The sequence below is a fragment of the Dermacentor silvarum genome, chromosome 8, assembly GCF_013339745.2.
Source record: "Dermacentor silvarum isolate Dsil-2018 chromosome 8, BIME_Dsil_1.4, whole genome shotgun sequence".
Lineage (NCBI taxonomy): Eukaryota > Metazoa > Arthropoda > Arachnida > Ixodida > Ixodidae > Dermacentor > Dermacentor silvarum.
The window spans coordinates 100,357,178-100,421,514 of NC_051161.1; the positions used below are offsets into that span (position 1 = coordinate 100,357,178).

The 64,337-nt window shown below is 47.5% G+C and overlaps 2 long non-coding RNA genes across 2 annotated transcripts; one reads left to right on the top strand and one right to left on the bottom strand.

Annotated features, from left to right (window-relative positions):
* Nucleotides 1-32,701: 32,701 nt before the first annotated feature.
* LOC125939750 (uncharacterized) lies at nucleotides 32,702-39,041 on the top strand. The gene is made up of 4 exons (XR_007463119.1): nucleotides 32,702-32,827; nucleotides 35,047-35,126; nucleotides 37,392-37,511; nucleotides 38,940-39,041. It is a non-coding gene; the product is annotated as an uncharacterized LOC125939750 (long non-coding RNA).
* A 12,499-nt stretch (nucleotides 39,042-51,540) lies between these two features.
* LOC119462775 (uncharacterized) lies at nucleotides 51,541-59,641 on the bottom strand. The gene is made up of 3 exons (XR_005194197.2): nucleotides 59,523-59,641; nucleotides 55,686-55,737; nucleotides 51,541-52,367 (listed from the first exon to the last, which is right to left on the bottom strand). It is a non-coding gene; the product is annotated as an uncharacterized LOC119462775 (long non-coding RNA).
* Between the last annotated feature and the right edge of the window lie 4,696 nt (nucleotides 59,642-64,337).

The window sequence follows — 64,337 nt, forward strand, 5'->3', positions numbered from 1 at the left end:
AAGGAGGGGGGGGAGATATGTGAGAGGGGAGAGCCCGACGGAGAGCAATGCTGATGGGAAGGACGACACATTTGTTGGAACCCGTGGTTGGGCCCGACGACGCAAGAGAGGCCCGACGAAAGCGACGGGCATCGCGCTACGTCCCCCCTGCCCCTCGACCAACCTGATCCGTGCATGCCCCGTGCTTTCGGCGGACCGCTTGCTGAGTGCGAATCGCCGGCACCTCCGAGAGGGACGAAAGCGTCCGTGCGGCCGACGGAGACTTGGACTGAGTGGTGTCCGCCCTGCGATTTGTCTTTTAAAGTAAATATCCGTGTCGAAGAACCCGACGAGTGAGCGTCATTTCTTTTTGAGCGCCTGAGTGCGCGGCCGCTATGCCGCCCGTCTCGCGCAGTTATAGTCGCATTCGTGAAAGTTTCGCCGTAGCTTTTATTCCACACAGTCTGAAGCGACCCTAGGGTACAAGAAACTGGGTCTGTATACACGAACAGAGCAGGTTATGCCCTGCCAAGAGCGTCGCAAGTTCTGTTGGCCACATTCGAAATTGTCGCGCTTCGCTGACGCGATTGCGTTGCGGGCTGTAATTACCGATTCGCATGTGCGCACAAGCGAGCAATACGATGAGGTAGATCGGGTAGCGCGCGTATCTGCTAGCAACTAACCGGAAGTCGTAGGTTCTTGCTCGACCAATCGACATCGTCGCCGCCGTTGACGACACCAGATGCACCCTGTGAATCACGATGACCGATGGGGATACCGGAAAGGATCGGAGAGGAGCTTGAGCGCTGCAGCGTTTGGCATCGTTGATCGTGACTGGATTCTGAACTCGATGCGCGTGTTTACTTGAAATCTTTAAAAAAATATCGCAGGTGATTTAGGGGCCTTTTAAATATAGGTAGGCATTAGGCAAAAGAGAGAGGTTAGGTTGTTGGATGCTAAGCACGAGGTCGCGGGCCACGGTGGCCGCATATCGATGGGGCGAAGTGCAAAAACACCTGTACTTCGATTTAGGTGCACGTAAAGAACCCCAGTGATCCCATTTTCTGGAGTCCCCCACTACGGCGTGCCTCATAATCATATCGTGGTTCTGGCACGTGGACCCCATATTGTACTTTTTTTAAAAATATTACAAGAGGTTGGTGGCGCACCCCCCACCTCGTTTCAAAGTAGACGCTCATAGCATCCATTCATCCATCTAGTTTCCTCCGCCTCCCCGAGGTGGCGGTAGTCTTCCACGCGAATATATGCCGCCGATCAAGACCGCCGATAAAATGTGCTTGTGTTTTTCTTCGGGATGACCACCGTGGCCCCTAAAAGGAAATAAAATTTGGTCATACCAAATTTTACCTCATGTCGTGCATGAGGTAAAAATCACCGGCATGTCGTGTGCTAAACTGCTTCGCTGGTAATCCGCCTTCGCAGCCCTGAAATGGCGCGTAATTTTTTAATTGATGAAGCAGTAAAATTTTGGGGCATGTCTGCACACTAACTTGAATAAACGCTTAAGATGCTGAAAATCGGTAATGTCTGTCTTATTTTATGAAACTAAATACCTTGATGACTTGGCATCACGCTTTTACAGTCATTCCTAAATAATGTATGGGCTTCAATGTCCATAAGCGTGCAGTACGTGAGTTATGAAGCACGCTGTGGTGAGAGCTCCAGAGTAATTTTGACAATATACGGGTTTTATACCTCGAATGAACCTGTGACTACGTGTTCCGCTTCACATGCCATATATGGTTATCGCCGTGGCTGATATGAATCGGCGTTTTATTTATGCGATTATCATAAATTTTGTCTTATAGTAGGCAAGGCTAGGCTGCAGTTTATATCTTTGAATTTTATACTCTTGCGTTTAGCCTAATGAGATTGCGCTTCAAATGTCTAAACTCGTAAACTTTGAGAATCCTAAAAAGTGTTTTCTTATGAGCGGCCACGTTTTTGTAACTTGTTTTCTGCTATAAGTGCTCCATGCTAATAAGTAGGTTTAGAGTAGAGTTAAATTAGAGTTATGCTAGAGTGAAATGTAGACCCTATAAACAAAATTAAAAGAATAACACCGCGGCAAGTGTAGCTTCGAGCTGCAGTCTGCTAGCCATGCAGAAGCTTTTAGATTTTGAGTTTTCACAGGTCGTGTCATATGCAAACGCTGTATATATAATGCTGTCTTGAACAATGGAAAAGAACTTGCCAACACAGTATACTTGGACAGTATTTTATGAAAATTTCGGGCAAATTTCAACACCACTGTTATACAATTGGTACAGCAGTTCAATCGATCTTCATATTATTTCAACGTTGACTTCCCATATGTTGGCAGCTGTAAAGTAACATATTCCAGATTGAAATGTCACAGTGATTCAATGGAGTTTCGCTAGCTTGTTGCCATTACTGTTATGTCAATATTAAAACGATTCATAATACTGAAATGGATAAAGTTTTTCAACGAGATCTAATGATCCAATTATCAACACTCACCAAACAATCTCAAGAGTGTCTGAAGACCACTCAACTACTTTCAATACATTTTGTTGACTTTGACCGAGAACTTTTCTATCACTTTTCCAGATACATTTTTGGAACGGTAGGTTAGGTGCATTGTCCGGTAGTTCACATATTTTCCCGTACACAGTCAACCTGATAGCGTCTGCGGCACAAGCTCTTGTTACATGTAGCGTGACGATGAACGCGCCACATAATGTCACACCATTGCACACAGAAAAAACAACACGTGGCTGTACTCTGCGAAGGTAATAAGTGCACTAGTGCGATGAATTAGACTGTAATTGTTGTAGCCCTAATAAGAAATGCAGACGGCTTATAGCTGTCATGCTCCTTCCTTCATTATTATATGCGTGTTTCCTGGTCACTCAGTATAAGTATGCATAATAGAGCATAATAGCCAACTTCGTGCTGCTGTCTTCTTGCATCAGCCTTAGGCTTCATCGTTGGGCAGCAATTCCTTCCCGTCCCTACGTAGGCGAGCGCCGATCCCCAGGAACACAGCAGCTCAAGGGGTAAGGTGAAAGACGTGACACATGAGCACACGTGCCGATGACTTTGGCTGATTTTATTTTAAACTCGCACCACTGCAAACGCGTACAATCATTTGCTATTGCACCACCATTACAATTTTATGTCCTCACGGTGTACAATATTTTAGTCAAGATGAAGAAATTGCAAACATAAACATTCTGTAAAAGTACTCAAGGACATGGGTTCGACGCCCACCAAAGGTTGTGGATCGAGTTGCAAACATGGTAGTGGGTGGCACCATCGATTTGGGTGCCATAACGCCAGTATCGCACCCAGTCTCTGCCGGGGGGGGGGGGGTTTGACAGTTGCCAATACCATCTAAACAGTACTAGATTCGATTTCTTCACGGGAAATTGTAAAAAAAAGGCGCTTTTGCGAGTGTGCAGATGATTTTCGCGTCTTACATCTTAGTTGCACCACTCAAATGCGCTTTAAAGAAAGGGGTTAACAAAAGGGGAGGGGGGTTAAGTCGGCCTCAGGGGAGGGGGGGGGTTACAACCCCCCATCCCCCCCCCCCCCCCGTCGGTGCGCACTGCATACGCCAAGCGGCGTAACGCCGGACATCGATTTTTCGTCTTATGCGCCGGCTAAGGCTTTCGCCGTTATAATAAACATGCATTGCTCATTATTGGTTTTCCCAGACCTCGTTTCGTTTTTTCCTCACCGGGGTATGATACTTGTCGGATGTCCTGTGAGAGTTTACCGTTGTAAAAACCTAGGTGCAAAAAATTCGTTGGCCCTTCCACCTCACGAGATTGTTAACGAGCCAAACTGAAACGTGTGGCCCCGTGTTATATCACTGGGTTAATTCCGAGGGTTCATTAAAGTATTTCTCATTATGAGGTTACACACACGTTCGGCTGCGATGGAGAGAATGACGTCACTGACGGTATGCCCGCAGTCCGCCGTTCTCGCTTGCGGTCGATGTCTCAAGTTTGCTGGGCGGTGTGATGAGCAGCATTGGCCCGCCATTGCCGCTTGCAATTATCTGATAATAAATTGCTTCAAAATTAAATTTGTCCGTTACCTAAGACAATGAAAGGCTCATAACCCTCAAGCAATGCCCGCGTAAGCGCGGCCTTCCCAGTACTGCGACAGAAAAGTGCAATTCTACGCTTGAAGGATGAGCAGCAACGCAGCCAGCTGTGGAAGAAGACGACGACGCTCGAGCCGATGCTGATGATGATATGATGATAGTGTGGACAGGCGATTTCGCCTAGACATATAAAGCAATCTTTTGGAAGTTGTTTGAAATTTCGCAGTAGTAGAACATCGTTGACGTTGCGCCGAAAATTCAGTTTACTGTCAGGTCAACTAACCACCACCGCTGCAGGCTGCCCGCGTCCGTAAAAGGTGGATTGCATAAGAATGGAATCAGTGCTTTTGTAATCGGCGAGACAAAATAAACAGTTGATGTTCGAAAAAGTAACAAAATCTAGAAGGCATTTTACAAGGAAACCCCGTGTTAAAAGTTAAAATGGAGATAGTGATGATGAGCGTTAAAGTTATCTTCCGGAAGATACTGGCACATTACCCACTGTGGGGGATTGCCAAGAAATGGCTGGGCCGAAATGAAATGTCCAATAGAGTCTAAAATGCTATACTGGCTAAATTACAATCGTAAGATATAGAATAAAGCCGGTATAATTTTGTATTATAAAAAGTCTACCATAATTATAAAATAAAGCAAATTAAAATTCTGTTAGGTCAAAGAATAAGAGGCTGAGAAATTTTGTACTCAGAGTTTCGATCTCATGCAACCTAAAAGAATGTCTTGGATGACCGCGACAACCTTCCCGTCACTGTGCCCAAGTGTAGAGGCAACCAAAGATATGACATTCTGAAAAGTTAAACCTAATCCAAGGGGGAATGGTGTTTCTAGGGTTCGTTTTATTAGGCTACTAAATCGTCGACAAGAAATTAAAATATGGCAGCCAGTTTTGGTTTACATGGTGGTAGGAACCATGTCATGGGTAAAGCGCGCACATAAATACGCTCTGTGTGCAAATGACAGTTTTTACACTTAATAGATATAGGTGCTCTCGAAATCGTCAGACAATGCGTTTCATTAACTGTGTAGAAACGCTCCATGCGCTCCTCTGAAAACTCGATGTGGCTTTAAATTGATTTTTTTAATGTGAGCATGTGAAGGAATTTGAAGTATATTATCTAATGCAGAGCAGAAAATTAATGTGCAAATCTCATGTATTGCATGTATCCTTGTGAAGAAATCTGGTTGTGAATTGTGTTTTTGGATTTAATGGGAGCCGTTACATGGTAATGTCGGGCGAGGTCGAAATGTCGATATTTACGGGATCTGGTAAAAATACAAGTATAAGCAGTAGAATGCGATGACTAGACTGGATGACCATGCAAAACCACATGAAGGAAATGAAAGATTACTTTGCGGGTTGTTATATTGATAGAATATTATTTACACTTTCAGAAGAATCAAAAAGCTGCTGCGCAGAACCCGTGCAAAACCGCGCATGGAGGGAGTCTGTGTTAGAGGGAAATATTTACCGTAGGACACAGGCGATAATATTCTGAAACGTTTCAGTTCTTGGGGCATCACTTGCGATATTGTAGATCGCTAAGGGGCCGTTTGAAGAGCAATGACTGGCACCATCTAATCAGCCCATTTTATACAGCACGATAGCGGTGTAATCCATCGGAACACCATGCGCGATAAAACACGTAATGCCATCTCGTTTACAATGTATGACATATCCGCCTAATGAGGAAGACAAAGCACCCAAAAAAGCACGGTGCTGAAGCAGGCGCATCGATTACTTATTTTCTATGATTTCCCACAAAATTTCCCGGAAACCTTGATATTTCCTTGTCATGTACAAGCCTAACGCTTCATTACGTTCATCGCATTGCTGTTCACACTGTACGAGCGTATTCAGGGCTCCATTGTGCAAAAATACCCACGTCCCGAAAGTGTCCGGTGATATAGCTGGTCAAGCACAGAACCTTTCTCATTATCAACCTGTCTGCCTTTCAAATAAATTCTCTCTCTGTCTCGGGTCATTATCAATATATTTGAGAGTGTTGCGTCCGCCAAATCGCCTCAGGTGGCAACTGCTTCTGGCTTCAAAATGCGACAGCGCTGTTGACGATTTGCACATTGCTTTGAACATTACTAAGGTTTAGATGTGAGCTCGCTATTTTTCAGATTTAATGTTGCTGCAGGCATGCTACCACAGGAGAACGCTACATTAAGAAGCATGTGATAAAAAACATTTACACGTTACTCTCTGTTTCACTGAGGAAACTCGGTGTCATTTTTGTTAATATCTGAGAATTACTTTGTAGATGTAGGATACATTACGTTTACAAATTCTGCTCAGACAGAAAAAAGTGAACCCATGCGGAACATCACACACGCTGTGGTTTTTCGGGAACACCTTTTAAGCAAATATGGCGACTTGCTAATACAGCTCTGGTGGTGGTTTAGAAAATATTGTCATTCTGATAGTGAAGTTGGCAGGGCACTCTCACACGATGTGCTTATTTGATGGATCGGCCCTGCAGTGTTTTCAGGCGGGGTTGCCTAGGTCCCTATTAATGTAATGTGTACGGTGTGGTGTGAGTAATGTGTACGCTCGTGCTTTTCGTATGACTGAGGCATCCTCTCTAGAATGTGGGTAAGATGGTGTGTTGAGAAGGGTTGACAGACATTGAGATATCTACCCTTTCATTCTGCTGAATCTTCCGTTCTTTCATGGGGTAAGTTTTTTGGGTAGGCCAAATGATACGAACAATCCTTGCACGTCATTTCAGTACACATTATTCTATCGGTGCTTTGTACAAGGTCGGGTGAGCTAACGTGCTAAATTGACCAAATATGAAACTCCAATCATCATCATCATCATACTCACCAATAGCAGCAGCAGCATGCAGTAAACAACTTTTAGAAAATAAGACTGGGCGGTTTTTCCACTCCTAGCGAAAAAAATGGCGATGACCTTAGTTTGTTTTGCGGGACGACTTCCAATAAATTGGTACTCGATTACCCTTGTTTATCTCGAAGTGAAATTCTAGATAAGCAAACTACAGCATACTTTTTCCTGCTTCTTGCTATAAGTAGAATTTTGTATTCGAGATGACCCCATGGCTTCTTTTTCAGTGTCTGTAAGGAAGTCTGACGAATACCATTCCCTAAATTGACCATCATTGAAGAAGGTCTACTTTAGAAGGTAAGGATGAGACAGAATATCATTAGGGCGACTATAATATCACGCTGAGATAACGACCTTACCGATGACGCATGTCAGAAAAACAGTGATGAGGTTGGCCATGACGGTTGAAATCTAGAAATAAAACGAAAACGTGCCACATTTCAATAATTTTAACAAGGCATTGTAAGGTGAAAAAAAAAAGGACAGGAGTCAACATAAATGATGGTAAATGGTGATGTTTTAATCATACCAAAGCTCAATGGCAGCACTTTGAAAGAAACGTGATGCTCTTGTGTTCAGGAATTTAAGTGCCCACTACGAAGCAGCACCTCACGCCTTGCTTTTATGCGTTAATGTGTTATTCTACAACGGCTTGGTGTAACTGCTGCTCCACTTTTACGGAAGTAGACGCATTTCTCCAATAGCGATTCACACGATCTTATCTACATTCATGATACCGCGCCAACCAACTCTTCGATTGGAACTTGCCGAGTGATAATTTTGCCACAAGAGGTAATTATCAGTGAATGAGTGAAATAACTTTAGGTCCAGAGAAGACGCAGGGGAGACCCCGTGTCACCAGGCTAGTCACACGTTTGGACCGCCAAGCCGAGCTTGACGGCCCGATCGTGGGCACTCTGGACGGCCAGGGTTTGGTCGTTGAGTTGATATTAATCAGTATCTCGGATGTTTCTCATATCTAGACTGCCAGATCCTGAATCGTCACCAGTTTATTTAGACGAAATTGTCCGGGTGCTGTAAATCAATTTCTGTATTGAGGATTCCGGCAAGCTTCGTAGGCAACAGCAGTAAACTTCTATTTGCTGAGTCTGAAGCATGGTGTAAGAAGGCAGGTGATCCGACGACGGCGCGAAGCGCGGCCACTTAGTGTGACTTTACGCACGCCGCTGCCGCAAGGGGCAGCACCTGTTCTGGGGGCCACTTTTTCGCTCGCTTTGCTGGCGCTTCTATGGGTGCGCGCGGCAGAGGTGCTTTATTTCGATGCATATATGTCGTTCGCTTGCTTAAAACGACTCTATTTGGTTGGAGGAACGTCCTTTTATATTTCTGCCGACATACCGATTGACTCCGATGCAGCGAGCAGCGGCTATCTAGCAGCGGCAAGCGTAGCACGCTGTCTGCTCGAGCAGACGATGCGTCTCTCTTGTGTCGGGATGACGGTATTCTGAGAGTAAGTGGCATGAAACCATCTACCTGCTCAGGATTTGGCGTCCGAATAACGAAAAATTGCATATCTTTAGCTATGGGTGTTTCAATGCTGACGGAGGTCGTAAATTATCCACTCTGTGTCGCTGCTCCAAGGCCTCTTGAACACGTGCTACGCCTAGCGGAGGCGCTCACTTCCGGTCACACGAAGTGGCCGCTCTCTCGCCCCAGCGCGGGCGCGCCGTCGGAGCACCTATCTTCTTACACTGTGGTCTGAAGTATGCGAGCAAGCCACTTTGTTAGCAATACCTAGGGCTCAGCGCAGCGCAGTGCTTTCGAACTTAGATTTTCACTTCTGCCCAAAGTTATTTCTTAGGGTTGACAGTCTATTTGATATTAAGTCACCTCTCGTAACATTGACGTGTCCTCACGGCAGTTTGCTACTCATATTATTAGGAATTGCAATATTAAAAAAAATTCATGAAAAAACGGCATTCCTATTTTGTGATGCATAAAGATGACATGAAAATTTATAAATAGTAAGGTTACATTACATAACACATAACATCGCATGGAAGAAGAACTGTCTGGGCATTGCAAAAAAAAAGCCACCGTATGCCTTGGTAAGCTACCGTTCATGAAGAAATATAAGCAGACAAAGTAAATTTTCCCGCTCGTGAGAACGCCCTCTTAGGGCTTCGTCATTGTAAAGTGGTTGACGGTGTCTCCGTAGCTAAACCAAGTGCAAGGTAATGTAAGCAGGGAAAAGTAAGAAACGAGAGGAAAGGACACTTTCATCTTAATTTGATTATATTTTATTAGACCGTCAAAGACGGTTTTGTGCTTCTCATGCACATCGAAAATTACTACCACATTGACTCATTTATTGATTGCCTCTGAATATATGTGGCATCCAATGTAGTAATATATACCGGAGACCCAGAAGATTTGTTAACAGTGTTCTCTTCTTGAGGCCGTGTCGGGCTGGTTCACCATAATCATGACGATGATTTATTGGCATCTCCTTTGAAAAGACGCGGCGACAAAAATGGTCACCTAGCCTGCTTGAGTCAATCAGGTACACTATCCAGAGTCATTGTTTGCATTTTTTTAAACATCTCCTTTTTTTTTTCTTCCTCAAGACTTCTCTATCTAACTTCTACGGCTACCTATGGCTGTAATGAATCCGATTCTTTTTTCCCACCAATACATTAAACGTCTCTAGTTTATCGCGACTGCTGACGGGCTGATGCGTCCGTCCACTTTAAGTCCAAGGGCTTTTGGAAGGTGTACGTGGCCTACGGGTCTCAATGGTCTCTTCCCTGACTACGGGTCTCACTACGGGTCTCCTTCGCATTCCATTAGGATATGCTGAGTGGTCCCCGGGTTTTTGCTGCAACAAACACATGCCTTATGTTGTTGCGAATATCGGCACCGGTATGGTTTTGTCTTTACGCAGCTAGCTCGGGCCTCAAATATCAAGGCACCGCCCTTCGCGTTGTCGTACAAATTTCGCATTCTAATTTATTTGTTCTCATTCTTGTAAATCTCCATCGTACTTTTTGTTTCTATTCCTGGCATACAATTCACGGTCTGTGTCTATCTCGATTTCTTTTGACGTCTCCTGATTGTCTACATACACTTTCAATTGTCCTCGTGCCCTATAATGTAAAGCTATTCCAAGCTTTTCAATTCGAATTCTGCAATCAGCCCTCCACGATTGGTGAAAAAATGTTCGGGCCACGGGACCAGGCTGGCCTGCTCGGCAGAAAAGTCTGAATTATCGCGATACAGGCCCACACGAAAAGGACGCAAACAAAATAATACAAAGAAGGGAATGAGCCAGAAGAAGCAGAAACAGAGCTAAGAACTGTGGATGGAACACTCATACCTAAATTGGATAAAATCAGAATACTAGGACTAATAATAGAGACCAAAGGCAACAATGGCGAAAAAATCCGGAAATTAGAGGGAGCGGTTTCTCAAATAAGCTTCATCCCCCGCCGTGGTTGCTCAGTGGCTATGGTGTTGGGCTGCTGAGCACAAGGTCGCGGGATCGAATCCCGGCCACGGCGGCCGCATTTCGATGGGAGCGAAATGCGAAAACACCCGTGTACTTACATTTAGGTGCACGTTAAAGAACCCCAGGTGGTCCAAATTTCCGGAGTCCCCCACTACGGCGTGCCTCATAATCAGAACTGGTTTTGGCATGTAAAACCCCATAATTTAATTTAAATAAGCTTCATCGAAAGGATAATTTACAAACACAACGGAATGACAGGAAAACACACAATAAGACTGGTACAGGCATTTGTCCTAAACAGAATAGTATACGTAGCACCATACCTCAGATGGTATGTGGCTGAAAAGAGCAAACTAGAATGCCCAATAAGGAAAGCATAGAACCAAGCATTAGGGTTGTCCATAAGCACTAGTACAGAAAGACTACTAGCACTAGGATTACACAACACATTCGATGAACTCATAGAAGCTCAGCGCATATCACAGTGTGAAAGTATCAAAGTACGTCAATTGACATAAATTGTTTTTTTTGTGCCCAAACCACTCTGTGCTTATAAGGCATGCCGTAATGGGGGACTCCGGAATAATTTTGACAATCTGGGGTTCTTTGACGCACGGCCATTGCGTTGTACACAGGGGTTATCGCATTTTTGCAAATGCAGACGTGCGGCTGGGAATCGAACCCCCTTAGAAGCATAACGCCATAGCCGCTCAGCCACCGCAGTGGTTTTATGAAACACTTTCTCATTTCTAATGTCAATTATGGTTAATATTACGATTGATGAAAAGACATAACGAAGCGATACATTCATGAAAGGACCTTTCCACGTCCCACAAGCAGTGCACAAATGGTGAGCAATTTTGGGACCCAGAAGTAACATTTCCTCAGTAGAAGAGTCACGCATGACTATTCCTTAGCGCTTGCTTAGTTAAATGGAAAACTAAGAACATCTTGACTAGATAACCGGAGATGTATGTTTATCTCACTTGAAGAGTCGATGCAAGGAAAACAGATGCGATGGAGGCAACGAGAGTCCTATGGTACGAATAATTCTTACCGTCGCTTTATATACCCGCATTGAGACAGCAGGTCCGGTTATCTGCATGAAAGAAAAGCATAGGTGACCTACATGACATCGTAAAAGACAATAACAAAACTTATTGAGTTTTTCATAGTTGACTTCGCATATGACATTTGAGCGACGTTTTCAATTTAGCCGTTAGTAATCATACGTTCTGCTAAGGCAACATCATATATTTTTCGTACGCGAAATGCCAAAGCGATAAAGCTTTGCGTGTAATGAGGGACAATATATAACTTCGAAGTTTTGTTTCTTGCAACGAGAGTCCAGTGGTACGAATAAATCCTGCATTCGCTTTATTTACCCGCATTCAGACAGCAGGTCCCGTAATCCACATGATAAAAAAAGCATGCAAGACGTACATGGTATCACCAATGACAATACGAAAAATAATTTATGTTTGATAGTTGACTTCGGATATGACATTTGATGGACGTTTTCAATTTGAGCCGTAAGTAATCATACGTTTTGCTGAGACAACACCATATATTTTTCGTACGCGAAATAACTAAGTGACAAAACTGATCTTGTAATTGGAGTACATCGAATTACACGACTGTTTTCAATTTGAGCACGGCTCTAATGAAAACGTCCCTCAAATGTCTTATCCGAAGTCAACTTCAGTACTCCAATAACGCTAGGTACAATACGTACTGCACCGACGCAGCTGCGCATGCAGAGGTGACCGGGCAGCATTACCAAAGGAGGTACGCCCTCGCAGTTGTGAATGTTATCTGCCAGCAGCAAATAATCACGTCGGCCACGGCGGGCTCCCCCGCCTCGGTCGAAATGTTAGCCGTGATGATCGCCCTCGCTCACGCGGAGCGTTCGGAAAGGGACTCGGTCATGGTCACTGACTCCCGGGAGACATGTTGCATGTTTCTTAAGGGGCACGTGACTGCGGCTACCCTAGCGATAATCCCCAAATCATTCAACCACCGCCATCGCCTACTCTGGTGCCCGGGACATGCGGGGGTACTGGGGAACGGACAGGCTAACGTGTTAGCTCGAGGCAGTGTTGCCAGGTTTGGCTATATATAGCCATATTGGGCTACGGGACACTGTTTTTGGCGTTGAATTGGACGAGTTGGCTATGTGGCTACATTTGGGCTACTATAAATCTGCGACTTGGCTGTGTTGGGGCTATAAGTGGCGCCCTAATCCACGCTCAAGAGGTGGCTCTGATCGGGTAGAAGCAAATCTCGAAGGCTTTGTTATAGCTGGTTGAGCCTGCCGCGTGGCTGTGCGTGTGTGCGTGCGCGAATTGACCCCCCCCCCCCCCCCCCCCACCTTTCCTTCGCTTTCTGCGCTGTTGTCTGAGCCGGTGGCTTTCATCTTTGATGCACTTAAATTTACACCCTGCTTGACCGTTAGGCACCCGATCCCCGGACATCGGGATGAACCTGGGAGTAGTGGGTTTTTCACAGTACACTGTACTAACATGGCTATGCTCAGGAAGGGAGAGCAATAACATAGGGTCAGGTCCGCCGGGCGATAATGGCACCGACATGAAAGAAGGGAAGCACGGGTGCATGACACGCTCTAGTGTGTTCATGGCCATGTCTTCCGGATGAAGTATCGCGCCGGGCACAGCTTTCGACCTATACTCCACGTTTCTCGCGCGAAGCTTTACTGCCATTTTCCTTCTACTGCTAGATGAATTTTTGTTCGTGCTTACATTTGAGATTCATTTCGATAGGTTGGACGTAAGATCGGATCCTCCTCAGAGAGGAGAATCCAAAGAACGGGAAGTGGGCCAAGTATGCGAGAACGTATGAAAAACAATAGGAGCAAGACCCCGAGCCAAAGGTGGGTTCTGGTGCTTTTAATTTTAGATGGTTTGCCCGTAATGTAGCGGATGCAGATACTCATTCTGCTAATATCGAAACATGTTTGCCATGATGACATCAGTGCACCACGTCACATGAACTTCACCCACCATGTATAGCTTAGCTTGTGAGGTGTCACATTGCGGGATCGAGGAACGCGGGTTTGATTCCCGGCCACGGCGGCCGCATTCTGATCAAGGAGACATGCAGGAACATCCGTGTACTTAGATTTAGGTGTATGGTAACGAACCCGAAATGGCCAAAATAATTCGGAGTCCCCACTGCGTCATGCATCCGAATCATATCGGGGTTTTGGCACGTAAACCCCCAGCAATTATTAGAAAGTTTTAGAATAGAGGGCTCAGACGTTTTGGGGCCCCAATGAAATGGCGTCGAAGCCACTGCGCATGCGCCCGACGGAAACTGTGTTTGAGTTTTGCATCGGGCACGCTATTCATCGATTTAGCAGGAGCCCCAAAAGCTACCCCAAAAGCTTTTGTCAACAAACATGGCGGCGCCCATCGAAGCGATGGCTCTAGCGTAGCACAAAACTGGGCTCGATTCGTGGTAATGCGTGAAGTTCGTAAGCTAGAAGAAGTGATTGCGGTTATCGCTTTCTCTCAGCTAACATGTGTAATGAAGATTGATTCATTATACACCGATGATTTTGAATTCAATTGTCGATTTCATGGCTCGTAGGCCTATCACGGATTGACCTGGATGGGTGAAGGTGCGCAAAGTTGGTTACTCAAAACTAAGGGCAATGAGTTGCATGCTGCTAATAGAATAAGTTCTAAATTGTAATTAAAGGCGTGAAAACGAAAGTCTAAATTACTTTTCTCATCATAAAATGGCAGTTTTCGTTGACGCCATAGTGACGCTGCAAACGCTACACGTTATCCGCAAACGCAAAACGCCTGTTCGAAAACGCTTCATTCCTTCACGCCCCAACGCTAACACCTGCAAAGCTGTTTGTGGCCCCAAACTTTAGGGGCCCCAATTCTAAAACGTTATTAGCCATCAACATGGTTTGCTTTTTGACAGTAACCGGTTTTCACAGCACTATCACTGTTATCAATTAAAAGCCGTCGCGGCTTTTACCATTTTGAGCGAGTTAGTTCGGGACGTGCTCGTCGCCGAAAACGACTGTGCGCTTCTTACACTAATGTGCCGGTTTGCGCTTTAATCTTTTAAAGCTCCGCTTACACTGATTCAGACTGTTGCCTGTCCCTTTTCTTAGCGCATGTTCTTGGCGTGCTAGAGACCTAAGATGGTGGCCAGGTTGATGTAAATTGACACTATATAGGTAGCGTGTGTCCCAGCTAATCCGGGCCAAGCTAATTCAAAAACAAAAACAAAAAAAAAACAGAAAACAAGATAGGACGATGAGACAAATAAAGCGAGATATCATAGCGTGAAACACTTGTTTTAGCTCATCAAAAAAGAAGCCGTGAACACGTCGCCGTCGCAGATCGCTGGACAGCTGAACTTCTACGCCGTAGGCAGAGATAACGTGAGATATCGATGACGCTGAACATTAATTTGTGTCCACGACAGCTAAAAAGCAGAGTTCGTAGTCAATATTACTGTAAATTACTAAAAATAATAACTTACTACTCTCTGTCATAAAATAAAAGCACTGATTCGCTCGGTGCAGTGATTCGCTGGAACTTAAGAACTACCGGGGCCAACCAAAAAGTGTTCTGTGCAAGCATGATGTCGCTGTTGTTCATGCAAAGGGCCGACCGTCACGGCGGCACGGACATTTTGTTACAGCGGGTTGTGCAAAAAAAGGATTGGCGTAGTCGAATGTGAAAATGTGTACGCAAATAAAATTGCAAATAAAAATGGCAATATTTGGCTACGAAATATTTTGCACTTTTTTTCTGTTTGGCTACATTTGGGCTACAACTTCTCTAGCTTTTGGGTACGCCGCCTCGTCGTACCTGGCAACACTGGCTTGAGGGTGTACTAACCGAGCTATGGCGTCCTCTTCGCACTATCCCTCACAAATGCCCATCAATTTAAATGTCAAAGACATCCTTGCTCATCAGCGCGGAGTCCACAGGAAATATATATACCCACCGCCTTACCAACAACTTAGCGGGAAAGAGGCCGCCGATTGGCACAGAAGTACAGACCGGGGGATTCCCCATTTAAAAATGCTAAACACCATGTATCCCACTCGCTATAGGGCCAAGTGCCCTTGGTGCAGTGGCATACCCACTCTAATACATGTAACCTGGCAGTGCCCTTAAGCATCCTCATAGGCCAACTAACAATATTGTTGCAGTGCGTCAAAGGTAGTGGAGCAGGAGCATCAGCACCAGCAACAACACTAGGCGAGCAGCGAGGAAGAGAAGGACGTCGTGCAGTATGGACACCCACTTGCCCTACGGCTCCCTGAAATAAACGCCTTCTACACACCCCGTGACACTATATATACATATATTGTTACGGGGTGTGTAGAAGGACTCATGGAGAACTCGCCACGTCAAGAAGGGGCCTTTTGTGTTTCGGAGGACATCGTCATTCCCCCACTATGCGCTGTATGCGTCCCAGTCATTTGCTCTGGTGCCAACCCCACCACATTTGATGCCGCAACGGAGCCTCTTCATTCGGCCTGTGCAAAGCAGAACGTTTTGGTTCCACATAGTTTAGTGTCGGTAGTTGAGGACACTCTCGATTATGGGCAATGAACTACGCGGCCTAGCCCATACTTTTCCCTTCTGGCATGAAGCTCGCTCTCTTCAATGAAGAAACACCGGCGTTACTGGCTGTACTCAAAGCTGGAGCCGAGTCCCTCCATCCCTGCCTATCGGACTCAAAACTACTTCAGATGGTATGCAAGTCGTTCAGCACGAGTGAGCGCTACACGTTATTGGATGTGCTATCCAAGCACTCGAAATTGTTTGAGTTTTCACAGACTGACAAGACGTCCCAAATTCCGACGTCTCGAATACGCCATCGTAAAAATACCGGATCAGCACACCCTATACGACAGAAGCCGTACAGAGTATCCCCGACTGAGCGCAAGATAATTCGCGAGCAAGTTCAGAAATTGTTTCACAAGGGGATCATTCAGGAGTCCGCGAGTCCCTGGGCTGCACCTGTCATTCGCATGAAAAAGAAAGATGGCAGTTGGCGATTCTGTGTTGATTACCGGCGGCTATACAACGTTACCAAGAAAGATGTCTACCCACTTCCGCGTATAGATGATGCCTTAGACTGCCTTCATTCGGCTTCGTTTCTTCTGTAGACTTGAGATCTGGCAACTCGCAAATCCCGATGCATGCTGAGGATAAGGAAAAAACGGCGTTCGTAACACCCGATAGACTTTTTGAATGTAATGTCATGCCGTTCGGCTTGTGCAACGCACCCTCCACTTTCGAACGATTCATGGATACTATTGCGCGAGGTTTAAAGTGGGAGATATGCATGTGCTACCTTTTGGGCGCACATTTCACGATCACAACACGCGTCTCGGTATTGTCCTCAGCTGCATACAGAAGGCTTGTCTTGTGCTCAACTCTAAAAAGTGGCATTTTGGTCAGGCCTGACCCTGCGAAGACAGAAGCTGTTGAAGCATTTGAACCACCTCAGTCTGTAAAACAACTTCCCTGCTTTCTAGGGCTCTGCTCCTTTTTTAGGCAGTTCATTCCTCGATTTGCTGAACGTCACTTATCCCTTGACAAGCCTCCTGCACAAGAACGCCGCTTTCGAGTGGACGCCTGATTGTTCTGCTTCCTTTCGACAGCTCAAGTTTCTGCTAACGTCGTTCGCGTCCTTGCAGCCACCCGACGGGAGAGCATGGTAGTCCTCCGGTTCGCCGGCCCGCTACCTCTTCAAAGCGTCAGCATTTTCAAGCTCCGCTTTGCAGTGCGGCCGGCCTGCCACCATCCGCTCCAGTGCCAGCAGTGTGGACGCCTCGGCCACGTGGCAGCCACATGTAAATGGCCCAACAGCTGCAAGAGCTGCATCCGCACACACCCGGCTACAGCGTACCAATTCTAGTACACTGTAACCCGGCTACAGAATTCTGCAGCAACCAGGCTCGCTGCACCTACTGTGGAGGCAGCCACCCTGCCTGTACTCCAGCCTGCCCCAGATGGCAGGAGGAACGCAAGGTGGCCACCATTCTGGTGACTTCCTCAGTCCCACTGTCCAGGCTCGCAGTCCGGACGATGGTACGAGAGGGCACCCCTGCAGCCAAGCCTGCCAGCACCTATGCTCAAGTTGCTGCTGGCCACCGGAGACCAGCCCCCCGGCCCTCCAGCCTGCCGTGGCCCCCTCTAAGCAGCCTACCACCCCTGCTACTCGACCACCAGCCAATGCAGCACAGCCCTTGGCGACTCCTGCAGCTGACCCGAGGGACGCCATCATCGCCTCCCTGCAGCTCACTCTCAGAGCAGTGGTTGAGCTCCTCCCAGCGGACAGCCCGCTGAAAACCCTCTGCATCCAGGCTGGAGGACTGCAGGGAGACAATAACCGCCATGGCTAGTGGCCGAGGGAACAACCGACGCCCTCGAGTGCTGCAGTGGAACGCGAATTCACTGCGGCGACGGCAGGCGGAGCTGTGTTTACACCTCCTGCAGTAGGACTACGACGTGCTCGCCCTGAAGGAGGTGTACGTAACGGCTGGAGCTAACGCTTGCCAGGGTATGTGGGTCACCTAAATACCACATCCTGCACGTTGGACACGTGCACCGAGGCACCCTGCCGGACGGCCGGGCATGTCCAGGAAGCTGCACGATGTGTCGTCTACGTTCGGGCGAGTATCCCCCATGCTGTGGTCCCTGTGGATGATCTGGCCGGTGGCGCGATGGAGTGCTGTGCGGTCACTGTCCGCATAGGCTCTTGCGACACCACAGTGGCCAGCGTATACATCCGCCACCGTCTCGCCTGGGATGCCTCCAACTTCCTGTCGCTGGCCAGCCACCTCGGGAAAGACTTCCTCCTGTGTGGGGACATGAATTCCCACCACAGAGCCAGGGGTAGAAAACGCTGCTGCACTCGTGGCCTTGCCAAAGTCGACATCAGCCTACGTGCAGGTCTCCTGATCCTCAGCACCGGAGAGGTGACCTGCGCCCGACGAGGTGTGCGCAGGGCAATAGACCTCAGTCTCGCGACTGAACGCTGTGCGTACACCTGGACAGTTTGGCCAGACACTTGGGGGTCCGATCATTTCCCCGCCATCCTCTCTCATGACTCTGGTCGGGCCGCCCGGAGCAGGGTCTGTTATATGGTGAACTGGACCCTCTTCAGGAGACACTGCATAGGCGATCCAGCAGATGGCGACTTCCTCCAGCATATAAACAACAGTGCCGTGGCAGGCACCATAGTGACGCGAGTGCAGCCAGGACGCCCTGTTCCTGACCTCCGGCAGTTGAATCTCCGGGCCTCAAGGCGGAGGGCAGAACGTCGGGCCACCCGCACGGCTGACCAGGAGGTCTGGACCATCTACCGGAAGCCGGACGCAGTGTGCAGACGACAAGCAAACCAGCGCTGCCGGCGGAACTGGGAGGGAGTCTGCAGCTCTATCTCCTCCGCCACGAGCAGCTCAGCGGTGTGGCGCTTGCTGCGATCACTCCAGCAGGGCCCAAGCCTCCGACAGCCCGTTATGGCTGTTGCTGTCTTCATAGGGCGGACAGAAACGGTCCTGGCACACCTCCTGGCGAGTCACTTTGCCTCCCAGCCACCTGTCCCGCTCCCCAATCCTGCCAGCATGGTGAGAGGAGCAGCCCCGCACATCATCCACCACCAGGACTGGACGCAGGAGCAAGTGGCGGCACTGTGCAACAAGCCATTCCAACTCCACGAGCTGACCAAGGCCTTCGACCGTTCCAGGCGGCGCAGCGCCCCCGGAGCAGACGGGATAACCTTCCAGATGCTCCGCAACCTGGCAGACGCAAAGAGGGCTCGGTTCTTGGACTGCCTCAACGCCGTCTGGACCAGTGGAGAGCTCCCCGAGTCATGGCTCACTGCCATTTTCGTGTCTATACTAAGGCAGGAAAGCCAGCCACCGCTTTATCGTCCTACAGGCATGTTTCCTAACATCAACTGCCTGCGAACTCATGGAGTCCATGGCCCTGGCCCTTCTGGTATGGATCTCCAGCATGCTGCATTTCTTCCCGGAGCAGCAGTCTGGTTTCCGGAGCCGCCGCTGCACAGCTGATTCCATCGGCGATGTCGTGTCGACACTGGAGGAGGCCAGGAGCGAGGGAGAGACAGCTCTGTTGGTTATTCTGGACGTGCAGAGTGTCTTCGACGGACTACCCCATGTGGTGGTGATGCACGCCCTCGATGCACTGGGGCTGTCAGGACGCATGGGGCACTTCGTGCGTGCCTTCCTGTGGCCGCTCTCATCTGGCCACTCTTTCCGCGTAAGTGTGGGCAATGCGCAGAGCTTCCCGCAACCGGTCACGGCAGGTATGCCTCAGGGATCCGTGTTGACTCCTTTTCTATTCAACGTGCCCCTAGCACGCCTGCCTTCAACCATCCCGAAGGGCTGGCGCTTCCCTGTGCATTGCTCTGTGTATGCTGACGACATCGCCCTGTGCACCAGCGGTCTACGACGCCACCTCGCTGCAGTCCGGACCTGCCTCCAGGAGGCCCTGGTTGCCTCGGTGGGCCACCTTGCTTCCGTGGGCCTCTCGGTATCGCCCGCTAAGACCAAGGCCTCCTGGTACACTCCCGCTCGGCCACCCGACGGAGCGTTGCCTATCTCATCATAGGTGGCACCAGGATACCATGGAAGAGGACAGCCACATACCTCGGGTTGCAGATTGACCACCTGCTACTGAGACTCACGCTGTGAAGGCTGTGGTGGCGCAGGTCCAGAGGGTCCAGAGAGTGGTGAGAGGCATTTTCTGCGGGCATGCTCGCCATCCTGGGCGCTGCGACTGCATTCAGCAGCCGCAACCTCCAGGCTGCTCTATGCCCTGCCACTGATCACCCTCTCACCAACCCGGCTGAGACGTCTGGCACAACTCCACCGGGGCTTCATCAGGAGCGTGCTGGGGCTGCCCCGGTCCTCACAGATGGCGGCAACGCTTACAGAGGCGGGAGCGTGGCCTTTGTCTCTCCTGCTGCAGCAGCGTGGCTTGCTGCACATTGACACGCCCCTGACGGAGAACGTCTGCTTACCCGCCTGGCGGGCCGACCCTCTTCCAGAATGGGGAGACTGGTTGAGACCTACCAGACAGTGGTCGGCCAGGTACCTCCAGCGGTGTGACTCCCACCACCACACGAGAGGCCCTTGGTCATCTGCACCTCGCTGGAGGGACACTCCAAGCGCTGTTCTTCCAGCTGCACGCTCCTGCAGGTGGCCACCTCTAAGCTGGAGGAAGAGCTGGCAGGCAGACTGCTCGTATTCATGGACGGCTCCGTCCTCCCCGACACCGGCTCAGCCACTGCAGCCTGTGTGACCCCCGCGCTTGGCAAGGCATCGACTTGCCGACTCTCCTTCTCGGCCAGCTCCACCGCTGCTGAGATGGCGGGCCTTCACCTTGGCGCAGACCTGCTGGTGGCAGACCGTCCTGGTGTACCTGTGGCGGTGGCCTGCGACTCAAGAGCAGCTCTCCAGGCCGTGTGTTTCCCGGAGAGGGCTGGCCTTAGTGCAGCCCTCTTGGTAACCGCGCTTCACGCCCTCCGCGCCAGTGGCACCAATGTCTCGTTGCACTGGATCCCTGCACACGTGGGAATCCCGGGCAATGAAGAGGCCGATGCCTTGGCAAAGGAGGCACACGGCATGGACACGGCGATCAGCCTGGCAGTCATTGCTTCAGACTACTCCAGGAGCACCTTGCAGCCACTGCTACTAAGCTGTCACCCCGACGCACGCGTGGCGAGGCGGAGTCCTACGACACGGCTGCCGGACCGGGGTATGACAAGGAGGGAGATATCCCTCCTGCTACGCCTACGGATTGGCTGCTGCTGGACAGCTGCCCGGAGCTTCAGCCTCGGTAGAACTGACTCACGAGCCTGCACACACTGCGGGGCAGACGAAACACTGGAGCCCCTTCTATGTTTCTGCCCCGCACTCAACCAACACCGAGCCATCATGGTGGCTCAACTACGTCGCATCGGCCTGCCTTCAGCCTCCAGCATGGACCTGCTCTTCCCAGTCCGCAGTTCCAGCAGGGTATTCAAGGTCGTACTCTGCTACCTTGCCGATTCGATGCTGGCTGACCGACTGTAAGGGCACCTTGCCCAAGACGATGACGACTACCCTCTCCCTTCCCTTCTTCCACTTTTCCTACTTTATATCCCCCTTTCCCCGCCCATCAGATGCTGAGCCGTGCTCCCTATAAGTGCTGCAGAAACATGCATCTTCTATCTTTTCCTCAACCTATACTACTACTACTTCCTTCACGTAGCCAGCCAGCGTTTTGACAGCGGTTGTGTGCGGTCACACAAACAACGCGCACAACGGTTGTCGACAGCGGCGGCGCTTTGCCAGCGTTCGCACCGAACGCGCGCGGCGTTGGTGACGTGTTTATGAAGAACGTGCCAAACTTTGCCGTACACCCTATGGCGGTGTACCGTAGCGACCATAAGGTCGTGGTCCCTGTGGTCACTAAATAAATTAAAACCACCGGATCATATATATTTTTCATTCTTTAATAGTTGCAATAACCCATTACACGGCCACATCTTAACAGTCATAATTGGAAATACATAATTCCCACCTTAGTACAGCTTCGCTGGTCTTCCATCTCTTCACCCCAGTGGAAGCGCTGACTGTTTTTTGTTCTCGGCTCTTAAACTTCTCGTCACAGAAGACATCAACATACCTCCGTGATCGTGTGTGATCGTCCCTTGTCGTGCGTCTCCGTGTGTGACGGTAGTGTGCTCTATATGCCGTCTGACCTCTTCACCCGTAGGCGATAGGTTCCTCTGCCATTTGCTGTGTTTGATTTTCGGGCTGGTGCCACATCCATGTGTGTTTCTAACCCAACGTCGGTCGTGCTTCATTTGTTACGCCGCGAATCTCTCGGTAATGCTGAGCCGGTGCACTTTTCAACGCGCACGGAAACCCACCTGCCGCTTATATCGCCGCTGTAGACGCCGTACCTTCGAGTTTTTCACCGCACCCTTTTACCACATCAATTTACCGTAACCTTACTCCAACGCAGCGCGACGAGCTTCTCCGTCTTCTTCATCAATTCATCACTTGATTTGATTGCCACACTACTTCTTTAGGTCGAATGACAGCTGTCTCTCCCACCATTGACGCTGGCTCTCCTCTGCGGCAGCTACCTTACCTACCTGGCATCGGCCACATAGAGGCGGGTGATTGATGAGCAGGTGACCGACATGCTCAGTCGAGGTGATATTCTGCCATCAAGCAGTCCATGGGCATCCCGAATAATGAAGATGGCTCCATGCGATTTTGCATCGATTATCGTCGTTTATAGGAGCATGTCTGTCATTTATCGCGCATAGACGACGCACGTAACTTCCTACAAGGAGTCGAATTTTTAAGCGAAGTTTGTATGCGCTAGCCAGCGCCGGCGATGTTTTAAAACAGCTGCTCTCAGAGCTGCACAGGTGGCTCAGGCTCTGCAGACACTCGTGCCATTGCTGCCGCGTTCGTCGGCGTCGTCTGCTTCCACAGCTGGCTGTATATTCCAGCGTAGAATTTAACTTCTCTTCTGCCGTCGTAATGGCCAAATTTCTTCACATAATGTTTATATACCCTGAGCTCCAGCCGCCCTCTGACTGGCAACTCAACGACGTCGAGGGATGGGAGACCGCGGTGTCTCCCGAAGACCACAAACTCCCCGCCACCCTACGGGCTCCTGAGCCCTCTCATAAGTAATTTTGTTACATAAGGTTCACGAACAATAAATGTTTACCACCACTACCATCTGGGGAGGCCGCGTTTCCTCTCCTCCTCAGTCGCCAAGAAGATATTGTCCTCAAAAACGGCCTCCTTTGACGCCTCAACCTTTCGCCTAGAACTAGAAGGCATACTCTTAGGAAACCCTTTGGGCATTGGCGGAATGTAAGCTTTCTTTGTGATTATCCTGATGAAAAAAGGCGTCAGAGCTTTAAAACCCTTGTTCTTTACTGCAGAAACATAAGACAGGCAATGAAGACGAAGAACGAGATAATAAGTGGGTACAAGCCATGTTTTGAAGTCAGAGCAAGAGGATGGGGGCCGCGGCCGAGGCGGCGTTCCGCTGCTGGACGGTGCTACGCGCCGTTTCCCGGTGCCTCTCGGTGGAGGACCTCTTCAGCTTTGCGCGCTACGACGCGCTATGGGAAGAGGTCACCCTGCCGCTGCTCAGGAAGCGGCTCCGTTTCTTCGTGCTGTTCCAGGTATTAAGAATCTAAACTTAGTGGTTATTTCCGCGATTTTGTGGCTTTGCCGCACGTGCACAAAAACCTCAGCGTGCATGCACATTCAGACGCGCGTCTAGATTCAAGGCTGCCCTGATGAGCGCACCCACCCTCCCGCTGTGCCGTGTGGCACGCGGTGATCAAAGCACCTTGCCTATGAAGATGATTTATTGGCATTCGTTTTGAAATGGTGCGATGAGAAAGTCATCTTGCCTGCTTATGCTAAACAGGTATACTGTACATGCTTTTCAGTGTAGCAGTTTGTATAGATCTTATTTCTGTTCTACTCCGTAAAGTCTTCTTTATATGCCTTAAACTCCTCCTATGCCAGTTGTTAGAGTACGTGGCACACGGAACAGCCGACAAAAACTCGAGACGCAGAGAGGCGTTTATTAGCGTCCGCCTCAGCCTAGAACGTCCAAGATCCCCGTCTTGTCCCTTCGAACGCGCTCACGCGCTCCCTGCTCCGATCCTTGTCCTCTTCTTTCTTGTAGGAAGAACGCGGAAAATTCAACACATTCCCGGCCCCGAAATGGGGTCATGCCTGTAGTTCAAGCGGAAACAAGTCTTTGGATGGCCCTTGTCGTCACGAGGCCGTCTTGTCGCTTTATCTTGCAAGAGCGAACATGTCCATCTTCTCCTGCGTAGACTTCAATCACCTTTGCGAGTTGCCACATTTGGCGTGGAAGGTTTTCCGCATGTACAAGTACAACGTCGCCTTCTTTAACACTGTTCTTGCTCCGTGTGTCACAGAAGTGTGCAGATCTAAGTTGGAGCAAGTACTCTTTGGTCCATCGTTTCCAAAAGTTTTCCGTCAGGCGACTCAAGTGCCCAGAAATATGATTGTTAACAGTTTGTTCTTTGGTGAGCTGGTCCTGAAGCGATTCCACTTGCTCGACGAGCCTTGCGCGCATGTCTGAGCTCTCCTGAAGTTCCTCCTTCAGCCGACTTCCCTCGGCAGCACTGTGCTGCAGGGACTCTTGCAAGGCTGCCGTAGTTGCTCCCAGTGAAGCCAGCGTCTGCTCCTGATCTGTCGTCACACTCATGTGTCGTGCAAGCTGCTGACGCAGGCTATTGAGTGTAGCATCACTGATGTCTTGTTCTTTCTGGCTCTGCTCGGCCTGAGTCAGCAGATCAGCGTCGGCCGAGATAAGGGACCGGTACTGGTCCAAAATATCTTCCCTCTGTCGATCCCTTGTACGCAGGAGCTCTTCTATTTTGGCCACTTTAATCACATACTCCTGGATTTGAAGTTCAAGGTCTTTCTTCTGTTGTACAGCATTCTCCAAGTCAGATGCCATGTTCTTGTGCTCTTTCGCCAGAAGTGTAAAGTTCTTATGAAGCTTTGGTTCTCATGCAGGAGGTGGGAATGGGATTCGGCTGCTGATGCAGCTTCTGCTTCCAACTCTCCCACTCGTCATGTGAGCCTCACAACATCACTCTCCTTGCCGTTTCGGTTGTCGTGCAGCTTGTCAATCTGTGATTCTGTAGCTCGGCATGTGAAGTGGGCAGTCTGTGTATCTTTATCCTTTTCCTTGAGTTTTTCAGTGAGCAGGGCAAGCTGACGAGCCTCGCTGTCCATCTCCACAAGCAAGTGATCACGCTGCTTGAACAGGTTCTCCACTGTGGCTGTCAGCTTGTCGAGTTCCCTCTGGAGCAAATCCAGCCGACATAACTGCTTATCTGCAGACGGCTGGCTTGCTTGCAGATTCATGACTCGTGAGTTGATTGGCTTTGACAAGTGCTCGGTGCTCCCTTGAAAGATCCATCCGAACTTTGAGTTCATAGCGATGAGTGTTTCCTCGTTTCCCGGTCTGGAGAGTTCGCCTGTCATCACCGCCCACATCTGGTCTGAGCCAATTAGAACACTTACTCCGTTTTCTCTTTCAATGGACGGGTGGATCAGTTCATCGGCGATATCGTGCCGGTTTTTTTGAATGATGTGACGAACGAAGGAGTCATCGTGTTGGCTGATGTGTCTTGGCAAATGTGGGGTATCTCGATGACTCTCAATGCAACTTCAACGTCGGAATGCTGACTTCGGAGGTGAAGCTCGACGATGCGAAATCTTTTCGGTGTGCAACTGCTCACACTGGTGAAAGTGTTTATTGCTATGGTATCAAAGCCAAGACACCTCAACTTTAACCGCCTTGAAAGAGCTTCTGTGACGAACGTACGTTCACTTCCTCCGTCGAACACGCCTCTGATGTAACGGCATGAATAATCTGTCCACTGCCCATGCTCGGAAAGTCTGTAGGAGCACGCACGTCAAAGTGTCACTTCTTTCGTTGCTCTTAGCTGTAGCTGCGCATACATTCGTACTGCTGCCTTTCACGTCTTCATAGGCCTTTCGGTTTAGTTTATCTGGGTCGCAAATACTAGACTGCATGACGACCTCTGCAGCCGGAGCACGCAATTCTCCGTCTGCAATTCCCTTGCACTGGTGGCCTTTAATGGTGCATCGAAAGCACCGCATGTCGGCGGCGAGAAGTTTCTTCTCTGACAGCGATAGGTCTGTACGGCAAGACTCCGTCCAATGCTGCGTTGACTTGCAGAAAATGCAGCCCGTATCCGGAGGTGTTTTTGAAGCTTGGTTATGAAACACTGATGACCTTGGGATCGCACTGTAAAACCGGCGGTTCTTATTGTCTCTAGGATGAGTCGCCTCGTCGTATACTTTCTCTCCCCAAAGTCACTCTTTTCAAGGCTTTCCAGTTCAATAGAGACGAACTGCAGCAGTCGCTCTAGCTCCGTGGTTTGCTGAACGTTGTCATTGGCGGAACTTGCAGCTTGTGTAGCGCAAGATCTGTGATACGCTACGACAATGTCACGTGGCAGTGCCCTGAGCAGAATGTCACATAGCATCGACGAGAAAGACGACTTGCTCACGCCAAGCGCCTCCAGTCCCCGCGTGTTAATGAGCACCTGGTCGTACAACTTGCGAAGTTTCGTTACTTCATTAGAAGAACGCACAGGAGTGAGCCTTCGAAGCCTTGAGAAATACTCCTGCTCCAATCGCTTTTTGTCCCCGAAACGTCTTTTTAGCATGTCCAAGGCGTCAACGTAACACGCTTCGGCGGTAGGCAGCCGCGCGATAGCTGTCGCCGCGTCTCCTTTCAAAAATAACCTCAGGTAGTTGAATTTGTCGGTAGCTGTAAGAGTTCCGTTCTGGTTGATGATCTGGTCGAATTGCTCCCAGAACGCGTTCCATTTGCTCAGATCACCGTCGAAAGCATTAATTACCAGCTTAGGCAACTTGACTCCTGGCCTTTCAGAATGCCCTGTGGCCACCGGCATGTCGCGAACGTCGACTGGCGATGACAATGAAGTCGTTTCGGACTGCTGGCGGCGTTTGCTCGGGAGCTCGGCTAAGATGCGGGTCGCGTTGTCCTCATACTCAATTACGGTTGCGTAACGCGCCTCGAATGCCTCTTCACTTATGTGGCTTTCTAATTCATCATTAATCTTCTTCAATTCACCGTTATTGTTCTTGAGCCGCTCATAAATACCGTCGATCTGTCGCAATGTCGCGGCATTGTTATCTAGCACCGCACTTGCCTCTTGAATGATCCTGGTGTTTTGGGCCCTTCTTGTGGCTCGCTTCAGTTTTGGGCCCTTCTTGTGGTCCGCTGATCCGTATACCTCCGTGGTTCGTGGCAGTGGTTCCAGTCGGTAGCCACCAGCGAAGTCCCTTAACGGTAGCTCCCGGCTGTCGCCTCCCGGATTTCGGCACCAAATGTTAGAGTACGTGGCACACGGAACAGCCGACAAAAAACTCGAGACTCAGAGAGGCGTTTATTAGCGTCCGCCTCAGCCCAGAACGTCCAAGATCGCCGTCTTGTCCCTTCGAACGCGCTCACGCGCTCCCTGCTCCGATCCTTGTCCTCTTCTTTCTTGTAGGAAGAACGCGGGAAATTCAACACCAGTAGCGGATGCGGTCCAATCAATCGCTTCCCTGCTTTTTTTCCACGAATACTGGAAACGTCTCTGGTTTGTATTGATAGCTGACCAGTTGACGCCTCGATACAGTTTAAGCCCAAGCGCTTGTTGAAGCTGTACGTTACCCATTGGTCTCACTAGGTGAGTCCCTTCGCATTTCATTAGGATGTGCTGAGCGGTCTGTGGTGTTTTGCTGTAGCAAACACACGCCTCATTTTGTTGGGGATATTTGCTCCAGTATGTTTTTTTTTCGGTTTAGGCAACCAGCTGAAGCCGCAAATAGAAAGGAACTGCTCTTTGTGTTAACGTACACTTTTGCCGTTCAAATTTTTGTAGCGATAGCTACATTACGCCAGGTTTTCGCCTCTTCGCCGTCGCCGCACTTTGAGCCGTGGCCGCACTGTGACGTCACACAACGGCCCTCGATTCTCCAGCAACTCTGCTCGTCGCAGTTGCCGCGTGGCCCAGCTCCTGCCGTTAGAAGGGTGCCTAGATGCCAGCGCCGCCGTTCAGGGTGGAGACAACCCCGCTGGCGCCACAATATTGAATCACACGAGCTCAGACTCAGCTACGCTTGCGTTCATAAATAGTGTTACTCGCGGCGCACTTCCAAGTGCTTTGCCTTGATGAGGATTTTTTCATTGGTATCGCATCTGCAAATCTTTATAAGCAATAGCCGTTAACTCGTCGAAGGTCGAAGACGTAAATGTATGGCGCCGGGAGCATGCCCAAGTTGCCTAATTCAATCACATTTAATATGCCGTGTGTAGGTTTGAAATACGCACTATTTTTTGCGCTTTGATGCTTGGTATATAAGGTTTGCAACCCCCTGTGTGTGGAAGTTTTTCTTTTTCGCTGTTGAATTTTGGTTTACACGTCACGCCTCCTTTACCGTAGCCAGCCACTCGCGCACGGCGGTTAGTTTCCCTTGCGTTGCGCGTGCTCTTCGCGTTCGTTGGCAATTATTTGACGATATCTACGCGCAATTTTGCGTTTCTTGCCCACAAAACTGCGTGCTGACAGGACTAAGCTGGTGTAAAAATAACTGCGATGTGAAAATAAGCTTTAGTTAGTGCTGTAGAGAAAAATGTAACGTAACTTGTCTGTGTAAATCTTGCGTAGTACATAGAAGAAACCAAACGATGCACAAAATACATTTACATAGTAACGTCTAGTACAGTCACTCATGAAAGAAATATGTACATGAGAAATTATATGTACTGTGTGGCGCCCGAAGGTTATGTTGAAAGACGAAATAAAAAAAAAATTGCAAGGTAGGCTCGACACACACACAATTCGGGATAGGGAGGAGGAGGAGGAATAAACTTTATTTAGGGAAGTGAGCAGACGCTAAAATCGTCCGAGGTGGGCGGCGTCCCTAGTCCAGGATGCCGTGGGCCTGAGCCGATATCTTGGCCCTGCTCACCAGGCGATGCTGGTCTTCAGGGCTCGGGCTTGTCAGCTGGGCCTTCCACTGCTCGACGGTTGGTCCGGTGATGGGTGGTGTCGATGGGTTTTGTTGACATTCCCATACCATGTGGTAGAGGGTATTGGGCGCAGAGCAGAAGGCGCATTTGTGAGTATGGCTCGTAGGATACATGGCGTGTAGCAGGGTGCCGTGTGGGAATGTGCCGGTCTGTAGTTTGCGGAAGATCACTGCCTCTTCTCTTGTTAGCTTGGGATGCGGGGGTGGGTAGATCCTCCTGCCCAGTCTGTAATGACTCAGGATATCGGAATATCTTTTCGGGACGCTATTATGTTGGTCTGCCGGTGCTCGTGAACCCGGTGGGATAGCCCGGAGAATGTGATCTCGGGCAGCAGCGTTAGCCGCTTCATTACCCGCCAGGGACTCGTGTCCCGGGGCCCAGACAATGCACAGTTCTTGAAAATTGTCTAGTTTTTCGAGGATGCTCAGGGCTTGTTTCGAAAAGCGGCCCTTTTGGTAATTTTTGCATGCTGTTAGCGAGTCCGTGATGACTGTGATGTGATCTTCCTCTCGCTTGCCCGTAGTGGCTGCCAGGGCTATCGCCGTTTCTTCCGCGCAGCCGATGTCTGAAGTGCTTACCGAGGCAGCTGCTACCTCTTGTCCTTGGCCGTTGATCACGCTGATAGCGTGGGCCGCTCTGTTCTTGTACTTTGCCGCGTCGGTGTATCTGACTTCTCCTTGTTTTGATCCTTCGTAGGCCTACGTAGAGCTTGCACTCTCGCTCGCCTCCTTTCTCTGTTGTATTCAGAGTGCATGTTTCTCGGGATGCTGGCCACCGTGATCTTCTCCCTCAGGGGCAGAGGAACCCGCTGTTTTCTGGACTCATATTCGACTGAGTAGCCCAGTCTTATTAGGGTGTCCCTGCCCGTGCTGGTGAGCTTGAGTCGCTCTATCTGGCTCGTGTTGTTAGCCTCTGCTAGTTCCTCCCAAGTATTGTGGATGCCCAGGCTGAGTAGCTTCCCCGTCGACGTTGTCGGTGGAAGCCCCAGTGCCAGCTTGTAGGTCTTTCGTATTAGGATGTTCAATTTGTCTCTCTCGCTGTTCTTGAGACCCAGGTACGGGGTGCCGTATGTGACTCGGCTGATTATCAGGGCTTCTATCAATCTGATTGTGTCCTGCTCTTTCAGGCCGTGCTTTTTGTTAGTGACTCTTCGCACCAAGTGCGCCACTTGGGTAACTGTCGCTTGCAGCTTTTAAATGGCGGCGAGACCGGCACCGTCCTTCCTGAAAGTGAGGCCCAGAATACGGAGTACGTCCACCTTGGGTATGTTGACTCCATGTAGGGTCAATGTTGGGTCTGGTGTCTCCTGCGGAGGCCGCCCTCTTGTCCTCCTTTTGAGGATCTTTCCCTCTCTCGAGCATGCTCTGCTTCCCTCTCCTTAAGGTCCCATGTCAAGGCAACATGTGCACGGCACAGAGAGGAAGCGAAGAACACGCCGCTTCACGAGGTGGTTGCTAGGCAACGCAGTGACGAGGTTTTGCGGCAGCAGGCATGGTGGCGCTGCTTAACTGACAGCGGTAGTAGTATGGAGGGGCTTTAGGGACCACTGGCTGAAGTGGCCGCTAGCACCGCGGCCCCGATGCTATCTTCCATCTCCCGCCGCGTCTTCCACGATCACCGGCTTCTCTCCTAATGTTCTTCTCTTATTTTTTTTCACCCCTCGTGGAAGCTGCTCATTGGCTCAGCTTCTACTATAGCCTCGTGCCGCAGCTGCGCACCTTCTTCGTCTTCAACGAATCTTGTTTGGAGCGCTCGTGTCGCCACCATTCAATGTCATCTTCTTCATCTGGTCACCAAGCGCTGTACCCGCGCACATCATGACAGCCATATACAGCTCCGCTGTAAAAAAACGAATCCTTGTTAAAAAGTAAGAAACGGACGTTTGCAAACCATTCTACAACTTTCTAACCAGAATTTTTTCCCAACTTCGTTGCTTCAGAAGTAGGTTAAGTAATTTTGACTGATTATGCAATTAAGCAGAATAAAAAAAATGTTTGGCTTACTGCTGTATGTGCTAGGCAACGCAGTGACGAGGTTTTGCGGCAGCAGGCGGCACTTTTAACAGCTTCGTTAAAAGAAGAGGGGGAGAACAGGTTGGTGCTACATAACTGACAGTGGTAGTAGTATGGAAGGGCTTTAGCGACCACTGAGTGGAGTGGCCCCTACCACTGCGCCCCGGGCGCCATCGTGGTGGTACTTTTCACGAGGGTCAATGACATCGCGGATGGTAGACGCGGTCCGGGCAAGACCGAAGCGAACAACGGTTCTGTCTGAAGCCACACAAGGCTACCGAAGACTGGCTGTGCACAGGGGAGGGGAAGGTCAAGCGTGCCGATAGCAGCAAGTTTACCTTGGCCAACCTAGAACTTATTCGCTGCTAGAGGGCTAAGATCACACTTTGACCTCTACACTATGGCGTCTCTAGCAGCGCAAAGAAGACAGTTATTGCAGAGAGGATGGCGGTGTCTGCAAATGCCTAGGAATTTGACAAAGGGGTTGAGGAACGTTGCTATAGATATTAACTTAAATTAAATTCTGGGGTTTTACGTGCTAAAACAGCCATCAGATTGAGACCCCCCGTAGTTGGGCGCTGCGGATTCATTGTGACCACCTGAAATTTTTTTTAACATGCGTTGAATGCACAACACACTAGCGTTATTGCACTTTTCTCTCCTCAGAATGCGGCCAGCCGCGTGCGGGATAAGGTGTGGGATGAGACTTTGAAAATTAGTTTCAAAATTTGGCTCTACAGCAGCGGTAATAAAAGATATGACTATAAAATTTGCAAGAAATTTTAATGATAGACGCAGCTTGCATTTGAGCTGCAATTAGTTGTCAATTTTATTTAGCATTTTTGTTTTTTAGGTTTTCTACGTATATACATTTTTCTCAGGATTTACTATCCACAGAGTATTGCAATTTTGTACAAAGGTTGCAACTAACGCTTTACAGAAGTGGAACTAAAATTGTGTGCTTAGAACAAAAAAAAACTATATCTGTTATTTTTTTTTAACTTTTGTCGATGCATGAAAATTGCCACTTATGAATGGTTTTCTTATACTGAAAGAAATACAGATGCACCTAGGCTATTGATTCTAGTTCCAGTTATGTAAATGCCACTAATTACCACATGTGGGAATTTTCGTTTGCATATACCCTATGGTTCCCGATAAAAAGGTACACCAACCTCCAAAAATGTTGTTAAGAGAAGAACGCCCATAAAGTATTTGAAAACACACCCACTTTTCCTGTCAACGTCTCGAAGAAATAGGACACAAAAATTATATTTGAAACTGCGAACACCCAAGTGGGATATATAAGAAAAAGAAATTCTCAATCGGATGATTGCAAAATCTCAAAATCGAATTTTCGACCAAACGGAAGTCTCACGCCCCCTTAAATCCCTTGACCCCAGAGCCCAACAGAGTAAGCTGCTGGGCTTACCGCTGTTGAAGCCACGGTACACTAATCCACGGTACCCATTAGGGTACGGTGGCGGGTGCTTTATGTTTGAATTGAAAGTTCTGCAAACATTTTGGTTTTGATGTTGGTCTCCGTGAATTTCGTGAAAGTGAGCTATTTTATGCTTGCCTCCGGGCTTCCAGTGACCCTCGCCGTGGAAAGTGGGCGCCTAGATTAAGCGAACAGCAACGCCGCCCAAAGCCTACAGGAGGTTACCGAAGACTACGACTCCGCGGCTAAAGGGAATGACAAGCCTGCTGAAAATGGTAAGTTTGTCGGGATCACCTAGGAACTGATTGACGCGTAGAATTCCACGACCTTGTGCTACAGGAGTGTGTACTGGGGCGCTATAACGTAAAGCTATTCCAAACTGTTTATATTCCAATCTCCTGACGTCAAATTTACGTAACCACCGTAAATTTACAAACACCGTAAATTTACGAACAACCCAATCAAACACTCTCCTCGTTTATAGGAGGTCACCTTTGTTCGCTTTCAAAACGAATAACATTGCCTGCACTGAGAAGTGTTTGTTATCTAATTGGCTGATAAGAGGCGAGGAGCACCCTCTAGGGGACAGGGTTTCGATGGGGCCGAGCCAGCGCAGTGAAAATAGATAACTGCATGAAGAGGGTGGTGCCGGCTTCTCCGATTGGTCCGGTTCGCCTTACTTAGCTTGCGGTGGCTGGTCGAAAATCGCGGCGGCGTGCAACGGAAGGATAAGAATGCCGCTAAAACGGATCCTTAGCAAGGAAGAGTTGGCAGAGCAATACCGTTTTACTGCCACGCAAAAAGGTTTATCATGCGCAAATAAACACATGCTTACTGGCAGGTGCGAGTAGTGAGGGCCTGAGCGATCGGCGGGTAGCCATCTTCTATTCTTTTCGGTACGGAGCAGTTTCTGGCTATTCAGAAAAAATGTCAGTTTTGTTCGGCATGGTAATGGTTTTTTTCACGTACACGTCACTTTGACGCGGTGAGTTTTCGCGGATTTGTGAGGTCGCGTGACTGACAGGCGAAGTGGGCGCAGCCTGAAAACGTTGGACCAATAGCAGAGGGCTAATGATGAAAAGGCGTCGAATCAGGAATTATAATTTTTCTTTTGTGCAGTTTAATCATGCAGAATCAGTTTGTACACGTTATATCAGATGGGGAGCTATCGCGGTTTTCGTGACGTCGCGTGACAGACACGCCAATTTGGGAGTGGCCCGAAAATGTTTTGACCAATCGTGGTTGGCTGATTCCAGGATCGGAATAGAAAAGTTTGGAATAGCTTTACGTTATAGCACCCCTGCTGACAGTATTGCAAACAAGGGTGCTATGCAGGAAGGCCCGATTTTGTCCAAGTTCTGTATCTCCGTGAGTTCGGGCGAAGCCCTCATATGAATGAGCTAATTGTATGAAGACAAAATTTAACCCTCCGCACACCTCCATTTTCGTTGCCTTAGCTAGATTCACTGATTGGTTATACTCGGGCATTACCTCATGGGCAGCCGAAAGTTGAGGAGTGGATGAGGAAAATTTTGCCACTCATATGTTCCAGCAGCACACTTTCTACCGCCTGCAGCATGTTACGCGTGCTTTTGCCGCTAGTTTGGACGTATCGTTATGTGGAAGCAAACTAATGTTTAGACCAACAGAAGGTTGAACTAGTTGGTAGGGATTCATGTTAGAGAAGAAAAATAAGGCAGCAGATCCAACATGCCCGGCTGAAATCTATATACGGCGAAGTTTACGAGGCAGTATTCGCGCGGACCTTCTCGTCCGGCCCAAGGAAGCCCTGAACGAGGAGCTATGAAATGCATGCAACTTGGAACGGTACCACCTTTTTAGGTGTTGAGAGGCAAGCTGGCTTTCTGCGCCGTTTGTTTGGGGATCTGCCCTAGGAGGCGTAGATGCGACCGTCCACGCTGTTGCAAGGCGGCGCAGCGCACGCGCAATGTAAGCCCATCTCTTCCGGTGCCCTCTTTCCCTCTCATCGCGTCTCTCCGCTTCGCAGCCCCTCGCCCTCTTCAGCGACCAACGACCCGCGTGCGTAGGCCAGCTTCCCCCCTCTCATTCCGCTGCAGAGAGCGAAGTAGTCTGAGCCATCGTTCCTAGATGGCGCCGCCGTCCCGCAGCCGAGCGTGAGCTATTCGGCGAGAACACACGAGCAGCAGCAGCAGCAGCACGATGCAGCCACGCTCAGGAAAGTCCGCGAAGGTTCGCAAAGGGAGCTTCGCTTCAAATGTTAGGCTTGCTGACACGGACACAAGACGAACGAGACGGAGAACACAAACGCCCGTGTTTTACGTATCCCTCCTCTTGTGTCCGTGTCTGCAGGTCTAACGTATTTTTAACTAACTAATGTGTTCGACACGTACTGGCGTAGGGATCCTATCCATGCGTTCATTCTCATTGTGTTCAGTGACCAGTTATCACTTTGGTAGCAAATAGAATATGACTTTGACGGTTTGTTGCGCCTCGCCATTTCACTCTTTCGTAGCCGTTGAGAGTATCGGGCAGTATGGAAGCGAGCAGTGAGTGCCTCGATTCAGCAGGATCCCAGGCTGTCTCCGTGCTCAGGTAAAGTAGTTTAGGCGTGAGTATATCATAGTCATTTTTGGGCTCGTGCCTCTTACTTGGCAGGGTCGGACGTGGCATGTCTGTAGCTCTCAGCGCAATTTTGTAAGATGTTCTCACAAAACGGATATTTAGTGTAATTTGTTTGTTCCACAATTCTCTAGACAACTGCGCTGTTGAGATTGCAGTGCACGTTAAAGAACCCCTGGTGGTCAAAATTAATCCGGAGTCCTTCACTACGGCGTGCCTCATACATAATCACAACTGATTTTGGCACGTAACACCCCAGAAAGAAGAAAGATGAAAATGGAGGAAATTCAATGTTAAAAGCAATCGCGTCTTCACCTTGTCAATGCACGCAGCACTCCTGTTCATCTGTGTTATCACGATGAAATGAAACGATGAAACGTAATCTGTGTTGTGCGCGAATTTAGGTACATGCGGCGCCATCTTACCCCGCTCGCGGTAAACTGCTGCGTGTACGCAGTTAGGTTACGGAGTTCGCCGCCTGCTCAGATGTCCTCGATCTTCGCTCACTGCATCAAAATTTCCAAATCAAAGTAGAGAAGCACCGCAAGCATCTCCTTTCCTACTGCGTTCGATTTGTTGGCCTCTCGCGCAAGACAACGTGGCAGCAACCAACAAGCGGATAATGAAATTGTTTGATATCGCAAAAATAGCACAGGTTCGGTGACTCCTAGGTTAGTCGATAGCTAGCTAGAATCGGGAAGAGCTAGAAAAAAAAGTGGCACTTCGCACTATTTCTGCTTGAACACGGGCCCAGAGGTAAAAGGAATGCTGCATTTGACGTCGCATTACCGCGTCAGAAGCGTTCAGATGTAGGAATTGCGAAGCTTTTGAAAAATCATTATTATTATCATTAGCAGCCTATATTTATGTCCACTGTAGAACGAAGGCGTATGGTGCAGAAACTTGGAGGTTAACAAAGAAACTTGAGAACGAGTTAAGCACCCCACAAAGAGTGATGGAACTAGAAACTAGCGCTCAGCAAGTTGGCTTAAACACGCAATGCAAGTCGGTCGTACTACAAGTTGTTCCGCAGGATGTGTTCGAAAATGTTTAAAAATGGGAAAGTAAACTAAACGAATCTCGCGGAATAACGTTTGCTACAGTGGGACATACCTGAATTGATTCGGGGTAGCGATTACACAAGTAAATATAAAAGTAGTTTGTTTGTGTAAGCCTGCACTTCTATGACTTCTTTAGCCGTAGTGGCGCAGAACTCGTACTCCGCGTTAAGAACGCTTCGCTAGATCTTTCTTCAATCATAGGGTACCTGCCTTGATGTTGACGTCCACTTCCAAGTTCACTTTTTCACGTGAGCGGAAAAGTTCATCAAATTGAAATGGTAAGATGCTTCTGCTAAATGAGTTCAGTCTATAGGCAAATTTCATCTTTACGCTCGCGGTAAGCCAGAGTGATGAAGGTGCCCAACAGCATTCTGCACAGTGCGCGATTCAGTGCTTCTAAATACCGAATCGGCTCCTGAATAATGTCCAAGATAATGCGAAAAAGACATCCGCAGTTTTTTTCAGTGTGATCCTGTAGGTCATCGAACTGTTCCCAACAATTCCAGGAATTCCATTTAAAAAGACGGCTCACAAATGCTTTGAGCGTTTGATTTAAATGTTCTACTCATACTCTGAAATACGTTGCCGTGTGAGTCAATTTCTTCGGCATCTCTTATACACTGTAGACATTTTACTAGCTGGCTCGATTTTGACAGTTATTCCGCATGGCGGCTAGAAAACTAACTCAGACTTAAGTGAAGCTCCGGTAAATTGAACATTATAACCTATTGTGACTACAACTTCAGGCAATTAATCTGAGTTTTGCTGCCCACGACGACTTTGCTGAAGTCAGTACGATGTTTTACTGGGACGTTCGATATGCAGCGTTGCGTTGGCCATTGGTGAAAAAAGTTTTCCTCGTAGTGCCTGTAACCAATAATTATTTGTGGATGCGCTTTAATTTGGGAACTCGGTTCACATTTTGAAAAACAAACACACTCGTGTCCGGATTTAAATTGCGTTAATTTTAAAATTGCACTGCAATTATGAAGCCGTATTAATACACGCACTAAGCGTCGTACTGCCATCTCGACTTTCTTTGAATCTGCAATAGAATCTGCCACGCCTTGGAATAAAGTTACGTTTCTTTCATGCAATTACCCACATGCATGTCCATGTTACTGGTCATTTCTTTATTATTACGCTGATTGTTCTTTCGCTCTGTTTTGATCTTCAGGCAAAGCCGCGGAAATACTGGTAAGACCGAAGCGAGCAGCGATGCGTCGTCACAAGTGACGTGAGGTTACCGAAAACAAGCGACGCGACCAGGAGCAGGAGGACGCGCCTGCCGAGAGCCGTAAGTTGTTCATGGCCGGCTTTGAAATCAACTGCCTATGCTGGCTTCGCCTGACCAACGCCTCTAATCTACATGCCTTGGAACGTTAGCCGCGAACGGACTACCTCTCCCTCATCTCTGCTCTCCTTGTTTCGTGCCGGTGTGGTGCTGGTAGCCAGTGCCTCTCGCGGCGGCCGCTTGTAAACAGCCGCCCCGACGCAGCGCTTGCAATCTCAGAGGCCATGCCTGCCGCTGGACCGATGGTGGTCGCCTGACTCCGGGCAGGGCGGCTTCCATGGGAAGGCAAGCGACGCTACAGGCATCTAGTGCTGGCCTGACGTCACTGGTCACAAAAATATCTGACAGGCGGCTATGACGAGTCATTGTGTAGCCGATGGTGGTCTTATTATTATTAGTCAGGCATATTGAATTGGGATGGAGAGCAGCGCATAATGACTTGGACACACGAATGAACGACCGACACGCTGTGCGAAACTTTTAACAACGCTTTTCGAACGTTGAAAAAAAAAAGCGCAGTGTGCCAGTCGTAACTTCTCTCAGTCCATGTTACCGCGTCGTGCTACACTTAATCTATGAATATGCATTATGTGAGGTTGGAAATCTGGATTGCGTGCGCAGACAGTATATAGTATGAAAGCAAAGGAGATGCAGATAAGGCACACTGTAGCCTGTCGAACTTGAGAATGCGGCCTAATGTACGTGAGGTAGCAGGTTTCACACCCTCAACCTAGTGGGCGCTGCACGATTTGTAGCTTCACGCGTTCCTTTGGACCTCCGCGAAAGGTTATCGATATGGTTACGTGCACTCTCTTCCTTCATATCTGATGGGAACAGAAGAGAAAGAAGTGCGCAGTCACAACGCGCACGGGTCAGGAGCCCGCCTGTGTCTTCAACACTATATCTGTCATATTTTCGTCTCTTCTCATCCTTCCCCACACTGATCACCATTGCTCAGATGTCAACCGCGCGCTATACATTTACGGTGCGGTCAGCAGGTCTTCCTCTACTTTGTCAAACAATCTCTCTATCATGCAGCTCATTGATTTGCCTAAAATTGGTGCCCCTGGCTTACAGCTGTGTTGTGAATTTTTATAAATACTTATTCTCGAGCTAATTTTATTCACCAATCACGAAAATTTAAATATTGGACTGCACTTATAGATTGTTGCTGTATGTGGGAAACGCTACATCACTGATTGTCATCTGTTTGTATAGTTAAAACAAAAATGAAGTATGCGGTGTTGTGCAGGGAATGATGCGGACGTTATAGGCTGTTTCAGTGTTCAAGCATTTCGCCGGTTATGAAACGGCCGTTCAACCGAACACACAGGCGCAATAAAGTTATCTAGTGTAGGGACTGATTGTGCTGGAGCAGTCAAATACATTACAGTATTTTTTGCTCCTTACTCTCGCATCGTCGTGACGAAGGTGGCCGGAAACGTCGGGCAACACGTGAGCGAGCAGCCGTTGTGTTCGACGTCACAGGCCGATGGTGACGGTGGCACCCTTGCTGTGGAAACAGAGGGAGCGGTCACGCGGTAGGTAGCCATGAACTTGAAATTGTCAAATTTGGAAGTGTAGTGTTTACACTGCTTGACTTCACTGGGTACGACGCGATGCTTAACATTAGCTTTAAGAAGCAAGGAAAATTTGCATCACTACAGGTTATTTCAGAGAATGCGGTCGGAAATGGTCGAAAGAGAATAGGCAAGATGATATACCTAATAGAAATATTTCTTTCGAGTTCCTGTTCTTCCAGCAGCACTTAATTCAATGTAAACAGCTTTTCTTACATGAGCACTTGTTTCAAAGTGGTTCGATGAAGTAATTAGACAATCCTAAAACTGGACGAACTAATGGAACATGAACTCTTCTTATACGAAATGAATAGGTCAATTTTAGTGCGAGAATTTAAATTCATCGCCCGAAGAGTTTACTGCTGTTTTCAGGATTGCAAAAAGCTGTAACTGAAATTTCTGTGTATAGTCCAGAAATTTACGTTTATATGCCGAAGAGCAGCACTGCCTGTGAACTTCGCCATCGGGTGGTAAGAAGTAACCGTTGAAGCGGCGGTTACTCTTTCTTCAGGCTCGCCGGCGGTGGAGCAAGGTCATCCCTTTGAAAGTTTCATAATTATCTTAACTATTCTATATAATTTTGTTCGCATCTTCGGCGTTTAGTAGGGGCCTAGAGCCAAGAAAGTTAGTGGTGTGTTCGATGTATTTAGGTTTGTTTCGGAATCGCTGCTGCGTATTTGTACCAGATCAGTTTTATTTTATAAAGTGTGGCACACGCCTGCTGTCTGATCGTTGCAAACGAGAAAAATGCCACGTGGACAGCGAGCGGGTTAGCACGACAGTGTTACTGCGGGCTGTGATATCTCCCGGGAAGCTTGTTGACCGTCACTTACTGCCCCTGCGTCGCAGAAAGACGACAACAGATGATGATTACTGGATGAGCTTAGTTTTCTCAGACTATCCCTCAGAAATTACTCAGCCAAATGTTTTTTTTACGCCAACAAGATGTATACTTGCTCCATGCATAAGGAAAGCAACCACAATTACGCTGTTCGCGTTCAGTGACTAATCATTCAGTATGGTCCCGCTGCATATAGAGAACTGTCAAGATATATATTCAAGCTTGCTGTACTAAAGGTAATCCTGTAATTTTAATTTCACTTCTTCATGTATAGAGGCTCATCAGGTGCAGGCAATTTAAAAGCTAGCATTTAGATGCCCACAACTATATCTGAAAGCAACTCAAGCGGCTTTGCAAATTTGATAACATATTTTGATTTCGGCCTCACTCCCCTGACGTCACAGCCGATTTCCTCAATTCACCGGCCTGTTCGCGCTCTTTGGAAATCACTTTTGCAAATGGAGAAAATTTTATGGGTATTGCAAGGTGTAGATGAGCCGCCTGAAGCTTTTTGAAGACAATTATTTGGTAAATACCTAAATATAATTTCGCCGCATCAGCAAGGACATTGGCGGGGAAGGCCTGCCTCACGCTCCTGTTCGTATTCGTCGACTATACAGAGGTCACGTGATGCTCTCCACAGATTTACTCGCGTCAGGTTTCCGCGCACACTTTCAGCCCGATGCCAGCGCCCCATTGGACGGTGCTTTATGGCGCATTGTAGTTCTACGTGTCGTCTGTCCGTCCAGGTGATTGTATAATCTTATCGAATGTCTTTCTTTGTATCCGCGTCAGCCTATCCTTCATCTAAACCAGTTTAGAAGCCGCTACCAATCTCTTTTTTCCTCGGGCAGTTGTCAGGCGCTCTCGGACTTCACGTCCCCAATAGCCTTCCTGCTATTTCCACAAAATATCAACTAGTGTTTGCTGAGAATAGCGGGGAGACATACGGCGAGCTTTTTATAATGCGTGAGAATTAAGGAAAAGCTAATATTATTATCCCAAAGATTTTATTTCTTGCACAACACTCACCCCTAACATGCCCCCATTTTCACCAAATATGAACTTTGTTCCACTTTGAGTTGAGCAGACTCAGAAACGCTGAGTATGACGGCTGTATAACGATCTGCACCACATACACAGGTAACTTACGGCAAACTTCATATTTAACCTATGCAAAATAAACTTTGCATGCACATAAGCCATAATGTGCACTCGGCGAAAGGTTATCGATATGGTTGCGTTCAAACTTGGTTAAACACAACGGCGGTTAGTGAGTTCATCGCATGCGTCAAGCTCGGCGTGCTTGTTTGAGTGGGAAGCGAGTAACAACCGATCCGGGGACAGAGTGCTTCAACATACTGCATATACGCATAGCTAAGGTAGCAAACGGTATGCTGAGAGATATTGTGGCATTGGTGGAAACACATTGCAAGGAGATATTTGCAATGCTGTAGGCGTCATTTTAATGCGGGGCTCTTCCCAAAAGACAAAAAAAATAAACATATACGATTGTGAGGATAATACCGCTTACGACACGTTTACGCAGGGATGGAGCGTTCGATGGCTGTGTGAATCGGGCCATACGCGGCCGCATGTAGCGTTCGACGCCACGAATGAGCTGCGATGGTGCTATTGGTCGGGTTTCACCATTGAGGGGCGGACTGCAAACGAGTGAACACGATTGACAGCGTAGAAATTACACATTGCGCCAATACCCAAAAGTCCCAAATACGTAATTAACAATCTGCTATTGTCAGTTTTAGGTACGCAGTGTATCGGGGACACTGCAGTTTATGCATCTAAACAGCTTGTTTCATTTGTTTTTTTTCCCATCGCCACATGCAATGAGCAGAAATGTCTAAGTAATAGTAGTCATATGTTATTCGCTTTTCGCGCTTTGCAGAGAAGCCACTCGAAGTTGATCGGCGAGTACGGGCAGCACAGGAGCGAACATCGGCTGTGGCCGAGGCAACGGGAGTGGACACGACTGCCTTCCGTCTACCTTTCGCGAGGCTGAATGCCATCGCGGATGGTAGACGTGGTCCGGGCGCGACAGAAGCGAACAGCGGTTCTATCTGAAGTCACATACGGATACCGAAGACTGGCTGTGGACGGGTGAGGGGAAGGTGAAGCCTGCCGATAGCAGTAAGTTTACCTTCGCCACCCTAGAACGTATTAGCTGCTAGTATTCTCCGAAGTTCTAGTACAGGAGCAATGCTGTTGAGGCGGCCTGCAAAACCGTTCCGGTAAAGAGCCTGGATGGTTGTATTTTTATTCCTCAATTCTTATTAATTGCGTCAACATTCAGTGTCAGCGTCAACACTCAGAAATTCAAGTACAAATGTTATACCACGCCGAACGAGCTCATATTTCGCAGCTTGTTGCGCGACGCGTATGGTATAGCATGCATGGAATCATAATTAACCTCGAAAATATGGTGTCAAAGCCCATGGAAAGATGCAGCGGAAGTCGGCCATATTTCAGGTTGTTTCAGACAGGGCGTTGGGAAGGTCTTCAAAACTGTGAAAGATGGATAACTAAGCGACTTCTTTCCAATGCATTTTGATACAGTGGCGTGTGCCTTAACGACTCGTCCCAGCTTGCAGGGCCTTCTATGCTATTTTAGTAAAACAGTATTATAGTGAACAAATAATAAAAACTGAAATCAACACGTTAGAAGATATAAACACAGCGTCGAAAATAAACTAGTAAATATAAAATTAGTCATACGTTTTGAAACAGGAAGTTCTTTAACCGAAAGCAGGTAGAAATTCTATTCCCGCCAAGCACTCTTGGCTAATATCACTTAGGTGGAAACAAACGGATGACAGCAAGAAGTGTACAGTGCGTCGTACAGTGTCCCACACCATTCCTTGGGCCCATTACAATGACCTTTAGGGAAGCAAGTTCCAGCACGAGGCAAATTTTAGATTTATTAGCATAAGTTCTACGGACGTGGCCAACCAGTGGTGACGTATGTAGCTGCCACACGCCACACAACGCTATGGGGGAGCAAAGCCTCGTAATATACGATCAATTCGTAAATAAGGCTTAGTTGAAAACACAAGAAAGTATGTCCCAGAAATGTTCCTTAAACGCGCGTTAAAACGAAATGGTCTACAATTTCGTGGTCTTATGTGAATGTTGTGCACGTGCTCTGCTATATACTAGTTTCAGTATTTGTTCAGTTGCCAGTCCTCTTCAGTGACAGCATGGAAAAATGGCACAGACATTAGAGTGTTCTAGTTTGATCGTAAACGTGTTAGCATTCGCTGTATACCGGGTTACCGGAGAGACGTATGGCAGCAACAACACTGGTAGCGACATCATGTCACGCAGTGTCTAACTAGAGAGCACACAAATAATGCAGTTACCTACAACATTCTACGTATATGCTGGTGTAAAGTGTTGGTAGCGACGGTAAGGTTATTGTGCACGAGCACTGTTTTTTATGAATTTTCTTCGACGAGAAAACACACGCGACAAAAAAAAAAAAAAAAAAACAAAACAAATTGAACGAGTTGTAGTTGGGACAAGCGCCGTACGATGTCGCCACCAGCTTTGCTACTGCAGTCCACGGATCTGGTAACCCGGTAATGCGTGCTTAAATGGCAAGAAGTTTACGTATAAGCTAAACTGAATTATTAGACATCTTATCCGTCGACTTACTCTGTGTATCTCCCATTCAATGTTGCGAGTATTGTGACATAGGACCACCACTCCACTAAAGTCACTGTCATATTACCGCTTAACACCTGCAGTCAATGATTAAGTTGGCCACGTCCTCTTGGCCGGTGATTGAGGTCTTCGTATGACGTTGAGAACACGTGTCTTAGTTTACTTTGAAATCAATATTTTTGTTTATTTCTTTTATGTTTATTTATTGCAGAAAAGCTGTGGCACCAGACAGACATTAATGTAGGGGGGGGGGATATCACTAAGAAAGACGAAAAAAAGAACACCATGGGTTTAGCCTCAAAAAGTAGTATACGACGGGTTGTGGGTGTGAATTTATTGTCACTGCTCTTTAATCTCGTTAAAATGAAGCAATCACATTTTTTTGTGTTGTAGGCTGCGTATGTGGACAAAGCAAGTTATGAACAAAAGCTGCAGCTAAACAAATATTGAACTAACATGCCGCCGATGCAATGATTTCATCGGCAGCACAAAAGTTGTAATAACTGTCATAAGGAAAGCATCAAATGACAGTGATATTATGCCACTCGGGCTAGGGCAGAAACGTTATAGTGCCCTACTACTTTGTCTTGCGTATACGAAACGGGTACCTGCTGAGAAAATACAATGCAAAACTTGTCCTTAGCTGTCGTCGGTGGGAAATGTGAAAAATCATAGAACTAGAAATTTCGGCTTTTGAACACCCCCAGCGCTTCGCAGTGCATTTCCTGGATTTTGCCATGTTTGTCGAATGCTTGGTTTGCTTGGTATTCTGCGTCTTCCGTTACTTAATGCCTTATCGAGCACCTCCCTTTAATATTGCCCGTCTTCTTGCTTGGCACTACAATAGAAGCAAATGAACAAGTGCATGCCGAGGTTGTACTCGGCTTAAGCGTTGGAAGGTGATTCAACTTCCAGTTGACATTCATCAAAGACAATGCCACCGTTCAAAAAATATTTTGAAAAGTTCCACGAGTTCTATGCACGACCCACATTCAAACATCATAACAATCGATCAACATGCCTCAAATTGGAAGTCGTGTTTTTTACATTCACGTGACGTCATACATGCCTGTATATAACACAATACACGTGCGACAAATGAGAACTGTATAATTTTTCGGAACTGTATAGTGGGGTCAACGCTAGTTAATAATCTCGAATGCACAGTAATCTATAGGTGAAGCGATACACTTGCAAGAAAAGCAGTCTACAGCGTCAATGCATGAAAATATAGTTCTTGGCGGTGCGTGACCTGAAAATAGCGCTGTGTCCGCTTCGTTCGTTTCAGTCGCGTGTTCTTCCTTGTGCGCTAAAGTTGCTACTATGGATTACCAACATGCCCAAGCATATGCTCTTTCTCAAATTACTGGCAGTTCAATGTTAAAAAAAAAAACGCGAAAGCTTGCACTACGCCGCGCAAAGCTCAAGACACAGGGAAGCTGGCCGATTGACAGCGTCTCTTGGTTGCAACTACGTTACCTCTCTCTCTCTCTCTTTCTCTCACTCTCCTTCTTTGTCTTTCTCTCTCTCTCCTCGCTCTCATTTGCTCTTTCTCTTTCCCAAAGGAAGTTGTGTTGCAATCGTCAGTACAATGCAGCTATATGGTCCCCATGAATGCACGTTCTGCAAGCGTGGATTTATAGCGCAGTGGTTGTGACACTCGCCTTCGGACCGTGGGTACCCGGGTTCCAATCCTGCCTTGCCAAGAACATTTATTTTCTTTTATTTATTTATTCATTGATTTATATATTTCTCTCGGGTGACGAGCGCAGACGCGCCAGGATGACGTCACGGCGCATGCGCAGTAGCGCGCAGCTGGCGGGAGCTAGGCGAAGCCGTGTCTTTGCAACACCACCTAGAATGGTCTTTGTGGCGTCGCCTGGTTGCCATGGCTACAGCGCGGCAGTTTCGTGGCACGCACACAAATTACGGCTGACTTGAACTGCGGACAGAAGACTACGACGCTCGAGCCAATGCTGATGATGATAATTTCGTGGCACACGCACAAATTAAGGCTGGATTAAACAGATTCGCTGTTAAAATACTTCGCTGATGTATGCCAATTTTTCACACCCTTTGGAAGTGCTGGTCTGTTCGCTGACTGTTCTTAGTGTTTATTTATCACTGACACTGCCTGCACCGACGCCCTGGTACACAGCCACTCCTGAATGTGCCGGTCTTGCATGATCTTGCATACGGCAGCTTTGGGGCTCCGCGCGGACTGCGTTGCTGGCTGCTCTTCGGTTCACATGTTATACTGACCGCGCCATCAGTTTACACCGCTGCAGCCGTAAAAACTCCCCGTGGCCTACGAACTGAAGCTGGTAAAACGCGATGTAATATTTGCATCATCGAGTACATAAAACCGTTGCTTGGCGCTCTTTGGCCATGACTGGCCCTTTCGCCATAAAACACTACATATCATCATCAAGAGACAAAGGTTACGGATTACAAAGGAAGTCGTTGTCTATTCGAGTAAGGTATACGCGAAGCAACTTCTATTTTATAATCAGTAACAATTACGTCTAAAAGCAATAATTCGAGACTACAACGCAGGCGGCGTTGCTGGCTTGATACCGAACAAGCCGTCACACACCGGTGTAGCAATACACTTCCTAAGTATTGCTACACCGGTGTGTGACGGCTTGTCACACACCGGTGTACGGAAGTGATAGGAAGTGAATACACTTCCTAAGTATTGCTACATGTGATCACATTGATGAAAGCGCTCCCTGGTTTGACGGGATGATACACGGGCCGCGTTTCTTCAGCAAAGGCTGCACAATAGTTTTTGCATAAGCATGAGCCGGAGCATGAGCTTTGAGCCGATGAATCAGTTCATTTTATTTGAAAAAGAAAACGGAAGATACGTCTAATTCTACAATAAATCGATACTGAATGACTCTATTCGTTCGATTACTTGGTTACCCTAATCATGGAAAGCGATTACGTTATGAGGGTAGTTAATTGCGTCAGAACTAATAAAAAATTACCTCACCAACTCAAAACAGGTTAAAATTTGCAACATGGTCTACCGAATGTAATTTGTCAAGAATTGTGTGCTTCAGAATTGTGTGCCATCTTAGAGCCACTTCTCTTCGTAACATAGATCAATGGTATATATGCAAAATACCTTTTGCTGTTTTTCATGTGGCTTATTTTCGAACTTCACTCCGTCGAAAATGCTTCTAAAGCATTTTCCACCAATTTGCTTCATGGTCTTGGCGTCAAAACCTCATATTACCTATTCACTATGCAATGTCAGCGTACTTGTCATTGCCACAAATGGCACAGTTGGAAACTTGGAAAAAGGCTTCATGTTACCGTGTTTCAGAATCAACTATTCTGCGAAGCAATGTTCTTCACCGAAGAAAGTTGTTCTGCATTCTTGTGCGGCAGCTCCCCTCCGGACACGAAGGAGGGCTGTCCCAACACCACCTAGAAGGCTTAGCTGTCCGCGTTCACACGGTACATCTGTAAGGTCTGGCCAATGTCGGCTTTGTTTTCCGAATCATCACTTTCGGTAGAATAAATGATGCGATGAGTATCATGAAACTCTTCGCTCGAAAAACAAATATCTTGTGCAGCGCCCTTTTTTTTCTCACTTTTACGGACAGAGTCAAGCGCCAGCTTTTTTTTTTTTTTGGCATGAAGACTGAATCAACGCGGCCTTCAAGGCGCTGAAAAAGTGCTGATATTCATGCAGCAAAACAAGAAACAGCAAAAAAAGAAAAAAAAGCAACTGCAGATTTCAAAACGTTGACACTGCAGCCGTCTACGTAGTAAAAGAAAAATTAAGTGGACTTGCTGAGTTTGTCCAAATAGCTTTGAAAACGTGACTATTGTCGTTGACGAGCTGAGATCGTCCGAAACACTCAAGGAGCTAATTTATTTTCGCACAAGTTGACCACTCGTACACCTTAAGCTAAATGACTACCTAAGCAGGCCTGGAGAAATGGCTATAGCAAACCAAGCTGAAGCTTAATCCAGCTAAAAGTGTATTATTCCCAAGCCTTTGCATGTGTTGTACACAGAATTCGATGCATAACTTGACAAGAATCCAGAACGACATACATAATTAGGTGGCCGACATTAATAGTGCCCATGCATAAGGGGAATGACTACGTGCGTGTTGAAACACGGAAATGTCTAGGCGTATGGTTCCGTGAAAACGTCCTGTAAGACTCACGTTGGCAGACTTGCTGCTTCAGGACTAAGTAAGCTGGTCGGTTACATATTTAAACCAAACCCACTCGTACCCTTACGGCGGAGAACGAAAATGTATGGTGCCCTTTTATGCTTGTGCTTGTCGTAAAACATGTTAGCATGGGGCACAAGTGAAAAGCACTTAAACAAATTAGAAGTTCTGCAAGAAAAATTGCCCGGTGTAATGGAAAACTATTATGGTGATCCACGGAAAATGTCTAGCAATCCATTGTTTATACGTGTATATGAATGGAAACTATTACGGCACCATTCATAGAATCAAGCTGCAGTATGCACTTGTGCTAAACCTACGCATAGTTAAGCACTACGTAGACAACAGATGCAGGTACCTACTACAAGGACAGGATATGGTAGAGCACTAACCTAACCACATGCATCAAGCAGTTTTTTTGGGGGTTGGGTTAGTATAAATTTCAAGCTGCTGTAAATTATCACTTGCGACGTCTACCAAACTTAATGTCGGCCACCTAATTATATATGTCGTTCTTGATTCTTATCAGATTATACATCCAATACTGTGTTCAACGTATGCAAAGGCTCGGGCTATAGTTGGTGTTCCCGGTTGCTTTCGTTTTTGTTTTGTTTTGGATGTACGTACATGTCGCGGAAAGCGTCAGGAAAAATGTTCTGTATACCAAATGTTCTGTATACCACATGTGAATGTTTCGTCACATTTTCTTGCGTTTGTTTACATGTTCTTTGCTGCATTTTATATTTCTGTTTTGGGACATGCAGCAGCATTACTCACGGAATATATTTTGCTGTGTATTCTTCTGTCACTCAATTTCTATTTTTCCTCGTGGTGAAGTCATGCAGGCCGAATGGCCTTTAGTTTCACGTGTATTTTCTGTGCGCATTTATAAAATTTATAAAACGACACCAATTTGGAGATATGCGCCGTCAAACTCGACGTAAAACCGCAGGGTTGTTCCACTTACTCTTTCAGAAAGCGCTCTTTTATGCATTCAAGCACAAAAGTAACTGGAACGAGCATGTATTTTGTCCCACACTTTGAAAAAGAATTTCTCGAGACTGGTTCCATCTGGTGATTCATTTTCAAGTGGATACGTCTTGCATACTCATAGGCTACAATTCCATGAATTGCGATATGTTGCGTAAAGTAATTATGACGTTTGCAGTGGATTTTTGCTAAATAGTTGACCATGTGTGTCGATTTCTCGGGCTAGCAACGGCCGCCTCGTCAAAAATCCAGCTCAAGGTCAAGCATAATGCTATCTGCAACAGGCAAGTCTGAAAAATTCTGGGAAACCTAAACATAATCATTATATATATATATATATATATTATAAAGGCTTACTAAAATACGCGCAAGCACCATCATGCCATGACTTTCGCGCCTTGTATTCAAATTGATACATTTAGCGACAGTGCATTGTAATTCAAGACTAAAGTTGATAGGTACGGACTTTTGGTCACATATCTCTATTCTTGTGAAGTTTGGAATAGAGAAGTATTGTTCTGTTTTGATCTTCATACAGACCCAGGGCAAGACCGAAGCGAGCAGCGATGCTGTCTGTTGAGAGAATTGCAAGCGACCGCCACACGTTTGTTGCACCCGTGGTTGGGAGGCCCGACGACGCAAGAGAGAGGGAGCCGGCGAAAGGACGACGGGCACCTCGCTGGGCTAGCGTCCGTGCATGCCCCGTGCTTTCGGCGGACCGCTTGCTGAGTGCGAATCGCCGGCACCTCCGAGAGGGACGAAAGCGTCCGTGCGGCCGACGGAGAACTTGGACTGAGTGGTCTCCGCCCTGCGATTTGTCTTTTAAAGTAAATATTCCAGTGTCGAAGAACCCGGACGAGTGAGCGTCATTTCTTTTGAGGCGCCTGAGTGCGCGGCCGCTATGCCGCCCGTCTCGCGCAGTTATAGTCGCATTCGTGAAGTGTTCGCCGTAGCTTTTATTCCACACAGTCTGAAGCGACCCTAGGGTACAAGAAAACTGGGTATGTATACACGAACAGGAGCAGGTGGATGCGCCTGCCGAGAGCGTCGTAAGTTCTGTGTGGCCACATTCGACGAAATTGTCGACGCTTCGCTGACGCGATTGCGTTGCGGGCTGTAATTACCGATTCGCATGTGCGCACAAGCGAGCAATACGATGAGGTAGATCGGGGAGCGCGCGTATCTGCTAGCAGACTAACCGGAAGTCGTAGGTTCTTGCTCGACCAATCGACATCGTCGCCGCCGTTGACGACACCAGATGCACCCTGGTGACATCACGATGACCGATGGGGATACCGGAAAGGATCGGAGAGGAGCTTGAGCGCTGCAGCGTTTGGCATCGTTGATCGTGACTGGATTCTGAACTCGATGCGCGTGTTTACTTGAAATCTTAAAAAAAATATCGCAGGTGATTTAGGGGCCTTTAAAAATATAGGTAGGACATTAGGCAAAAGAGAGAGGTTAGGTTGTTGGGATGCTAAGCACGAGGTCGCGGGCCACGGTGGCCGCATATCGATGGGGGCGAAGTGCAAAAACACCCGTGTACTTCGATTTAGGTGCACGTTAAAGAACCCCAGGTGATCCAAATTTCTGGAGTCCCCCACTACGGCGTGCCTCATAATCAGATCGTGGTTCTGGCACGTGGAACCCCATAATTGTACTTTTTTGAAATATTTAACAAGAGGTTGGTGGCGCAACCCCCCACCTCGTTTCAAAGTAGACGCTCATAGCATCCATTCATCCATCTAGTTTCCTCCGCCTCCCCGAGGTGGCGGTAGTCTTCCACGCGAATATATGCCGCCGATCAAGACCGCCGATCAAAATGTGCTTGTGTCTTTCTTCAGGATGACCACCGTCGCCGCTAAAAGGAAATAAAATTTGGTCGTACCAAATTTGATCTGATTTCTGTGCCACCTGCATGTCGTGTGCTAAACTGCTTCGCTGGTAATCCGCCTTCACAGCCGTAGAATGGCGCGTAATTTTTTAATTGATGCAGCAGTAAAATTTTGGGGCATGTCTGCACACTAACATCAATAAACGCTTAAGATGCTGAAAATCGGTAATGTCTGTCTTATTTTATGAAACTAAATACCTTGATGACTTGGCATCACGCTTTTACAGTCATTCCTAAATAATGTATGGGCTTCAATGTCCAATAAGCGTGCAGTACGTGAGTTATGAAGCACGCTGTGGTGAGAGCTCCAGAGTAATTTTGACAATATACGGGTTTATAACGTCGAATGAACCTGTGACTACGTGTTCCGCTTCACAATGCCATATATAGGTTATCGCCGTGGCTGATATATCGGCGTTTTATTTATGCGATTATCATAAATTTGTTTTATAGTAGGCAAGGCTAGGCTGCAGTTACATCTTTGAATTTTATACTCTTGCGTTTAGCCTAATGAGATTGCGCTTCAAATGTCTAAACTCGTAAACTTTGAGAATCCTAAAAAAGTATTTTCTTATGAGCGGCCACGTTTTATAACTTGTTTTCTGCTATAAGTGCTCCATGCTAATAAGTAGGTTTAGAGTAGAGTTAAAATTAGAGTTAAGCTAGAGTGAAATGTAGACCCTATAAACAAAATTATAAAGAATAAACACCGCAGGCAAGTAAGCTTCGAGCTGCAGGCTGCTAGCCACGCAGAAGCTTTTAGATTTGAGTTTTCACAGGTCGTGTCATATGCAAACGCTGTATATATAATGCTGCTTGAACAATAGAATAAGAACTTGCCAACACAGTATACTTGGACAGTATTTTATGAAAAGTTCGGGCAAATTTCAACACCACTTTATACAATTGGTACAGCAGTTCAATCGATCTTCAATATTATTTCAACGTTGACTTTCCATATGTTGGCAGCTGTAAAGTAACATATTCTCAGATTGAAATGTCACAGTGATTCAATGGAGTTTCGCTAGGCTTTGTTGCCATTATTGTTATGTCAATATTAAAACGATTCATAATACTGAAATGGATAAAATGTTTTTCAACGAGATCTAATGAGCCAATTATCAACACTCGCCAACAAAATCATCAAGAGTGTCTGAAGACCACTCAACCTACTTTCAATACATTTTGTTGACTTTGACCGACAACTTTTCTATCACTTTTCCAGATACATTTTTGGAACGGTAGGTTAGGTGCATTGTCCGGTAGTTCCACAATATTTCCCGTACACAGTCAACCTGATAGCGTCTGCGGCACAATCAGCTTGTTACATGTAGCGTGACGATGAGACGCGCCACATAATGTCACACCATTGCACACAGAAATAACAAACACGTGGCTGTACTCTGCGAAGGTAATAAAGTGCACTAGTGCGATGAATTAGACTGTAAGTGTGGTAGCCCTAATAAGAAATGCAGACGGCTTATAGCTGTACGTGCTCACTTCATTATTATATGCGTGTTTTCCTGGTCAGCTCAGTATAAGTATGCATAATAGAGCATAATAGCCAACTTCGTGGCTGCTGTCTTCTTGCATCAGCCTTAGGCTTCATCGTTGGGCAGCAATTCCTTCCCGTCCCTACGTAAGGCGAGCGCCGAATCCATCAGGACCACAGCAGCTGCAAGGAGGTAAGGTGAAAGACGTGACACATGAGCAACGTGCCGATGACTTTGTGCTTGATTTTATTTTAAAACTCGCACCACTGCAAACGCGTAGCAATCCTTTGCTATTGCACCACCATTACAATTTTATTCCTCACGGTGTACAATATTTTAGCAAAAATGAAGAAATTGCAAACATAAACATTCTGTAAGAATTAACTCAAACGGACATGGGTTCGACGCCCACCAAAGGTTGTGGGATCGAGTTGCAACAATGGTAGTGGGTGGCACCATCGATTTGGGTGCCATAACGCCAAGCGGCGTAACGCCGGACATCGGATTTTTCGTCTTATGCGCCGGCTAAGGCTTTCGCCGTTATAATAAACATGCACTGCTCATTATTGGTTTTCCCAGAACCTCGTTTCGTTTTTTCTCACGGGGTATGATACTTGTCGGATGTCCTGTGAGAGTTTACCGTTGTAAAAACCTAGGTGCAAAAAATTCGTTGGCCCTTCCACCTCACGAAGATTGTTAACGAGCCAAACTGAAACGTGTGGCCCCGGTGTTTATCACTGGGTTAATCCCGAGAGTTCATTAAAGTATTTCTCAATTATGAGGTTACACACACGTTCGGCTGCGATGGAGAGAATGACGTCACTGACGGTATGCCCGCAGTCCGCCGTTCTCGCTTGCGTTCCATGTCTCAAGTTTTGCTGGGCGGTGTGGTTAGCAGCATTGGCCCGCCATTGCCGCTTGCAATTATCTGATAATAAATTGCTTCAAAATTAAATTTGTCCGTTACCTAAGACAATGAAAGGCTCATACCCCTCAAGCAATGCCCGCGTAAACGCGGCCTTCCCAGTACTGCGACAGAAAAGTGCAATTCTACGCTGGAAGGATGAGCAGCAACGCAGCCAGCTGTGGAAGAAGACGACGACGCTCGAGCCGATGCTGATGATGATATGATGATAGTGTGGACAGGCGATTTCGCCTAGACATATGAAGCAATTTTTTGGAAGTTGTTTGAAATTTCGCAGTAGTAGAACATCGTTGACGTTGCGCCGAAAATTCAGTTTACTGTCAGGTCAACTAACCACCACCGCTGCAGGCTGCCCGCGTCCGTAAAAGGTGGATTGCATAGGAATGGAATCAGTGCTTTTGTAATCGGCGAGACAAAATAAATAGTTGATGTTCGAAAAAGTTACAAAATCTAGAAGGCATTTTCCAAGGAAACCCCGTGTTAAAAGTTTAAATGGAGATAGTGATGATGAGCGTTAAAGTTATCTTCCGGAAGATACTGGCACATTACCCACTGTGGGGGATTGCCAAGAAATGGCTGGGCCGAAATGAAATGTCCAATAGAGTCTAAAATGCTATACTGGCTAAATTACAATCGTAAGATATAGAATAAAGCCGGTATAATTTTGTATTTATAAAAGTCTACCATAATAATAAAAATAAAGCAAATAAAATTCTGTTTAGGTCAAAGAATAAAAGGCTGAGAAATTTTGTACTCAGAGTTTCGATCTCATGCAACCTAAAAGAATGTCTTGGATGACCGCGACAACCTTCCCGTCGCTGTGCCCAAGTGCAGAGGCAACCAAAGATATGACATTCTGAAAAGTTAAACCTAATCCAAGGGGGAATGGTGTTTCTAGGGTTCGTTTTATTAGGCTACTAAATCGTCGACAAGAAATTAAAATATGGCAGCCAGTTTTGGTTTACATGGTGCTAGGAACCATGTCATGGGTAAAGCGCGCACATAAATACGCTCTGTGTGCAAATGACAGTTTTTACACTAAATACATATAGGTGCTCTCGAAATCGTGAGACAATGCGTTTCATTAACTGTGTAGAAACGCTCTATGCGCTCCTCTGAAAACTCAATGTGGCTTTAAATTGATTTTTGTAATGTGAGCATGTGAAGGAATTTGAAGTATATTATCTATTGCAGAGCAGAAAATTAATGTGCAAATCTCATGTCTTGCGTGTATCCTTGTGAAGAAATCTGGTTGTGAATTGTGTTTTTGCATTTAATGGGAGCCGTTACGTGGTAATGTCGGGCGAGGTCGAAATGTCGATATTTACGGGATCTGGTAAAAATACAAGTATAAGCAGTAGAATGCGACGACTAGACTGGATGACCATGCAAAACCACATGAAGGAAATGAAAGATTACTTTGCGGGTTGTTATATTATTAGAATATTAATTACACTTTCAGAAGAATCAAAAAGCTGCTGCACAGAACCCGTGCAAAACCGCGCATTGAGGGAGTCTGTGTTAGAGTGAAATATTTGCCGTAGGACACAGGCGATAAAATTCTGAAACATTTCAGTTCTTGGGGCATCACTTGCGATATTGTAGATCGCTAAGGGGCCGTTTGAAGAGCAATGACTGGCACCATCTAATCACCCCATTTTATACAGCACGATAGCGGCGTAATCCACCGGAACACCATGCGCGATGGTGTTCGGGAAGACCTTTTGAGCAAATATGGCGACTTGCTAATACAGCTCTGGTGGTGGTTGAGAAAATATTGTCATTCTGATATTGAAGTTGGCAGGGCACTCTCACACGATGTGCTTATTTGATGGATCAGCCCCGCAGTGTTTTCAGGCGGGGTTGCCTAGGTCCCTATTAATGTAATGTGTAAGGTGTGGTGTGAGTAATGTGTACGCTCGTGCTTTTCGTATGACTGAGGCATCCTCTCTAGAATGTGGGTAAGATGGTGTGTTGAGAAGGGTTGACAGACATTGAGATATCTACCCTTTCATTCTGCTGCATCTTCCGTTCTTTCATGGGGTAAGTTTTTTGGGTAGGCCAAATGATACGAACAATCCTTGCACGTCATTTCAGTACACATTATTCTATCGGTGCTTTGTACAATAAGGTCGGGTGAGCTAACGTGCTAAATTGACCAAATATGAAACTCCAATCATCATCATCATACTCACCAATAGCAGCAGCAGCATGCAGTAAACAACTTTTAGAAAATAAGACTTAGTGGTTTTTCCACTCCTAGCGAAAAAAATGGCGATGACCTTAGTTTGTTTTGCGGGACGACTTCCAATAAATTGGTACTCGATTACCCTTGTTTATCTCGAAGTAAAATTCTAGATAAGCAAACTACAGCATACTTTTTCCTGCTTCTTGCTGTAAGTAGAATTTTGTATTCGAGATGACCCCATGACTACTTTTTCAGTGTCTGTAAGGAAGTCTGACGAATACCATTCCCTAAATTGACCATCATTGAAGAAGGTCTACTTTAGAAGGTAATGATGAGACATAATATCTTTAGGGCGACTATAATATCACGCTGAGATAACGACCTTACCGATGACGCATGTCAGAAAAACAGTGATGAGGTTGGCCATGACGGTTGAAATCTAGAAATAAAACGAAAACGTGCCACATTTCAATAATTTTAACAAAGCATTGTAAGGTGAAAAAAAAGGACGGGAGTCAACATAAATGATGGTAAATGGTGATGGTTTAATCGTCCCAAAGCTCAATGGCAGCACTTTGAAAGAAACGTGATGCTCTTGTGTTCAAGAATTTAAGTGCCCACTACGAAGCAGCACCTCACGCCTTGCTTTTATGCGTTAATGTGTTATTCTACAACGGCTTGGTGTAACTGCTGCTCCACTTTTACGGAGGTAGACGCATTTCTCCAATAGCGATTCACACGATCATATCTACATTCATGATACCGCGCCAACCAACTCTTCGATTGGAACTTGCCGAGTGATAATTTTGCCATAAGAGGTAATTATCAGTGAGTGAGTGAAATAACTTTAGGTCCAGAGAAGACGCAGGGGAGACCCCGTGTCACCAGGCTAGTCGCACGTTTGGACCGCCAAGCCGAGCTTGACGGCCCGATCGCGGGCACTCTGGACGGCCAGGGTTTGGTCGTTGAGTTGGTATTAATCAGTATCTCGGATGTTTCTCATATCTAGACTGCCAGATCCTGAATCGTCACCAGTTTATTTAGACGAAATTGTCCGGGTGCTGTAAATCAATTTCTGTATTGAGGATTCCGGCAAGCTTCGTAGGTAACAGCAGTAAACTTCTAATTGCTGAGTCTGAAGCATGGTGTAAGAAGGCAGGTGATCCGACGGCGGCGCGAAGCGCGGCCACTTAGTGTAACTTTACGCACGCCGCTGCCGCAAGGGGCAGCACCTGTTCTGGGGGCCACTTTTTCGCTCGCTTTGCTGGCGCTTCTATGGGCGCGCGCGGCAGAGGTGCTTTATTTCGATGCATATATGTCGTTCGCTTGCTTAAAACGACTCTATTTGGTTGGAGGAACGTCCTTTTATATTTCTGCCGACATTCCGATTGACTCCGATGCAGCGAGCAGCGGCTACCTAGCAGCGGCAAGCGTAGCGCGCTGTCTGCTCGAGCAGACGATGCGTCTCTCTTGTGTCGGAAATGACGGTATTTTGACAGTAAGTGGCATGAAACCATCTACCTGCTCAGGATTTGGCGTCTGAATAACGAAAAATTGCATATCTTTAGCTATGGGTGTTTCAATGCTGACGGAGGTCGTAAATTATCCACTCTTGTGCCGCTGCTCCAAGGCCTCCTGAATACGTGCTGCCCCTAAGCGGCGGCGCTCAGTTCCGGTCACGCGAAGTGGCCGCTCTCTCGCCCCAGCGCGGGCGCGCCGTCTGAGCACCTATCTTCTTACACCGTGGTCTGAAGTATGCGAGCAAGCCACTTTGTTAGCAATACCTAGGGCTCAGCGCAGCGCAGTGCTTTCGAACTTAGATTTTCACTTCTGCCCAAAGTTATTTCTTAGGTTTGACAGTCTATTTGATATTAAGTCACCTCTCGTAACATCGATGTGTCCTCACGGCAGTTTGCTACTCATATTATTAGGAATTGCAATATTAAAAAAAAACGGCATTCCTATTTTGTGATGCATAAAGATGACATGAAAATTTATGAATAGTAAGGTTACAATACATAACACATAACATCGCATGGAAGAAGAACTGTCTGGGCATTGCAAAAAAATAAAGCCACCGTATGCCTTGGTAAGCTACGGTTCATGAAGAAATATAAGCAGACAAAGTGAATTTTCCCGCTCGTGAGAACGCCCTCTTAGGGCTTTCTCATTGTAAAGTGGTTGACGGTGTCTTCGTAGCTAAACCAAGTGCAAGGTAATGTAAGCAGGGCAAAGTAAGAAACGAGAGGAAAGGACACTTTCATCTTAATTTGATTATATTTTATTAGACCGTCAAAGGCGGTTTTGTGCTTCTCATGCACATCGAAAATTACTACCACATTGACTCATTTATTGATTATCTCTGAATATATGTGGCATCCAATGTAGTAATATATACCGGAGACCCAGAAGATTTGTTAACAGTGTTCTCTTCTTGAGGCCGTGTCGGGCTGGTTCACCATAATCATGACGATGATTTATTGGCATCTCCTTTGAAAAGACGCGGCGACAAAAATGGTCACCTAGCCTGCTTGAGTCAATCAGGTACACTATCCAGATTCATTGTTTGCATTTTTTAAACATCTCCTTTTTTTTCTTCCTCAAGACTTCTCTATCTAACTTCTACGGCTACCTATGGCTGTAATGAATCCGATTCTTTTTTCCCACCAATACATTAAAAGTCTCTAGTTTATCGCGACTGCTGACGGCCTGATGCGTCCGTCCACTTTAAGTCCGAGGGCTTTTGGAAGGTGTACGTGGCCTACGGGTCTCAATGGTCTCTTCCCTCACTACGGGTCTCACTACGGGTCTCCTTCGCATTCCATTAGGATATGCTGAATGGTCCCCGGGTTTTTGCTGCAACAAACACATGCCTTATGTTGCTGCGAATATCGGCACCGGTATGGTTTTGTCTTTACGCAGCTAGCTCGGGCCTCAACTATCAAGGCACCGCCCTTCGCGTTGTCGTACACATTTTGCATTCTAATTTATTTGTTCTCATTCTTGTAAATCTCCATCGTACTTTTTGTTTCTATTCCTTGCATACAATTCACGGTCTGTGTCTATCTCGCTTTCTTTTGACGTCTCCTGATTGTCTACATACACTTTCAATTGTCCTCGTGCACTATAATGTAAAGCTATTCCAAGCTTTTCAATTCGAATTCTGCAATCAGCCCTCCACGATTGGTCAAAATATGTTCGGGCCACGGGACCAGGCTGGCCTGCTTGGCAGAAAAGTCTGAATGATCGCGATACAGGCCCACACGAAAAGGACGCAAACAAAATAATACAAAAAAGGGCATGAGCCAGAAGAAGCAGAAACACAGCTAAGAACTTTGGATGGAACACTCATACCTAAATTGGACAAAATCAGAATACTAGGACTAATAATAGAGACCAAAGGCAACAATGGCGAAAAAATCCGGAAATTAGAGGGAGCGGTTTCTCAAATAAGCTTCATCGAAAGGATAATTAACAATCACAACGGAATGACAGGAAAACACACAATAAGACTGGTACAGGCATTTGTCCTAAACAGAATAGTATACGTAGCACCATACCTCATATGGTATGTGGCTGAAAAGAGCAAACTAGAATGCCTAATAAGGAAAGCGTAGAACCAAGCATTAGGGTTGTCCATAAGCACTAGTACAGAAAGACTACTAGCACTAGGATTACACAACACATTCGATGAACTCATAGAAGCTCAGCGCATATCACAGTGTGAAAGTATCAAAGTATGGCCATTGACATAAATTGTTTTTTTTTGTGCCCAAACCACTCTGTGCTTATAAGGCATGCCGTAATGGGGGACTCCGGAATAATTTTGACAATCTGGGGTTCTTTGACGCACGGCCATTGCGTTGTACACAGGGGTTATCGCATTTTTGCAAATGCAGACGTGCGGATAGGAATCAAACCCCCTTAGAAGCATAACGCCATAGCCGCTCAGCCACCGCAGTGGTTTTATGAAACACTTTCTCATTTCTAATGTCAGGTATGGTTAATATTACGATTGATGAAAAGACATAACGAAGCGATACATTCATGAAAGGGCCTTTCCACGTCCCACAAGCAGTGCACAAATGGGGAGCAATTTCGTGACCCAGAAGTAACATTTCCTCGGTAGAAGAGTCACGCATGACTATTCCTTAGCGCTTGCTTAGTTCAATGGAAAACTAAGAACATCTTGACTAGATAACCGGAGATGTATGTTTATCTCACTTCAAGAGTCGATGCAAGGAAAACAGATGCGATGGAGGCAACGAGAGTCCTATGGTACGAATAATTCTTACCGTCGCTTTATATACCCGCATTGAGACAGCAGGTCCGGTTATCTGCATGAAAGAAAAGCATAGGTGACCTACATGACATCGTAAAAGACAATAACAAAACTTATTGAGTTTTTCATAGTTGACTTCGCATATGACATTTGAGCGACGTTTTCAATTTAGCCGTTAGTAATCATACGTTCTGCTAAGGCAACATCATATATTTTTCGTACGCGAAGTACCAAAGCGATAAAGCTTTGTGTGTAATGAGGGACAATATATAACTTCGAAGTTTTGTTTCTTGCAACGAGAGTCCAGTGGTACGAATAAATCCTGCATTCGCTTTATTTACCCGCATTCAGACAGCAGGTCCCGTAATCCACATGATAAAAAAAAGCATGCAAGACGTACATGGTATCAACCATGACAATGCGAAAAATAATTTATGTTTGATAGTTGACTTCGGATATGACATTTGATGGACGTTTTCAATTTGAGCCGTAAGTAATCATACGTTTTGCTGAGACAACACCATATATTTTTCGTACGCGAAATAACTAAGTGACAAAACTGATCTTGTAATTGGAGTACATCGAATTACACGACTGTTTTCAATTTGAGCACGGCTCTAATGAAAACGTCCCTCAAATCTCTTATCCGAAGTCAACTTCAGTACTCCAATAACGCTAGGTACAATGCGTACTGCACCGACGCAGCTGCGCATGCAGAGGTGACCGGGCAGCATTACCAAAGGAGGTACGCCCTCGCAGTTGTGAATGTTATCTGCCAGCAGCAAATAATCACGTCGGCCACGGCGGGCTCCCCCACCTCGGTCGAAATGTTAGCCGTGATGATCGCCCTCGCTCACGCGGAGCGTTCGGAAAGGGACTCGGTCATGGTCACTGACTCCCGGGAGACATGTTGCATGTTTCTCAAGGGGCACGTGACTGCGGCTACCCTAGCGATAATCCCCAAATCATTCAACCACCGCCATCGCCTACTCTGGTGCCCGGGACATGCGGGGGTACTGGGGAACGGACAGGCTAACGTGTTAGCTCGAGCCTCGAGGGTGTACTAACCGAGCGATGGCGTCCTCTTTGCACTATCCCTCACAAATGCCCATCAATATAAATGTCAAAGACATCCTTGCTCATCAGCGCGGAGTCCACAGGAGATATATATACCTACCGCCTTACCAACAACTTAGCGGGAAAGAGGCCGCCGATTGGCACAGAATACAGACCGGGGGATTCCCCCATTTAAAAATGCTAAACACCATGTATCCCACTCGCTATAGGGCCAAGTGCCCTTGGTGCAGTGGCATACCCACTCTAATACATGTAACCTGGCAGTGCCCTTAAGCATCCTCATAGGCCAACTAACAATATTGTTGCAGTGCGTCAAAGGTAGTGGAGCAGGAGCATCAACATCAGCAACAACACTAGGCGAGCAGCGAGGAAGAGAAGGACGTCATGCAGTAGGGACGCCTTATAATAAACGCCTTCTACACACCCCGTGACACTATATATACATAAATTGTTACGGGGTGTGTAGAAAGACTCATGGAGAACTCGCCACGTCAAGAAGGGGCCTTTTGTGTTTCGGAGGACATCGTCATTCCCCCACTATGCGCTGTATGCGTCCCAGTCATTTGCTCTGGTGCCAACCCCACCACATTTGATGCCGCAACGGAGCCTCTTCATTCGGCCTGTGCAAAGCAGAACGTTTTGGTTCCACATAGTTTAGTGTCGGTAGTTGAAGGACACTCTCGATTATGGGCAATGAACTACGCGGCCTAGCCCATACTTTTCCCTTCTGGCATGAAGCTCGCTCTCTTCAATGAAGAAACACCGGCGTTACTGGCTGTACTCAAAGCTGGAGCCGAGTCCCTCCATCCCTGCCTATCGGACTCAAAACTACTACAGATGGTGAGCAAGTCGTTCAGCACGAGTGAGCGCTACACGTTATTGGATGTGCTATCCAAGCACTCGAAATTGTTTGAATTTTCACAGACTGACAAGACGTCCCAAATTCCGACGTCTCGAATACATCATCGTAAAAATACCGGATCAGCACACCCTATACGACAGAAGCCGTACAGAGTATCCTCGACTGACCGCAAGATAATTCGCGAGCAAGTTCAGAACTTTGTTTCATAAGGGGATCATTCAGGAGTCCGCGAGTCCCTGGGCTGCACCTGTCATTCGCATGAAAAAGAAAGTTGGGAGTTGGCGATTCTATGTTGATTACCGGCAGCTAGACAACGTTACCAAGAAAGATGTCTACCCACTTCCGCGTATAGATGATGCCTTAGACTGCCTTCATTCGGCTTCTTTTCTTCTGTAGACTTGAGATCTGGCAACTCGCAAATCCCGATGCATGCTGAGGATAAGGAAAAAACAGCGCTCGTAACACCCGATGGACTTTTTGAATTTAATGTCATGCCGTTCGACTTGTGCAACGCACCCTCCACTTTCGAACGATTCATGGATACTATTGTGCGAGGTTTAAAGTGGGAGATATGCAAGTGCTACCTCAACGATGTTATTATCTTTGGGCGTACATTTCACGATCACAACACGCGTCTCGGTATTGTCCTCAGCTGCATACAGAAGGCTTGTCTTGTGCTCAAATCTAAAAAGTGGCATTTTGGTCAGGCCTGACCCTGCGAAGACAGAGGCTGTTGAAGCATTTGAACCACCTCAGTCTGTAAAACAACTTCCCTGCTTTTTAGGGTTCTGCTCCTTTTTTAGGCAGTTCATTCCGCGATTTGCTGAACGTCGCTTATCCCTTGACAAGTTTCCTGCACAAGAACGCCGCTTTCGAGTGGACGCCTGATTGTTCTGCTTCCTTTCGACAGCTCAAGTTTCTGCTAACGTCGTTCCCGTCCTTGCGGCCGCCCGACGGGAGAGCATGGTAGTCCTCCGGTTCGCCGGCCCGCTGCCTCCTCAAAGCGTCAGCATTTTCAAGCTCCGCTTTGCAGTGCGGCCGGCCCGCCACCGTCCGCTCCAGTGCCAGCAGTGTGGACGCCTCGGCCACGTGGCAGCCACATGTAAATGGCCCAACAGCTGCAAGAGCTGCATCCGCACACACCCGGCTACAGCGTACCAATTCTAGTACACTGTAACCTGGCTACAGAATTCTGCAGCAACCAGGCTCGCTGCACCTACTGTGGAGGCAGCCACCCTGACTGTACTCTAGCCTGCTCCATATGGCAGGAGGAACGCAAGGTGGCCACCATTCTGGTGACTTCCTCAGTCCCACTGTCCAGGCTTGCAGTCCGGACGATGGTACGAGAGGGCACCCCTGCAGCCAAGCCTGCCAGCACCTATGCTCAAGTTGCTGCTGGCCACCGGAGACCAGCCCCCCGGCCCTCCAGCCTGCCGTGGCCCCCTCTAAGCAGCCTACCACCCCTGCTACTCGACCACCAGCCAATGCTGCACAGCCCTTGGCGACTCCTGCAGCTGATCCGAGGGACGCCATCATCGCCTCCCTGCAGCTCGCTCTCAGAACAGTGGTTGAGCTCCTCCCAGCCGACAGCCCGCTGAAAACCCTCTGGATCCAGGCTGGGGGACTGCAGGGAGACAATAACCGCCATGGCTAGTGGCCGAGGGAACAACCGACGCCCTCGAGTGCTGCAGTGGAACGCGAATTCACTGCGGCGACGGCAGGCGGAGCTGCGTTTACACCTCCTGCAGTAGGACTACGACGTGCTCGCCCTGAAGGAGGTGTACGTAACGGCTGGAGCTAACGCTTGCCAGGGTATGTGGGTCACCTAAATACCACATCTTGCACGTTGGACACGTGCACCGAGGCACCCTGCCGGACGGCCGGGCATGTCCAGGAAGCTGCACGATGTGTCGTCTACGTTCGGGCGAGTATCCCCCATGCTGTGGTCATTGTGAATGATCTGGCCGGTGGCGCGATGGAGTGCTGTGCGGTCACTGTCCCCATAGGCTCTTGCGACACCACAGTGGCCAGCGTATACATCCGCCCCCGTCTCGCCTGGGATGCCTCCAACTTCCTGTCGCTGGCCAGCCACCTCGGGAAAGACTTCCTCCTGTGTGGGGACATGAAAGCCCACCACAGAGCCAGGGGTAGAAAACGCTGCTGCACTCGTGGCCTTGCCAACGTTGACATCAGCCTACGTGCAGGTCTCCTGATCCTCAGCACCGGAGAGGTCACCTGCACCCGACGAGGTGTGCGCAGGGCAATAGACCTCAGTCTCGCGACTGAACGCTGTGCATACACCTGGACAGTTTGGCCAGACACTTGGGGGTCCGATCATTTCCCCGCCAACCTCTCTCATGACTCTGGTCGGGCCGCCCGGAGCAGGGTCTGTTATATGGTGAACTGGACCCTCTTCAGGAGACACTGCATAGGCGACCCAGCAGATGGCGACTTCCTCCAGCATATAAAGAACAGCGCCGCGGCAGGCACCATAGTGATGCGAGTGCAGCAATGACGCCCTGTTCCTGACCTCCGGCAGTTGAATCTCCGGGCTTCAAGGCGGAGGGCAGAACGTCGGACCACCCGCACGGCTGACCAGGAGGTCTGGACCATCTACCGAAAGCCGGACGCAGTGTGCAGACGACAAGCAAACCAACGATGCCGGCGGAACTGGGAGGGAGTCTGCAGCTCTATCTCCTCCGCCACGAGCAGCTAAACGGTGTGGCGCTTGCTGGGATCACTCAAGCAGGGCCCAAGCTTCCGACAGCTCGTTATGGCTGTTGCTGTATTCATGGGGCGGACAGAAACGGCCTGGCAA